Source organism: Sapajus apella, unplaced genomic scaffold (assembly GCF_009761245.1).
Source record: "Sapajus apella isolate SASKATOON/1434 unplaced genomic scaffold, GSC_monkey_1.0 scaffold9, whole genome shotgun sequence".
In the NCBI taxonomy this organism is placed as follows: domain Eukaryota; kingdom Metazoa; phylum Chordata; class Mammalia; order Primates; family Cebidae; genus Sapajus; species Sapajus apella.
Genome location: NW_022436949.1, coordinates 33,912,144 through 33,984,232, shown reverse-complemented (window position 1 = coordinate 33,984,232; position 72,089 = coordinate 33,912,144). Strand labels below are relative to the sequence as shown.

Below are 72,089 nucleotides of genomic sequence, written 5' to 3'. Positions count from 1 at the left end.
TTCAATTGCTAAGATTCTTGAAAATGACTGGTAATTTATCTCCATCATCATCTTCTCAATTTCTGTTGGATTGTCTCTCAGTGAATGAGGGTATTTATTTGCATCAATAGAATATTGGCTCCATTGCTTTCCCATGTTCTCGCTGTTCAACTATGAATTATTTGTATCTCCATTGCCAAATAGATGTATTAATAATCTTAAAGAAAATCTTGTAGCATTCCTTTTCACTGTTTTGGAACTCATTGTGAACGTGTGCTGCTAAAATTATTCACAAAGGTGTTAAATGACTGGCTTATTTTTCAACAAACAGAACATATTAATAAAAATCTTGAAATAAAAGTTTATCTATTCCAGTAATACGTTGCATGAGAAACTATGAGGACCTTTGAGTAGCAACTATCAAAAAAATATTGAGTAAACTAAATGAAACAAATGCTTGTAGCTGAGCACCCAATTAGGTACAGGATTAACCACAGGACACAAATGAAGAGGAAACTAAAAATGAGACTGTGGATGGTCCAAACAGTTTAGTGGTTGAGACTGAGAGAGAAGGGAGCTACTGTGCTTAGAATTCAGGATTTAAATGTCACTCTGGCACATAAGAAAAGGCTTTCAATTTAACCAAAGCAGAGTTGAAAAACAGTAAAATTAATGCCTCAAGAAAGTATTACAATCATCATGTAGAGCATACACACAAAAAAATCTAGACAGCAAGGAAAATAACCTAAAACAAATATTTTCTATCTTCTGGATTCTAGACAAAATAAAAAAATAATAATTACACTTGACAATCTATTATCAAAGAATTGACCTAAGATTTATATTTAGGATTTAAGCTTTCTTCCTGAAACCTCCAATATAATACAAAACTTTCACCAGGTAATGGCTTTCTGAAAAATGAGATTCAAACGATTTTATTGTAAAAGCATTTGCAAGATCACTATGAAAAGAAAATAATTAAGATATTAAGGTAATATTAAATAAATGTCAGAATTTAACATGCCTATGAATAAAAAGCATCTACTAATACAGTGTAAAGATGTAAATCCTCTTCAAATTAAGCTAAAAGCAATATGTAATAAGTTGCAATCAAAATAGTTTTCATGGTAGGTTTTGATGGTTTTCAAATAGAAATAAATGAACACAAGATTAAATACAGCCAAAAGTTCTTGAAGAAGGAAGAGGTGAGAGGGATTTTCTCTATGATATATTCATTCTTATAATCAGAGTCCTCCTAGTGGTGCCAGTGAAGATAAATCTATTAGTAAAACAGAGTTTATAGTAGAGAAACAGACTTGTATCTGTGTGGAAATTAGATATAATGAAGAGCTATCTTTGCAATTTTCTATTTTCTTTTTTAAGAGACAAGGTTTCATGCTGTCACCCAGGTTGGAGTGCAGTGACATCACCTCACCTCACTGCAACCTCTGCCTCCCAGACTCAAGTGATCCTACCACCTCAGCCTCCCAAGTAGCTGAGACCACAGGCCACCTAGCCTGGCCAATTTTTGTATTTTTTTGTAAACAGGGTCTCCCTATGTTGCCTAGGCTGGTTGTGGCCTCCCATAGTGTTGGAATTACAAGTGTGAGCCACTGTTCATGGACCTGTAAATTTTAGAAGAAAGCAATGATTCCTCAAACAATGTAATGAAAAGAAACCTGGTTATGAATAGGAGAAAGAGAAGTATAGATTTCTACAATATACTAAATTCAAAAATAGATTTCTTATGCATTAAAGACTAAAGGTAGAAGAAAATGTATGTGATTATATGGCATTGATATATGAAATAATATTTATATAAAGCAAAAAATAGAAAAATAAAAAATATTTCTAAAATTTGCATTAATGATATTCTTCTGTGTATCCAAATCTTTTATACATAAATTAAAATGTCAACAACAGATGGTAAAATGTTTACAATGCATATAATTAAGGAATATTCATAGCTAAAATATATAAATAAGTTTTATTTTAACATTTTCTTTTTAAAAATTATTTATTTTTGTCATTATTTTTTCTTTATTATTCTTTAAGTTCTGGGGTACATGTGCAGATTGTGCAGTTTTGTTACGTACTTAACACATGCCATGGTGGTGGTTTGCTGCATCCATTGACCTGTCATCTACATTAGGTATTTCTGCTAATACTATCCCTCCCCAATGCCCCACCCCCTGCTATTCGTCTCCCAGCCCCCCAACCCCCAGGCCCTGGTGTGTGATGTTCCCCTCCATGTGTCCATATATTCTCATTGTTCAACACCCACTTATGAGTGAGAACATGTGGTGTTTGGTTTTCTGTTCTTGAGTCAGTTTACTGAGAATGATGGCTTCCAGTTTCATCCATGTCCCTGCAAAGGACATGAACTCATCCTTTTTTATGGCTGCGTAGTATTCCATGGTGTATATGTGCCACATTTTCTTTATCCCAATACAGGAGCACCCAGATACATAAAGCAAGTTCTTAATGACCTTCAAAGAGACTTAGACTCCCACACAATAATAGTGGGAGATTTTAACACCCCACTGTCAATACTAGACAGATCAACAAGACAGAAAATTAACAGAGATATCCAGGACTTGAACTCAGATCTGGACCAAGCAGACCTAATAGATATCTACAGAACTCTCCACCCCAAAACCACAGAATATACATTCTTCTCAGCACCACATTACACTTGTTCTAAAATTGACCACATAATTGGAAGTAAAACACTCCTCAGCAAATGCGAAAGAATGGAAATCATAAAAACCATGTATTTATATTGTAGATCAAGGGGCACTTGTGCAGATTTGTTGCAGGGACATATTGCATAATGGAAGAGTTTGGGTTTCTAGTGAACCCTTCACACAATAATGAACATAGTACTCAGTAATAAGCAGTCCTCACCCCCACTCCACTTTCCCCACTTTTGGAGTCCCTGGTGTCTATTGTTTCCATCATTATGTCCATGTATACTCATTAATAGATTTTTCTTATAAGCAAGAACAATCAGTATTTGATTTTCTGTTTCTGAGTTATTTCACTTAGGATATTGGCTTTCAGATGCATCCATGTTGCTACAAAGGACATGATTTTATTCAAGATATATAAAGAAGTTTTAAAAATAAAAAGCATAAGCATAATCCGCTTTTTAAAAACTGGTGAAAGATATGGACATGCAATTTATAGAGGAGGAGATCTGAATGGTCAGTGAAGATAAGAAAATTGCTAAGCTGAATAGAAACTGGAGAAATTAAGGCCACAATGAGGTACATTTTCAAACATATTATACTGGCAAATTTTAAATAGTCTGACAATATCTAATATCAGTGATGATGTAGACCAAAAACAACTCTCGTAATTCTGTTGTTAGGAATAGAAGCTGATACAACCACTTAAAGAGTAAATCTGCAATATCTAATATAATACATTTTCAAATTCATGGGAAGCAAATCTGGAGGGTGCTGGAGGCTGGATTAGTTCCTCCTTTTGATATGTCAGTGGAGGGCCCATTCAACTGGAAAAGGCTAACCTGCACAGAAACAGCAAAGCTTTGGATAATGCCAGCATTCCTGGCAGGTGAGGCTTTTCTTCTTGGTTCTCTGAATTTTTATACTCTATAGTGTAGTTCCTGTACCTGGATACCCCTTGACATTCCCTTGTTACTCAGAGAAAATAGTTTCTTACCACCTTTAGGCAAATCTAATGACCTAACTGATGTGGCAGAAACCTGAATTATCAGAGTTTTCACAGAGCTTTTCTAATGACTTGCCCACACATTTCTCCACAGGACATCTAGAGAACCTGCTATTTCCTGCTTACCAGGTCTAATTAACTTGATGCTATCAATATATTAGACCAGCATAAAGTTTCCTGGAATGTCTGAACAATCAATGCCTTTATGCAATATGTAAATTGTAGTGGAGAACAGGAGAATTAAGGCATTTGTACTGATGCCCTGATGTGTAATAGAAAGACTGCAGTCATCATATTGATAACCAGAAATCAAGTGCCAGAGTTGGTGTTAATCTCTTTCAGAAAATATTTAAAGTTTTCCACAACAGATATTATTGATGTTACCACTAGGCTAAGGTTATGTTAGGTTAGGTTATGCCAGGTTAGTTTATGTCATTATCCATCCAGAGTTTGTGGGGCACGTAAAGCAGCAATCCTGCAACTATTACGTCTTTGGATATGTTATGACTCTTTACTATTCTACTTAGGGTATGGCTGTGTCTTCTGATTAACTTGGCCAGGGGAAGTGGCCAATGGTTTGAAAGTACTTCCACTTGGTCTTTGTTATGATAGTTTTAATTCCATAGAGTGAGGAGCCAATAGAAGGTTTCTGCAAGCTGATATGTACAGCCATGCATCAGTTAACAAAGGGAATACATTCTGAGAAACACATCATTAAGTGACTTTGTTATGTGGACATCATAGAGTATACTTACACAAATCTAAGTGGTATAGCTGACTACACACCTGGGCTATGTAGTATAGCATGTTGCTTCTCGGCTGAAAAATGTGAACTTTAATACCATGGAAAATACACGTGTATTTAACCAGCAAAAAGGTACAGCAAAGATATAATTGTGTAGTATTATAGGGCCACCATCCATTGTTGGCTGAAATGTCATTATGACTGTATATTCATCCTGAGTATTCAGTTTAAGCAAGGAGAAACGACAACACAGTGATACTCCAAACTGTCTATCATGAGAGGGGCTTGGACCAGGACTTCATTCATTAACTTGCCTCCATATGACCCCTCTTTAAAAGGGTATTATAATGACATTTGAGATCCCCAGTATCAGTGCCAGATGAGATCCTCTCACCAACATTTTTTCAAATATCTATTAGTTACATTTCTCCTGGTACATAATTACTTTGGTAAATTGCTGTAGGTTCCATTGGAGAAGGTTCATGAATATCTACTATAAAAACAATGTTGGCGGCCGGGCGCGGTGGCTCAAGCCTGTAATCCCAGCACTTTGGGAGGCCGAGGCCAGTGGATCACGAGGTCAAGAGATCAAGACCATCCTGGTCAACATGGTGAAACCCCATCTCTACTAAAAATACAAAAAATCAGCTGGGCATGGTGGCGCGTGCCTGTAATCCCAGCTACTCAGGAGGCTGAGGCAGGAGAATTGCCTGAACCCAGGAGGCGGAGGTTGCGGTGAGCCGAGATCGCGCCATTGCACTCCAGCCTGGGTAACAACAGCGAAACTCCGTCTCAAAAAAAAAACAATGTTGGCATTGCAGGATCTTTCCTCAAGATCAAGTCTCCCTTTTAATGGATGATCTTATTGTCTAGGAATTATGCTAGGTATAGAAACTGGGAAAGGAATCATGATTTTTTTTTATAGCTGCCATCATGATTCTTCTCCTGAACAACTCTTTGTCTATTTGACATCTATAATACCAGCCAATATCTTTATTGGCTGCTTATCTGGCCCCTAGGAACGCCATAGTTTATTAGCCACTGCTACAGATCCCTATAGGTAAGGTCCGTGATTGCTATTTCAGACTTCCTACACATGCTGGAATTAAACCCAAATTGTTTCTGACAAGGTGAGATGCTACCACCTGTCCTGTGCTTTACCAGAATATTATCATTCACATTTATACCAGTAAGCATGGGTTCAGAGCTTTATCTGTCATAAAACATTCTGGACTATGGTGGACTGCCACCACCAATCTTTTCCAGTACCCACTAGCACATTCCTCATTTTCTTTGTAAAGGGAGTCTACTGGGCCTTTTCTCTGGCCTTACACACTATATCTCTGTGCCTCTGACCTCTGTCTTAATACTCTGCCAAGGCTGTTCTAGCAGGTCCCCTCATTTACTGTAAGCCTTTCGATCTTCAGGATTCAAATTTCCATTTCTGGCATCCTTACCAGGAAATTAAATCCTGAGTCATAAAAGAGTCTCTTTCCATATAAATTCAGTCTCCCTAATGCAGTCTTTTATTTGCATACCCCTCCTCTAATGTGTTTAAGAAGCACTCGCTTACATATCATCCTGGTTACTTCTGGTAAATATTAGCAAAGTTCTGCAGGCCCTTTGGTGAATTATCTATTTCTTTTAATTTCTTCATTTTGGCTATTTCTAGTCAATCTTAGTTACTGATCCAGAAGCAATGAGAACAGGTGATGGGTACAACTTGAAGACAGAAAACATCAACATCTATGGATGGTATTCACCTCAGGAGTGGTCTTTGCATCATCTCCAGACTTTGAAAACTACTCAACAAAGTTAAGGGATTGCTTTTATCAGCCTAAGCATTTACATAAATATGTGGATTCAAGGTTTATAAGTACATCTAATCAAAAGTCCATATACCTTATCTCAGACTCCCACTATTTTCTCATGTTTCTTATCAGAGTACTGATTTTGCCAATCTTATGGTAACACTGAGCCTGTTTTCAGCATACGCGGGGGAAGATGGCTGTTTTAAACAACATGATTCAAGGTCTGGTTCTCGTGGCAAAGTCTGAATTCATAATTGGCTGACCTAAAACTATCCTTTTGTTTTTCAAGGTTTCTATGAGAGTAACCAAAAGCTAAGCAATTTCAGTCTTTCTAATTACCATTGCCCTGTATATTCCAAGTGCTAGAGATGTCGTACAAGCTAGTACTTCCATTTTAACTATGTCTAATCTAATTAACTGCAGTTGAGATTCTTAGAAATCATGAAGTTATAGTGTACCAAGAGCTATCACATTTATTTTACCCAATAATGAATTTCATTCCCACCTAGGAGGCAAGAAATCATCTTAGAAATCCATCTTAAAGACTATTCTAGAACCACTTCTGGTAACATCTATATATTTGGGTCACCCAAAAAAGTAAAACCTGGGACAAGGATTTGGACATAAGTATTTTAATGGGGAAATAATCAGAGGGAGGGAAATTAATATGGTTTAGCTCTGTGTCCACACCCAAATCTCACCTTGAATTGTAACCCCCATATTCCCCATGTGTTGAGGAGGGGACCAGGTGATAGGTGATCGGATCATGTGGGGCAGTTTCCCCCTACAGTCCTCTTAATAGTGAGTGAGTTCTATGATTTTGTAAGTATTTGACAGATCCTCCTTCACAGGCTCTCTCTCTCCTGTCACCATGGGAAGAAGGTGCCTGCTTCCCCTTCTGTCATGATTGTAAGTTTTCTGAGGCCTCCTCAGTCATGCAGAAATGTGAATCAATTAAACCTCTTTCCTATATAAATCACCCAGTCCTGCATATGTATTTATAGCAGTGTGAGAACAAACATATAGAGATGCTATATAAAATGGACAGAGAAGGAACCAAAGCCAATATAACTGTGACTGGGTAACCACCGTGGGATACTGGTTTCATTTCCTCTAGAGACCCTTTAAAAAGTTGTATAGAATATAACCCAGCATTACTAATGCACCACTTGACTTTGGAAGTGCAGTAAAGGATGCCCCTGCTTCCGACAGATGCTCTTACCCAGAGAGAACTGTCAATAGATGGCCACCCAGGAAAGATAAAGAATATGGGCGGAATGCCAGTAGTATCTCCGGTTTCTGTTCAACAATGTAGTTTCCTGAGGAGACTACTGGAGGCCCCAATAGCTGCTTCAAATGGAAAATTATTTATTCTATGAATTTTTAAAAACACTTTGCATCGATTAAAACTTCAAAGTAGTTACTGAACTGAAAAAGCTGATACAGTAAACACAAATTAGATCACTAGGAACCTTAAAGATGCGGAGAAATTATGGTGTTTTTGTCAAGCAATGTATTATTTGACAGTATATTTCCTATTAGTTTTGCAAGATATCTAAAACTGGCTGAATCTGATAGTAATTTTAAAAGTTTACCCAAGTAAATATCAGATACCAGTGCTCCATGTACTTAAGCAAAATGACTATGGATTCGTTTGTTAAAACTTGATATACCCACAGATATTTTGTTCTTATTCTAATGATTTAAACATAGTAAAATAATATTTATTCTGATTGATTAAACTGTATATTTTATGTTCTGGTTACATAACTGTTATATAACATAACAGTATACAAAGCAATTATGTTTTGATAAAACAACTAAAGAGTAAATAATTTAGGAATGTCCATTATGCAAAAATGTTAGTATCAAATACAAAAAAAAAAAAAAAACCCATTCAGACAAGGAACATATATTTTATATTTTTGAATCATCTTGAGAAGCTAAGGCTCTAAAAAGTAACAGAATGTAAATCAAAATTTAAAAATCATATGAAAAATTTTGACCTTAAGTAATCATTTTACCACTTGTCAATATTAAAAAACATAAAGTGAATTATACCATTTTGAATAACAATTTAATTACTCAGATATATTTATGTTAGAAATTTTAAAAGATTTTCTCAAACATTATCTAATTTGAACATTCAAGAATTCCATTCAAAATATAAAATCATATAAACAAATTAGTAAGGTCTTTATTAAATGCTTTCTATATGGTTAGAAAGTGCTTTCTATATGGTTAACTATTGTAGCTTATCATTGACAACAACTTTAAATATCTTAATTTTTTTGTTCTTATTTTAAATGTTCTAAAACATGTTTGTACATTTTACATTTTACATATATATTACACTCAATTTATCTTACAAAATATATTATTGATTCAGTGACATATCTTCTAACAATCTGCATTAAAATTCAAAATTAGAACTAGAATTAGAACTTATATATATAACTAGATATATTTATATTATATAAAACATATCACTATAATTACACTATATATTTATTATATAGCTCTTAAAATAACTAGAATTAGAGATAGAACTTCTAAGTCTTTCCAATATTTGGTATATTTATTTTAAGTTTTAAATATACATAGTGCCTGAAATTAAATACAGTTATGTGCCATACAATGACATTTTGGTCAATATCGAACTATACGTATGATACTGGTTCCACAGATTTTAATGCTATATTTTTACTATATCTTTTCTATGTTTAGATATGCTTAGATACACACAATATATGTATTTGTACTGTATCCTTTCTATGTTTAGATATGCTTAGATACACACATACATTGTGTGTATCTAATTGTGTTACAATTGCCTGCAGCATTCAGTACAGTCATACATGGTACAGGTATTGCTTAAGAACAATAGGCCAAACCATATAGCCTAAGTGTGTAGTAGGCTGTACCATCTAGGTTTGTGTAAGTCCACTCTATGATGTTCCTACAATGTCAAAAATTGACTAAAGCTGAATTTCTCAGAAAGTATCCCCACAGTTAATCAAGGTGTAACTTATATATAAACTGGTGTGTGTGTGTGTGTTTGTGTGTATGTGTATACTTTGTGTTTCTAGGTTTAGGAAAGATTTTGGCTGAATGTGGTTTTTATTCTACAAATTAAAATATTCTACTTAACTTTTTGACATCTGATTTTATAAGATAGTGCAAATATAATTCACAATAGTGACTGAGTTATAGGAAGATGTATTTATCGGGTTCTCATGCTTTGCAAAGAGGAAATATGTCATTTATTCATGAAAGATTTCCACTCCTCATAAAAGCTGGTAAGAAAATTTTTTCACAAGCAGAGAAACTTAACAACCAGATGTATTTGTTTCTCATTAAATTCTGATTAGCTGAATAGCTTATGAGACAATGCTTAATTCAACCAGCAAATCTTACAGACATGATTTCTGACAAGTTTAGTTTGTGAACGACTTATATTTCAATGCCTCTGGAAAGCACAGTAATAGGTATTTTAAAATTAGCTGTAATATATGTATATAGTAAATAGATGTCTTAAGTTTTTATTATTAAAATCATTTTTTGAAAACAAATTGAAGTCTTCGTTTCTTCTTAACGAATTACCACAGCAAAGCATACACATTATAAGCTAGCTTCCCATATTTTCTCGATGGTAAACATTCTTCAAGTGTAAAGATTAGCATTATCAGTTCCCTCCTCACGCCATTACTCTTATCCCTGCCTTGTAAAGACCTCATTCTATAGGGATTTGACTAATGAAGTTTTGGTACTAAGACAATAATGGCTTCCTTAGAGCAGGGACTGCCAATTCAACCATATTGTGCTGAACTGTAGAGAACTGTGCCAAATTGTGTGTGTCTACTTCAGAAACAAGCTGTTCATTAAAAAGCAAAAGAAAAAAAAAGGTAAGTAGCAAAACAACATCTTAAATAGCAGCTACGAAGTCCTGGCATGCCTTAAAGATTTGATTTTTTTCCCACAGTATTAAAACAGTGAATGTAACAGTTTCTTTCTGAGTAGGAACAATATTAATAAGCAAACTATATTATCAACCTACATGTACAGAAATTAACATTTAAAAAAGCATCTTGCAATTTACAGTAGTGCCTTAATATTCAATTATCTTCATTTATTCCAAAATGAAATATTTATTCCAGTGCAACTTTATGCCAGGCACTGTGCTAGGCACTGTGCTAGGCTCTGTGTATACCCCTACTTTATTATTGTGCTTAAAAATATGTTTTGACATTTCAGATGAGATTTTTCCACATCAATTCAAACATAAATCAGAGTACTATATGTCTTATATTATGATAGTGTGTAATTTTGGAGACATTTTAGTCCTTGCTCTGGTGAATATTTTCTCCTTGACCACACTCTAGCCAGACCCTTAATCCTCTTCTGGACGAGGCATTCACCTGGGACTCTCAACAGGAATGATTTTGTCCATCCCATCCCCCAACATTAAAAGACTTAAGCAACCACTGACATTGCTTCTAACAGCTCAAGGCCATATTCCTAGGATGACCGTAGCCTCTCTTGAAGTTCCTAAGAAAGATCTAGACTTGAAAGGAATTTACTATTTGTTCTAGCCAACACCTGAAGTCAAGCTGGTGACAATCCTTCTTAAATCCTTTACTAAGAACAAACTTTCAATTTTTGAAATGGTTAGGCTTTGTGTCCCCACCCAAATCTCATATTGAATTGTAATCCTCATAATCCCCACATATCAAGGGAGAGACCAGGTGTAGGAAACTGAACCGTGGGGATAGATTCCCCCATGCTGTTCTGGTGATAGGCAAGGATTTCTCACGAGATGTGATGGTTTTATAAGGGGCTCTTCTCACTTCCCTCTACACTTCTCCTCTTGCAGCCCTGTGAAGAAGCTGTCTTGTTTCTTCTTTGCCATCTGCCATGATTGTAATTTTCCTGAGACCTCCCCAGCCATGCTGAACTGTGATTCGATTAAACTTCTTTGCTTTAATAATTACCCAGTCTTAGGCAGTTTATTATAGCAGTATGAAAATGGACTAATGCAATGGCGAAATCCTTGTTTTTTGAGATGCATATAGATCCTAAAACTAAGGAGTGTCTTTCTCAAGGACCTGGAAGCAATTCCTTCCTGTGGATACGGTCCTAACTTCTGTAATTGACAGCTAGCAAACACAGCTGATCTAATCAGCATTTACACTGAGCAACCCTTGGCAATTTTTTACTTCCCTGCCTTTCCAAGTATGCTCATCCCCCTCTTTACTCCCACATGCTCCTTTTAAATCTCCCAGTCATCTCTGTACAAATTGAATGCAAGTTCAGTTTACACTGAGTATACTCACAAGAGTATATTCCTGATTAAAATCTGCCCTTATCACTTTTTTGAGTGTCCAGGTTGGTTTATCTTTGTCAGCTCCACTCTCATGCTCTCTTTTTGGTTACTATTACGTGCTTCTATTGACAAATCAAGTAACAATGGGTTTAGGGACTGTTTCTTATTCTTCTGGACCTCCTTTGCTTCTAATACACTTGTGAATGAATAGCATAATTTAAATTTATAATTTTTGCATAAACATTAAACCAATCAATTGAAAAATATAAATTAAGGCAGAAAGGATTCAACAACCAAATATTCATACAACAGAGTATTGTTAAATTTTTATGAATAATACAAATTTATATTCATTTATATTGATTTGATAGAAAACCATGGATCTTAAAATATTTTTCTTCATCTTTTATATAACATCTTGCATTATTGTTATGTTTCATTAGTCATTTAATAAATTAATAAGTTAGAAATAAACCATTCTACTTCCTCTATCAGGAGAGATAAAAGATAAAATATGTCCTCAATTTTAAGGAGTTGGGCAAAGAAATTACACCTTTCTCCTCCAAAGATCTCAAGATTAATTCAAGGCAATTTAAAAACCAATGCTTTTAGTATTTATATGCATTGTGAAATTTTTATGACTATTGCCATGAAAATTAATTGTAATTTCTTGAAAACTATTGTGTTACAATTTTTTCTTTAATCTTCCATTATAAACATAAATGTACCAAAGTCTCAGATCACCATTAGTTTTTTAAACTGATATATAATTTTTAAGGTCATTTTTATTCTTTCTTACTCTTTTATCCTTAACATATGTAAATAAAATTTATTTATTTATTTATTTTTAATATATATTTTATTGCGTTTTAAGTTTTGAGGTACATGTGAAGAACATGCAAGATTGTTGCATAGGTACATACATGGCAATGTGGTTTGCTGCCTTCCTCCCCATCACCTATATCTGGCATTTCTCCCCATGTTATCCTTCCCAACTCCCCACCCCCTGCTGTCTCTCTCGTAGTTCCCCCAACAGACCTCAGTGTGTGATGCTCCCTGCCCCGTGTCCATGTGTTCTCATTGTTCAATACCTGCCTATGAATGAGAACATGCAGTGTCTGATTTTCTGTTCTTGTGTCAGTTTGCTGAGAATGATGGTTTCCAGGTTCATCCATGTCCCTACAAAGGACACAAACTCATCGTTTTTTATGGCTGCATAGTTCCATGGTGTATATGTGCCACATTTTCCCTGTCCAGTCTATCATCAATGGGCATTTGGGTTGGTTCCAAGTCTTTGCTATTGTAAACAGTGCTGCAATGAACATTCATGTGCATGTGTCCTTATAATAGAATGATTTATAATCCTTTGGATATATACCCAGTAATGGGATTGCTGGGTCAAATGGAATTTCTATTTCTAGGTCCTTGAGCAATCGCCACACTGTCTTCCACATGGTTGAACTAATTTACACTCCCACCTACAGTGTAAAAGTGTTCCTATTTCTCCACATCCTGTCTAGCATCTGTTGTCTCCAGATTTTTTAATGATCCCCATTCTAACTGGCGTGAGATGATATCTAAATGTAGTTTTGATTTGCATTTCTCTAATGACCAGTGATGGTGAGCATTTTTTCATATGTTTGTTGGCCTCATATATGTCTTCTTTTGTAAAGTGTCTGCTCATGTCCTTTGCCCACTTTTGAATGGGCTTGTTTGTTATTTTCTTGTAAATCTGTTTTAGTTCTTTGTAGATTCTGGATATTAGCCCTTTGTCAGATCAGTAGATTGCAAATTTTTTTTTTCCTATTTTCTTGGTTGCTGATTCATTCTAATGATTGTTTCTTTTGCTGTGCAGGAGCTGTGGAGTTTGATTAGGTCCCATTTGTCTATTTTGTCTTTTGTTGCCAATGCTGTTGATGTTTTAGTCATGAAGTCCTTGCCTATGCCTATGTCCTGAATGGTTTTGCCTAGATTTTCTTCTAGGATTTTTATGGTGTTAGGTCTTATGTTTAAGTCTTTGATCCATCTGGAGTTAATTTCAGTGTAAGGTGTCAGGATGGGGTCCAGTTTCTGCTTTCTGCACATGGCTAGCCAGTTTTCCCAACACCACTTACTAAACAGGGAATCCTTTCCCCATTGCTTGTTTCCGTCAGGTTTTTAAAAGATTAGATGGCTGTAGATGTGTGGCGTTGCCTCCGAGGCCTCTGTTCTGTTACATTGGTCTATATCTCTGTTTTGGTACCAGTACCATGCTGTTTTGATTACTGTAGCCTTGCAGCATATTTTGAAGTCAGGTAGTGTGATGCCTCCCATTTTATTCTTTTTTCTTAGAATCAACTTGGCTATGTGGGCTCTCTTTTGGTTCCATATGAAGTTTAAGGTGGTATTTTCCAGTTCTGTGAAAAAGGTCATTGGTAGCTTGATGGGAATAGCATAGAATCTATAAATTACTTTGGGCAGTATGGCCATTTTCACGATATTGATTCTTCCTAACCATGAGCATGGAATGTTTCTCCATCTGTTTGTGTCCTCTCTTATTTCATTGAGCAGTGGTCTGTAGTTCTCCTTGAAGTGGTCCTTTACATCCTTTGTTAGTTGTATTCCTAGGTATTCTATTCTCTGTGTAGCAATTGTGAATGGCAGTTCGTTCTTCATTATCTAAAATTTTTAACTTTCATTTTCAAGCTACTTGCTTATTTGCTCACAATTTAATATATTTTTCTAGACAAGTATTCTAAATAATTCAGAAATTTAAGAGGTAAACAAATAATTAGCTGACAATTTTCTTCACATTTATTTTATGAAAATACAATCATGCTTCCTCCTAATAGCTAGGCTTAATTAGTGTTATCTGTATTGATAGGGCGTAGCTTCAAATAGTCTTCTTTGATATTAAAAATAGAAATAATAAAGACTCTCTTGTTCTTTCAATTGCATTTTTAGTATTCTGCTGAATGATTATTTGATTCTTTTTGTTTGTTTGTTTTAAGATGGAGTCTCACTTTGTTCCTCAGGCAAGAGTGCAATGGTACCAGCTCGTTCACTGCATACTCTGCCTCCTGGGTTCAAGCGATTCTCATGCCTCAGCCACCCATATAGCTGGGACTAGTGATGCCCGCCCCCACACCTGGCTAATGTTTGCATTTTTAGTAGAAATGAGGTTTCGTCATGTTGGCCAGGCTGCTCTTGAACTTATGAACTCAAATGATCCACCATCCACAGCTCCTCAAAGTGCTGGGATTACAGGAGTAAGCCATCTCGCCCAGCTATTTGATTCTTGCATTTTTGTTGACATCACTTATTCATGTGCCTTTACCATTACCTTCTTTTTTGTAAAAATTATATAGAAGTTATTCATGAAAAGCACTTCCGTTTCACACAATTTTCCAGATCATTCTTCATGATATGTTAGATCACACAAATGTACAGATTTTTTTTCTATAACATACTCAAATCTACCAATCACAGACCTTAATTTTTTGTGTGGCCATTTTGTCTAGAATAGTCTTTCTGTGAAAACAGAAAATATTCTTTCTATTTTCTTTAAATTGTAGCATGTTTGTTTTACAATGCTTAACCCATTTGGAATTTATTAAATTGTGAGGTGGGAATCTATTCTGTTTTTTAAATTAATGTGTTTGTACTTTTCTTTAAGTAATACTTTCCTTCTATATTCCTATTATTTAGTTAGTTTTATTTTTGTGCTTCCTAAATTGAAAACTTAATTAATTCATTTTCAGATGTTGAGCTCTGGTACTATTATTCAACCTGCCATTAGACTCTAAATATGCTATAGTTCTGGCTAAAATTCTTCTTGAAAATAGAAACAATACTTAAGATTGTGTGTGTTCAACATAAGCTTAATTTCCAAGGAGTTTCATAACATTAGTTAATTTTTTATTATTAACTAATAGTAAAGTAATCATTTAGAATAAGTGAAATGATTGCTATCATTTATATGCATTTTAATGCATATGGCAAGAAAATATCTGCACGATTTCTACTTTAGTAATTTATTGATATTTGTTTTGTGGTCTCAATCATGAAAAGTTGTATAAACATGTATTGAATCAAAAATCAGTGTATTTTCTCTTCGAAATGTATTTAGCAAACGTGTTTCATTTTCCTTATTTGGCTCTTTTTCTATTCCCTTTTCTAAACAACTTCTTTCAGCTGTACTCCTTAAAAACATTCAACATTTAAATTATACTAATAAATTCTGTTTAACTAGAGTTTTATCATTATATACTATTTTGAAATCAATTTAAAAATAATTATTTTAATTTCAGTTTATAATAACTGGTTTCAATGCTCAATCAAAGTTATTCTATACTGTAGCCTCTTGATTCTTCCCAATGTAACATCTATTTTTCTACCCTCAGGAAGAGTATGTAGCTAGTGTTTTAAAAATTTCAAGATGCATTTTGTGTATGTCAAGATATATTTCTGCAGCTTTTAAATTCAGAGGCACAATTTTGCTAGCTAATTATAGGTCACATTTGCTTATTGCCTAAATTATTTTTTCTTCAGGCATACAGTATTACAGAGAACTTTGAGACCATCCTGATTTTTTTTTCCTTTTAGACTATCAATGTTCTTATTTTTTTTTCTATTTAAATAAAATGGATATATATGACATTGTTATATTTGAAAATTGATTTTCCTGGATTTTGCCATCCTATCATATTATTACTAGCTTTTGCATAGGTCAATTGCTCCTATTTCAGTTGTTATTGTATTTTTCTTAAATCTCAACTACCAAAAGCAACATTATATGTCTTTCACAAATATTTACTGCTTTTTGTCCTTTTTACAAACCTTTCCCAAAGTCCTCTGCATCAGAGAAAAATCATCAAATCTGTCCTAGGAATCACTTGCTTAACTTTCTGCAGAGACAACTTTGCTTTTTGATGGCTATAATAAATATCAATAATTTGATTTTGTGTGTATTGGCTTTATAGCAGTTTTCCATATCTTTTCCAATTCTTCTTACCTGGTTCCTTATAAAATGTTCTATTATCTTTGTTATCTTGTGGTTTTATGTTGCTTTATAGTGTTTTTTAAAATTCATTTTAAAGTGGCTGGGCGTGGTGGCTCACGCCTGTAATCCCAGCACTTTGTGAGTCCCAGTCGGGTGGATCACAAGGTCAGGAATTGAAGAACAGGCTAGTCAATTTGGTGAAGCACCGTCTCTACTAAAAATGTAAAAATTAGGCAGGTGTTGTGTCATGCGCCTGTAGTCTCAGCTTCTTGGGAGACTGAGGTAGAAGAATTGCTTGAACCCTGGAGGCAGAGGTTGCAGTGAGCTGAGGTTAGGCTACTGCACTCCAGCGTGGGCAACAGAGCAAGATTTCTTCTAAAAAAAATTATTTCAAAGCAAAAAGCAAATGTTTTCAAATTTTTTTCTCTCTATCACCCATCTTCAATGTTTCCTCTCCTTTGCTAAGGTTACAGGAATTTTAATTGACTCCATATAAAAATTGTATGTATCTGTATTCTGTGTCCTTGGTTTGGGGGTTATTTGTATTGTTTTGGTTTGTACTGGTTTTTCTTGTTACTCAATTTAGACATGGAATGAACTCCAGATCTAGGGCATGAGCTATGTAATAATCTTCCCTTTTTCCTGTTATCTGACTGTGTGCTGTAGCAAATTTTTTTCTGTATCTTATGCAGAGAAGATTTGTAATTTATATAATAATTTTAATAATCCAAAGAGTGAGTATAGGTGTTAAAATTCATGAGTCTAATCAGGGGAATATTATGTGCCACATTGCAACTTTTGAATTTCTTCTTTTAGTTAAACCAACAAGCAAAGTGCATAGCATAGTGGAGAGTTCACTCTGCCTGGATGTGAAGCCAAACTCTAGCATCTAGTAGTGTAGGACCTTGAGAAAGTTTCCTCTTTTCCCTCTGCTTACATTTCTTTCTTTTCTTTTCTTTTTTTCTTTTTTTTTTTTTTTTTTTTAGACAGAGTTTGACTCTTGTCACCCTAGCTGGAGTGTAGTGGTGCAATCTTGGCTCACTACAACCTCTTCCTCCTGGGTTCAAGCAATTCTCCTGCCTCAGCCTCCTGAGTAGCTCGGATTACAAGTGCCCACCACCACACCCAGCTAATTTTTGTATATTTAGTAGAGACAGGGTTTCACAATGTTGGCCAGGCTGGTCTCAAACTCATGACCTCAGGTGATCTACCTGCCTCAGCCTCCCAAAGTGATGGTATTACAGGTGTGAGCCACCACACCCCACTGCTTACATTTCTTAATATACTAAATGGGGATAAACATAGTGAGTTACTATATCATTGCCCTATCGCTTATATTTGAGTTAATATGCATATGTAAACTGCTCAGAATAGAATCCACTTAGAAAAAGTGCATTTATTTGTCATTATTATAATTATTTCCATTATTAGCAATACTATTAGGAAGAACTAAGCATTTTTCTGTTTCTGATCTTTGGTTTCATTTCTGTTAGTTGGCAAGTTCAAGATCACCCCTATATCTGGGGTTCCTTTTCAGGGTTAAGCTCTTATCACATCACAAGGACTTTGCTGGGCCTAGCTACATGTCACCTCAGGGACTATTCAGTGCTTTTGCCAAACACTTCTTATTTTAAAAACAACTATGAGTTAATTCAAATAATGGTCTTCTCCTCTTCTCCACTACCTGTGTTCACTTCCTGATCTTATCACTTTAATTTATTTCAGTGATGTTCTTCAGGGTTGTGTAACACTTACTTGTTAGCAATGTTATATTCTTTTTTCCTGAGAAGCCACACATTAGGGCTTTCAGTTCATTAATGCAGGAGATAGGAAGAATTTCTCAGTTTTTGACATATAGACAAATGGCACTTTTATATAACTTAGCACAATCCTAGAGTGTTCAGTGTTTTTGTTTTCTGTTTATATTACATATAATGCCATGGATATATGGATATGGGAAAGGGAGCAATCAGTGAAGAGTTCAGTTGGATACTGTGTCCTCCACGTGACCTTTTTGTCCAAAAGTCAGAACAAATGTAATCATGTATTACTTTATATTTCTAAATAGAGTATCAGGAATGTCCCATTACATTGTTTTCCAACGGAATATTATATTCTCACTATTATATTTTTTAGTTATCCTACTTACCAATCCGTTTAGAAAATGTTTGCTATTTATCTAATTTACGCAGTGACTGAAAAGGCACTAGATTAACTGATCTCTCTCCAGTAGAGAAACATTCATATATTGAGGGTAGGCAACCAATATAAGCAAATATTCACGTGCAAGGCAAGCATAGATTGAAACAGCCCTTAGAGGAAATAAAACTAAATGTTCTAATAGAGAGTAAGGAGGGATTTAACTACTGTGTTCAAGAAGCTTTCTTCTCTGTGTTCGAGAAGCTCTATTTCAGCCTGTACTTCAGGAGTTATAAGAAGTTGGTGCTGTTTATAACTGGGAATCTGAGAGTTGGAGGGAGTAAGCTCATTTGAGGAGGTGTAGACTATAGCATAGAGTTTGAATTGCTCAGCAGTTTAGCTGTGATGTGGAAGAATTTTAAGCAAAACTACTTATAGTTCTGGTTTGAATTTTGAACAGATCACTCCGCTTGCAGCTTGTGTTTCTATAAAGTATATTACGTACTGAGGAAGGAGATAGAAGCAGTTAGACCTCTTAGGAGACTTACTGATGAAAAAAAACACTAGACAGGTTTAAAATCAGTTTTTATTATATAACTAAATGTATCTGACAACATGTAGATACTTAGCTTCCTACCGGTACGTCAAGCAAGCATGCCTCACATAAACAGCAATTTAAATAATTATCTTTGTCAGAAATCGACTAATATTGCTTATATTACTTTCTTTGCCTTTTTTTCCCTAATTTGTTTTCTCTTTATTTCCTTTTAATATGCAGGCATAATCTTGGAAAGACAAATAAGCAGAACCTCATTTTTCTTTTAAACAAAATGTGACAACTTATGCTTACAATAATAGAAAACAATAGATTCAAAGAATAGTCATTGGTACACATCAAGTGTCCTTTTAACCATTGATAAGCTTTTCCTATTTTAAGTAAAAATATTATTAAATGGTACTTTATAAAGGTACACAAATTAATTACCCAAAGAAAATCAATACAACTTGATGTACCACCTGCGTTTACAGACTCTGCTGATTTCTAGTGTTTTGGAAAACACTATTGTTAAAAATAAGAAAACTCTTCTTGCTGTATTTTTCATGTTTTTACCACAAAAGTGCTCTCCTTTTTGTTTTTTATTTTTGAAAGAGAAGCCTGAAATTTTGGTATATATAACAAATAGTAATCATTAAATCAGTCCTTATATCTTTATTTCCTAAAGTAAATTTTGCTGCATCATAGAGCATTTTTTATGCCTTTGCTTGAATTTTTTCTAGAAGAATTACATCTATGTTTTCAAATTTTGCTCTTGCATTCTCATAATACATTCTCCAGGGTAATGTTTTTAAAGGATGAATCTGATAATATTCCTCCCTTGCTTAAATCCTGCCATAATTTGCCATTGTAATTAAAATAAATCGTAAATCCCATAATAGAGTAATTTCTACCTCCCCAACCTCATTAATCATTATGCTTCTCAATTAACTATGATCCAGGGATATTAGCTTGCTTCTTGCCTGTTTCTTGAACACTTTCAACCCTAATCCAAGTTCTTTGTTAACTGAACTCTTTCACTCAGACTGAAAGTGTAAAAATTCTGCAGTGACAGCTATCAGGAGGTTGGCCACTCAAGGAAGAAAACTTAGCTTTAAGGTGTACCTAAGTGCTAGCTTTTGGTGTTACATTACTCACCTAATGCCCACAGTCCTCTGTATTGGCATTTTCTTTATTCTACAAATATGTTCATTTATATCTTTATTTGAATGACATCTTCCCAGAGGGACTTTCTCTTACCACCCAAGTAAAGTAGGCACCACACTCCATGTTCAACCTATCCTAGTACCTTTTTTTGTTTCCTTCATGAACTTATTAATAGCTACATTTGTATTATTCTATTTACTTTTCCGATATCCTTATTTCTTGTCCTACAACAGGGAAAACTCAATAAGCATAGAACATTGGTCAGCCCGATGCATTAATATATCCACAGCATTGAGGAAGGGGCTCAGCAGGTCTTATGTGCTTAATAAATATTTGTAGAGAGTTGAATGGAAGACGGGAAAAAATTCAATTGAAAATCACATTGTTTAATTGGACTTGGCAATTTCTTTACAAATATACATCCAGATCAGAAGTGGGCAGACTTTTTACCTGTGGGCTAGTCATGTCTGCAGCCCAATTTTGTATATTCTTTTTTTTTTTTTTTTTTTTTTTTTTGAGATGGAGTCTTGCTGTGTTGCCCAGGCTGGAGAGCCGTGGCATGATCTCAGCTCACTGCAACCTCTGCCTCCCAGGTTCAAGCGATTCTCCTGCCTCAGCCTCCTGATAGCTGGGATTACAAGTGAACACTACCACACCCAGCTAATTGTTGTATTTTTAGTAGAGATGGGGTTTCACCATGTTGGCTAGGCTGGTCTAGAACTCCTGACCTCAAGTGATCCACCCACCTTGGCCTCCTGAGCCACTGCACCTGGCAAATTTTGTATATTCTTGAGAGCAAAGAATAATTTTTACAATTCCAAGTTTAAAAACAAACAATGAAGAATATAGGGCAGATAATATGTGGCCCAAAATGCTTAGAATACTTACTGCCTGGCCTGTACAGAATGAGTATTCTTGATTAAGTCCTCACTGAACCAAAGTGTTCTCTGAATAGATTTGGATTATGTTCTGCTTCAATTTCCTCCTAAGAAAAAAATAGAAAATTGGATTGAAAAACCCTCTTAATTTCCTTTCATTTTGACTACTGATAGTTCTTCAGAATGGAAAAAAATAAATAAATGTAGTAAACCACACCTACTTTCCTCATTTTTCTAGAGGATGGGGTCAGGAATGAGAAAGTATAAGTGTAAATAGGTATGAGAATTTATAAAGGGCAATACAAAAAGCAAGGCCTTTCTCCAAAACAGCTGAAGACATGCAACCACTGCCTTGAACTTCAGTGAAAGAAATACATCATCAAAAGACTACTCAAGGAAAATGAAAATCTCTCTTCATGAATCTTTAACACATACGCCCAAGTTGTCAACATATAAATAAGATAAATATGAAAAAGTCAGTGTTCAATTATAATAACATTTTCATGTAGGTAAATCATGGATCTAATGTAAGTCTGCCTGCCTTCTCAACCTGGCGCCACCAGTTGCTAGATGTTTGTCTCTGAGCATGCTTATTGTCTCTGTATCTCCACTTTATTCACCTTTGAATTACTAATAATAGAGTTTCTACCATTGAGAAATGTCAGAGGATGAAATGAGTTAAAATTTTTAAAGGGCTTAGACAATGATTGGCACAGCATACATACTATGAAATATTGGTTAAGTCAAAGAATTTCAGTGCAGATTTATTTCATTTTTTGCATATTTATTAGGTAATAAAATTTCATGGTAAATAAAACAGTGCAGCAATCAGATTTTCTCATATTTCTGTGACATACATGCCTAATGGAGGTTTCATAAAAATTAACCTTATATTGAATTCTACAGCTCATTCACTGTGTGAGATGATATATTTGAAATAATTTTATTATTGTTAGAAAGAAAAGCTCTGCCTTTTCATTCCCATAAATTTCAAAGTGAAAACTTAATTTTACTTTCAAAATGATTTATTTTAATACAACAAAATAAAAGAGAATAAGCAGGCACTTACTGGTCACAATTGCTCTTAACCATTTAAGCTATAGGAAGCATGACAAAGAACAGATTCGTAAAATATATTCAAGGGAGAAAATTTCCAATATTATAAATAATAATATGTTATAAATACTGTTTCTGCTTCTTCTTTGTTGTTATTGCTGTTGTTTTTAAATCCTTATCTGGCTTTAAAAATAAAATAGTAAAATAAAGAGTATACTCAGCAACAGAATAGTCTATCTGGACTCTTTTCCTTTTCCTTCCTATTCCTAAACATATTAGCTTAACTCTGCAGTCTGATGATGCCAAATTTAATTTCTACACCCGGAACCCCCATTTTTACCTGTATGTCTAACTTCCTTCATGACATTTCAAATTTAACATCTCCAGAACCAAATTCTTAAATTTTTCCCTAAAGTCTTTTTTAGTTTTGCACATAATACTCCCTAGTTGGAATATTCTTTCAGTTTATCAAAACAAACACTCTAAATGCCATCATAGAGAAGCAGCAGAATCCTGTTATTGAGAACTATCCAGTGGAATCAGACTGCCTGGATTGGAATGCACGATCTGTCAAGTATAAGCATGTGACTGGGGCAAGATACAGTCCCTCTACATATCTTAATTTTGTCATCTGTAAAATGAGAAAAATAATGAGTTCTACCATTATTTTTCTAATGCTATATTTTCTTTATGAAATTAAATTAGATAATACAAGTAAAACACTTAAAACAGTGATAGGTTCATCACTGTTTTTGTTTTTTTTTTTTTTTGAGACGAAGTCTCGCTCTTATTACCCAGGCTGGAGGGCAATGGCGCGATCTCGGCTCACCGCAACCTCCGCCTCCTGGGTTCAGGCAATTCTCCTGCCTCAGCCTCCTGAGTAGCTGGGATTACAGGCACGTGCCACCATGCCCAGCTAATTTTTTGTATTTTTAGTAGAGACGGGGTTTCACCATGTTGACCAGGATGGTCTCGATCTCTTGACCTCGTGATCCACCCACCTCGGCCTCCCAAAGTGCTGGGATTACAGGCTTGAGCCACCGCGCCCGGCTCATCACTGTTTACTAATATTTATATCCCTTGATTCATTTCCTTCCCTCATAGCCCACATCATATCCATCAGCAATTCCTGTTGGAAGTACCTTCTTGAAGGTACCACAGAAACTCACAACTTTTATAACATCCTGTGCCATTTTATTGTCAAGCAATAGCCTTTTACCCAGGCTTTTTCTTCCACCCTTAATCTGATTAGTCTCCTCTGGTCAAAACTTTCCAATGGTTTCCATATTGATTTTGAATAAAATCTGCAGTCATTATAATGCTAACAGAAAACTACAGAGCTAGGTTCCAATTGCCCCTCTGGTTATACCTTCTACTATACCTTCCTTTAGCTCATTCCGCCTCAGATGCATAGACCCCCTCCTGGTTCGTAAGTCCTCCTGGCACACTGATGCCTCAAGGCCCTTGCACTTGCCCTTTCCTTCAACTTTATTTACAAGACCCATTTTATTTCCATCTCCTTAAGTGATTATTCAAAAAAAACCTCTTCTCAATGAGGTCTCCATGACTCCTTTTAAATATTACACCACACACAGACACACACATACACGTGTGCACACACACACACACACATACACACACAAACACACATACTCACCCCTACCCTAGCCACCTTACTTACCTTGTTCTTCTTGGTGACATTCATTACTATTGGATACATTATATATTACAATTTTATATTTGATAGTGTTCATATTGTCCAATTAGAATATAAGCACCATGAAGGCAGTGAGGTTTGGTTGGTGTTTTTGTTATTGTTGAATTCTTTTCCTGATCTATTTGCAATGCCTTGCAAACCTTTGGTACAGTATTTAAAATATATATAACAAATAAATGAATGAATTAGTAGTCAAAAGGCAATCTATAAGTTTATTCAATAATAATATATGTATTTACTATATATAATTTACTCTTTCTATATATATACATTTAATATAATTACTACCCAGTAGGGCCTAGGACTTGTTTTCACATATCTCACAATGTGCTCTTGAGAGAAAATAGTAAAACATGCTAACATAGTTACACAAATGTCAGACAGCAGATTCTAGTAGTTGATCCATATTAGCTGTGCTAAAGCACACAGAAAATGCAAAAACATATTTCATATTTTGCACATACACATTTATATATATTTGTATATGTGGACCCCTTTCAGAGATGCATATATATTTTTATATGATAACAAATGACCTTTGGCTTTCAAAATTCTTTCTCCTCTCTTTATTATTTTGTTGTTTTCTTCTTGTTTTATCCATTGACACCACTGACACTTCTCCCACCCCCTGCCCACCACCAAATATCCCTCTGCAACAAGTTATGTGAATATTTATTTCTGTTGTAAGTAGCTTCAGGACAATAGAAAGCCAAAAATTTGCTCACTTAGAAGTTACAGGTGGTGAAAGGCAGGTCTGTTTCACTTTTATGTGTTATTCTATGAGAATAGATAGAAATTATGAGTGATCAGAGATTGCTATAAGAAGATTGAAGTACATTGTTAGAAACTAATTGTTGCCCAGGGGTTCCAGGTACCAAAATCTAAAATGCTCAAAGATTACAGACTTCAGATTCATTGGGGCAACATATGCAGCATCTGTCTCCCTGTTACAGAAAGAAATTTCAACTTTGTTAACTAACTGGAGCTCATATCATTCTCAGGAGATGTCTGAGCTATTCATCAAGGAAGGTGAAATGATCAGAATAAAAAGAACAATCATGATAAGATGAAACAGAAATTCCGGCAGGAAATAAAATCAAATGGAAATGGTTGAACATAAAATATAATATCAGGAAATTCACATCCCTAAACCAGGAAGATTTTATGTAGATGTAGCCAAGCTCTTCAGGGGCACAACAGTGGGCCATGAAATCTGACAGGAGACAGGTACCAAGTTCAGAGGCATGTTTCTAAAGCACATTCCTTGTATTTCCCTTATGTGTTGAAGTCTTAAGGTGGTTATTGAATGATCTATGTAGTGATATTTAATGTATAAAAATGTACATTGCTACTGTCACTAGATATAAGATTTTAAAATGCAGGAACTATTAAATATCTGTTAAATTATATGTGACTTTTTAACACCATTTGTCTAAGCAAACACACTATAGAAATCAAGACAAAAAATATTTTCACCATTATTAAAAGTAATGCTCCCCTATTTTCTTTGCTTTCACCCATATACATACACACATGTAGTTAACATACACATATCTGTGTTCACTCATTGATACATACATATATAGTGGTGTGTATAATATGACAGAGACTATTATCTATAGAGAATGCACACATTTGCTATGATATCAAAATTACTTCTGGAGTAAAAGTCCACAAAGCTTTATTTCAGAACAATGTTCCTCTTAGTAGGGAAGTTAGGGAGAAAAGGGCACAGTAAAATTCCAACTTCTATTTTCACCTCCTGCCAGGGAACAAGAACTAATATTTACTGAGTACTTACTATCTATCAAGCCTGTAACTACTACACCTGGTTTTGTCAATCAAGCTCCAATCAGGAAAGCAAAAGAAACAACAGGTAGTTTAAGGCAACTATTAATGTAAAAAGGTTCAACTAGTGTCGGAAAACTGGAAAAGAAAAATGAACACAGTTAACGCAGTCATAGTAACTTTAAGAAGCAAATACCACCTCTAAGGCTGGGAGAAGAAAGGTAAGAACTTGAGAACATTAGAAACTAGAAGCGGGGAGGCGTCCCATGGATCTGTGGCTCTTACCCCTGGGGGGATGGGGATGGCATTGTCTAGCTGGTGCCTAGAATATCAAAAAAGGTAGAATTAGAATTAGTAAAAAGTTGAAGGGATATTGTAGGGGCAATGCTTCCATCAATCCTCCCAGCTTTACCACTCGGTAGCTGTTAGTGGCATCTCAATTTAGCTCTATACATTACAAGTAGTTAAGATTATTGAAACAGATACTTTTAGATCTTACAGAATTATCATTTTGTTTCATATTTCAAAGTCTCATTTTCTTCAAAGCTTTCCTTTCTCAGCATCAATTCCCCACCACCCACCAGTGCAAACTAAATAGAGGGAGAGCAGACTGGAACATGATGGGAGTCAAAATCTGCTCCTTTCAGTGTCTCCTTTTCTTCCTATGCTTCCCATTCGGGTTGTGGAAGACAAGCTCTTGAGAGAAAACAAACATCATCTCTTTCTGTGACTCTCTGTAATAAATTTGAGGTCTGCTCCTTGCTGACTCATAAGTACCTTTCTATAGCTTCATTATGTATGGCTTCGGTGGACTGATGGTGGACTGATGTTCCTAAGACAGCCCTGCTGATAAAATCTGAATCCTAAGTCTTCTATCCAGGTATCAGTGGGTCGTTGACAATTCGAACAAATGTCTGACTGCACCAACTAGAAGTGCCATGTCAAATCAAGTGTCAAATTAAGAGACACTTGTTTCTTTGCTCTATGCTTGTTTTGACCCCCATAAACCTATAGTTACTCCCCTTTATGACCTAAAACCTTGAACTCTGTTGGGGAGAGGTGTATCAATTATCTGTGTCTTTGCTATTGTGAACAGTGCTGGGATTGGGTTTTGGTGGTAGGTGTTCTTGTTCTCCTTTCTCCTGGCTATCCTGCCTGCCAAGTCTGCTCCATATTTTTGTTCATATATGGAAGCCCTGAGAAGAATCAGCAAATTGGGTAGATAAGCAAATATTCAATGAGGGAGTAAAGATCAGACTCTCGGTGCAGTCTGTTAGAGATTTCATTATAGCTCCTCTTGATATTTTGTCCCCTTATAGAAGAAAATGTGGGGGAACTTCTTCTTTTTATCAGCTGTGCCCTACCCAAAGGCTGTCTCTAGCTCTTTATGTTTTTTTTTGTATTTCTCCTAATGCTATCCTACCCCTAAACCCCCACCCTCTTAAGGGCCCAGGGTGTAATGTTCCCCTCCCTGTGTCCATGTGTTCTCACTGTTCAGCTCCCACTTATGAGTGATAACATACAGTGTTTGGTTTTCTGTTTCTGTGTCAGTTTGCTGAGAATGATGGTTTCCAGCTTCATCCATGTCCCTGCAAAGGACATGAACTCATTCTTTCTTATGGCTGCATAGTATTCCATGGTGTATATGTACCACATTTTCTTTATCCAGTCTATCTTTAATGGGCACTTGGGTTGGTTCCAAGTCTTTGCTATTGTGAACAGTGCTGCAATAAACATTCGTGTGCATGTGTCTTTAAAATGGAATGATTTATAATCTTTTGGGTACATACCCAGTAATGTAATGGGATTGCTGGGTCAAATGGAATTTCTATTTCTAGATCCTTAAGAAATTGCCACACTGTCTTCCACAATGGTTGAATTAATTTACACTCCCGCCAACAGTGTAAAAGTGTTTCTATTTCTCCACATCCTCTCCAGCACCTGTTGTCTCCTGTTAAAGGACTGCCATTCTTTTTACACTTATTTTCATTCAGGTGGTGACAGAGGGGCAGGTTTGCTTCTGTGGAAATGATACTCCAGTATTATCTTTGGGATTTTAGCTAGCTCTAATAGCTGATCGTTTTCTAAACTCACAACATTGGGTCCTTCACACATTATGTTCTCAGTTGTGGATCTCACCCAATACAACTTGGTATACATTAACTTAGTTATCACAACAATGCACGAAGTATTCTTATTGCTCCATTCTACAACTGAGAAAGTTGATGATCAGTCTTAGTAAATGATAGATGTATATTTACAACAAAGTCATGTCTAATCAAGCTGAAGCTCTTTCTACTTAATCTGGGGGTATCTGGAAGAACTACCTCGGTCTTTAGAACATGTAAGGGGCCTATATTTGAACAGGTTGAAAGGGGTTCTAAATGAAATTATGACTACTGTATAGAATTCTTCCGAAGGGATTAACAGAAATGGTAAGTAATAATGCATCAATCTATAGTATCTGAAAGGCCAGACACAGTAGCTCATGCCTGTAATCGCAGCACTTTGGGAGGCCGAGGCGGGCAGATCACAAGGTCAGGAGTTTGAGACTAGCCTGACCGACATGGTGAAACCCCATCTCTACTAAAAATACAAAAATTAGCCAGGTATGGTGGTGCATACTGTAATTCCAGTTACTCAGGAGGCTGAGGCAGGAGAATTGCTTGAACCCAGGAGGCAGAGGTTGCAGTGAGCTGAGATTGTACCACTGAACTCCAGCCTGTTGACAGAGCAAGAATCAGTCTTAAAAAGTATCTGAAAAAAGTGAGTACGTTATTGAACACAGATTTTAATTTTGGCTTTTCTTAAAGATTTTCTTGAGCCAAGTAGTTTATCTCCTTGTGCTTAAGTTTCTCACTTGTAAATTGGAAAAAATAATAGTTTTTATTTAATAGGACTATTTTGAAAAATAAATTCATTATATGTTATTGTTTAGAATGTTGTGGGGCTCAGAATAAGCACTCAAATAATGCTATTATTATTATTATCAGTCCATTTATGTACAGAAAGCTTATGCTACTTGGGCATGCAGATGGAGTCCAGAGAATTCTTGACTCAGACTTCTTTGGTTCTATCTTTAAAAACATCCAACATTCTGTGAGCTGAGAAAAGAGTATCATCCTTCTATTTAGATTAAATGGCAGAATGATAGAAGCTTATGCCATGTATGCCACTGTCAATCATATTCAGGTCTGTATATATTTTCTTTTGCTCTGTTTAAGACTTTGGGTCAGTTTTAGGGACACTGCTTCAGCCTGTTTCTGTTACCTTGCTTGGTATAAATGTGGGTTGCCATGCTCTTATTTCACAGCTACTATCTCCACAATTTCAGCCCTTGCTTTCAAAGAAATTTTTGCAAGACTGCCAGTTGGAATAAGTAATTAACACTTCAGCTCAGCTCTGAAAGGGGAAAACAACTGTAGCATACAAACTCCTGCCAAAGTCAGTTCTCTCACCCAGAAACTGCCTGAAATACTCATCAGAGTACTTTCAATTTTGCTAAAAGAGAAAAGAAAGAAGGCAAAATGATCAAAATGGAAGTTCACCATCTTATCCCTATCAACCGTTAGACAAAATTAAGATGGAGAAAATGAGTGAACTGAAGCAGCATGTGTCAACATGGAAGGATCTCGCTGACGTTGTATTGAGTGAAAAAATAGCAAGCTACAAAAGGATATGAGCAATATAATAAAACTCCTTTCAAGGATTAAGAACAACCAAAACCATGCTATGTGTTGTTTTGTGATAAACATGTGATAACATTTGGAAACACCTATGAGACTGATGCCTACCAAATTTCAGATAAGTGGGAGGAGAGGGATAATGTGGATAGGGAGAGAAACACTTGGGACTTTGATTTAAACTTTATCTTTTTAATCTCGGTACCATGATTATAATTGTTATATGATAATTTGGACATACTTGTCTATTTCAAAATAACTAAATGAAAGTCAAGGTCACTCTCATTAAATAACTTTCATAAACACTAACTCTGAAGGAAAGGCTGCTGCAATGAGTCAACATATGTCTGAACAAACTTTCAAATTATTCTAAGGAACACTAGTGATGTTTCTGTTAACATATATCCCTTCTGTGTGAATAACTATTTAAGTTTCTCCCTCACTTCTGTTTTTTACCTCCATCATCATCCTTCTTGAGACTTGTATAGAGAAGAGAAATAGATCCCATTCTTACATATGAATCTGTTTTAAGGTGGGAAGTACCAGAAACACGTGTTTGGATTTTCTGTTGAGAGGTAGACAGGTTTCCTCTTTCATCTCCAGTACAGGATTTTGTTGTTTCAAAACATTACTGATCTATTAATTGGGGTTATCCAGAGAAACAGAACCAATGGGATGCGTATACATATGTAGGAATAGATTTATTATTAAAAATTTGATCACACAATTTTGGAGGCTGAGAAGTCCCAGGATGTACAGTCAGCAAGTTGGAGACCAAGGAGGAAGGCCTGTGGACCAAGAGAACTGACAATGTATTTTTAGTCTAAAGTCAGCAGCCTCAAAACACAAGAGCCAGTACTTCAGTTCAAGTCTCAAGGTCAGAAAATATGGGTGTCAAAGCTCAAAGCAGTCAGAGTGAAGGATTTCCTTCCTATTCATGGGAAGACCAACATTTTTGTTCTTGTTAAGGGTTCAGCTGATTGGACAAGGGCTACTCATGCTGGAAAGTCAATGCTTTCCTCAGTCTACAGGTTCAAATGTTAATATCAGCCAAAAACTTTCTCACAGACACACTTAGAATAATGTTTGATCATATCTGGGTACCCTGTAGTCCAGTCAACTTGACATGAAAAATTTACCATCACAACTACAGATAAATGTTTTTGTCTTTCTGTTATCTCTCAATTAGAAACAACATGTGCAGAGCAAATATAAGTCAAACCCAATTCTGGTTCTTTTTTTTTACTGGCACTTCGAATACATCATCAAAATTTGTCTTAAATATCTTCTTTATCTTATGTATTGAAGTCTGCCCACTACTGCTACTATTGCCCTCTCAAGGTCCTTGGCTTCTGGATATAATGATATTTGAGAAGTAGATAATTACTGTTGGCATGCATCATTACAGTATTGTATAGTTATAAAAAGAAAAACAGGCTAGAAGAATATATATCATTTACAAAGATCAAGCCAATCAATGATTAACACATCTCACCTCAAAGCAATAATGACAATTTCATAATAAAGCTATTTATTATGAAGAAAAAAATATGAATGTTAATTATATTTTTACTCCCTTGACATCTACCACAAAATATTCATCAGAATATTTGCTTCTTTTAGTAAACTATTTTAAAAATGTTAAGTTCCTTCAGCTTCTATGTTGTTTTGAATTTGAAATCCAGATTCCTTTTCAAAAATAAAGTAAGATTATAATGACAGCAAACAATATTCTAATAACACCTTGAAAGCACATTAATATATAGCATATTCTACCAAATTTGTTTTTTTTTTTTCTTGAGGCAAGGTTTTGTTCTGTCACCCAGGCAAGCATGCAGTGGCATAATCTTGGCTCACTGCAACCCCGACCTCCAGAACTCAAGCAATCCTTCCAGCTCAGCCTCCCAAGTAGCTGAGACTATAGGTGCATATAAACACACATGGCTAATTTTTGCATTTCTTTTTGTAAAGACAGGATTTTGCCATGTTGCCCAGGCTGGTCTCAAACTCCTGGGCTCAGGTGGTCCGTCTCCTTCAGCCTCCCAAAAAGCTGGGATTACAAGTGTATGTCACCACACCCAGCCTGTTGTTTTTAGTATTTAATACAAATGTGATGAAATACTTTAGAGCCAACCAGGCTCATTTTCTGTCTTCCTTTGATTAATTACATTTGACTTGATATATCAAATCATAATATCAAGCACATACATAAGTAATGACTGTTAGGTACTGAATATATTATAATTTTTCATAGCAAAAATCTTTGTTTTGCAATAAGAATATTATTTATTTCTACAGAGTGGTAAACCAGCCACAAGATAGAAGCAGCTTTTTTTTTTTTTTTTTTTGCTTTATATTGCTTAGTGTGATATATGCTAAATAAACTATGAAATGTTCATTTAATTTTATATTTGAAGTGTAGTTTTCATACAATATGATGGATATTTTGTGTATAGTTAGATAAACTTGGCAAATGTATACATTTTTGTAACTCATACCTGTATCAGAATACAGATAATTTTAATCACCTTGGAAAGTTCTTTGTGTCTCCTCCTAGCCAATTAACTCTACCCACTCTGGGCAACCTCTAATAGGATTCCAGTCAAATGTCATATAAAAAGAATCTTGAAAAATATTCCATTTTGAGTCTGACTTCTTTCACTCAAGTGACTCTTTTTGAGCTATGTCTATGTTGTTGCTGAGTGTTGGCAGTTTGGTATTTGAATTATAGAATATTATCCCATGAATGGGTCTACACTAAATAGGTGTTTACTCATTCTCCTGACAATAGCTATCGGAGTTCTTTCCAGTTTAGGGCAATTATGAATAAAACTACCATAAATATTATTGTACAATACTTTTTATAAGCACATGTTTTCATTTACTTTAGATAAGTACATAGGAATGAAATTGTGTGTCATGGAATAGATCTTTGTTTAACTTTGTACAAAATGGCCACTTTTTTCTTTTTCAAAATAGTTGTATCATTTTACATTCTACCGCAATGTGTCTGAAATTTCTGGTGGCTCCGCATCATTGACAATATCGAATGGTTCTTTTTTTCTTTAGTATTCTAAGGAATGGTATTTCATTGCACTTTTAGCTAGTGCTTCCTTAAAGACTAATGATATAAAAATCTTTTCATGTGTTTACTAGCCATTTACATTTTATTTCCTTTTGTAAAATATCAACTCAAGTTTAGATGATGATGTAGAAATAACTATTTCTTTATGGAAAAAGACAAATTTCCTGCCTAAGTCACAAATATATTTTATGATTTCTTCTAGAAGGTTGACTTTTTTGGGGGGGTGGCATTTAGCTTTAATGTCTACATGTTGAATGTTAAGTCTTGAATTCAAAATCATTCATCTAGAATCAATGTGTGTACTGTGTAAGTTAGGGTTCAAAGTTTTGATTTGTTTTGTTTTGCATACAGAATTTCATTTATTCCAACACCATTTATTGAAGGAATTTTCTTTCCCCATTGGATTATTTTAGTATTCTTAAAACAAGTTATTTGATCACATATGTGCAAACCTATATTTTAACTTTCTATTCTTTTCCATTGATCTATTTGCCTATCTTTTTTTTTTTTTTTTTTTTTTTTGAGATGGAGTTTTGCTCTAGTTACCCAGGCTGGAGTGCAATGGCGCGATCTCGGCTTACCACAACCTCCACCTCCTGGGTTCAAGTGATTCTCCTGCCTCAGCCTCCCGAGCAGCTGGGACTACAGGTGCACACCACCATGCCCAGCTAATTTTTGTATTTTTAGTAGATAGTAGAGACAGGGTTTCACCATGTTGACCAGGATGGTCTCGATCTCTTGACCTCGTGATCCAACCGCCTCGGCCTCCCAAACTGCTGGGATTATAGGCATGAACCACTGGGCCCAGTCCATTTGTCTATCTTTATGCTAACAATATACTGTCCTGTTGACTGTAACTTAATAGTAAAACTTGAAGTCAGAAAGAGGAAGTTTCTTTTGTCTTACTTTTTCAAGATTGTTTTGGTTATTCTAGAGTTTTTGTATTTCTAAATGAATTTTAGAAGCATTTAACTATAAAACAAAATCTGAGATTTTGTTTAGGATTATATTGAATTTATACAGCATTTGGAGCGGGGCACATGAACACTTTGGAGTCTTTTAATTCAGGAATATTGTATATCTCTCAGTTATTTGGGAACTTTTAAAAATTTTATCTTAGTCACATTTAATACAACTTTAAAAAAATCTTGAAAAAACCTTAATTATATATAATCTCAAATACTTTATATATTTGAATGCTATTTTAAGTGGTATCCTTTACATTTTATTTTCCAAATTTTTATTGCTAGGATATAGATATATAATTGATTTTGATTATATAACATTTCTAAATTTACTTATTGGATCTGGTAGAGTTTTATTTTTCCTCTAGCAATTTTAGGATTCTCTGCTTTAGGCATTCTTAAGCAGAGTGTTTTCAATTATGAACAATAAAATTTTATATTTCTGTCTTTTAAATCATTAGATCTTTTATCTCTTTTTCTTACATCTAGTACATTTAGAAATGTGAATGATACAAGTATGACCCCTTTTCTTTGCGATAGATCTTCCTGAGCAATCTTACCCATTTTTATGGTTTCAACTTAAATTTATATACAAGTTCAAATCCCGATTTTAAGCTTCAGAAACATATTTCTGTTTACTTATCACTAATCACCATCTATACATCTCAAATTCAACATCCCAAATAAATTTACTTTCAATTCCCCAAGATCCCCTTATTTCCTTATATTGAAGTCAATGTCATGACAATAACTCCAAGATGAATTCTTGAAATCAGTTTTAATATCATATTTTACTAACACTGTAATCCTTCACACAGACACTTTCATTCAGATATGGACACAAACTTTTGTTTGTTTGTTTTTGTTTTTAATTTTTTGAGGCAGGCCCTTACTATGTCACCCAGGCTGGAGTGCAATGGCGTGATCTCAGCTGACTGGAACCTCTGCCTTACGAGTTCAAGCATGCCTTGGTTACCAGACAGCTGCGACTACAGGCACCCACCACCACATCAGGCTAATTTTTGTAATTTTTGTATTTTTAGTAGAGATGGGGTTTCACCATGTTGGCCAGGCTGGTCTCACACTGCTGACCTCAAGTGATCTACCCACCTCAGCCTTCCAAATTGTTGGGATTACAGGCATAAGCCACCTCACATGGCCAGACAAAACTGTTTAATATACTCTCTTTCACCTAGTTCTAGGTAATCTTCAATACCCTTTTTATTACCTATTTTCAATGCTCTTGATATGATTGATTTCATTTCCTTGGACTATTGACTGGAATTAGATTTGCCTCTCAAACCTTTCTCCACATTACAGAGATTATAAATGCTGATTTTAAAATACAAATCAGACCATGTGGTTTTCTTTGTAGAACACCTTCCATAAACCCCATTTTGTATAGAATAAAATTCAAATACCTATGCACATGCATGTTTGCAAAGATAATAAATTTCTGAGACAAATTTAAAAATTCTTGTGGATTTGGATGTTGTATAGTATGAGGCACTGCATATCCTCTGCTTGCCCCTCTGGATAAGTCTTCACCTTCTTCCAGCACTGGAAATGGACTATTATGGTCATTAGACTCCTTGTCCATTGGTTTCCTGCTGAGTTTGTGTCTCAGTTAACTGAGGCTGCTGTAACAAACTACCATAAACTGGGCAGCTTATAAACAACAATAATTTATTTCTCACAGTTCAGGAGGCTGGGAATATCAAGACCAAAGCACTGGCAGATTCAATATCTGATGAAGCCTCAATTTCTAGACATCAGTCTACACTGTCACCTCATAAGGCAGAGGGGGCCAGCTAGTTCTCTGCCATCTCTTTGATAGAGGCACTAATCTCATTCACAGAGGCTTTATTCTCATGACCTATTCTTCTCCCAGTGGTCCAATGTCCTAAGACCATCACCTTGGGTTTTTGCTTTCGACGTGTAACTTTTGGGAGAACACAGACATTCAGACCATAACAATTTAGCTAATGAGTAGAAAGGTAACACTGTTAATAGGTATGTGATAGGATGTAGGGTGAGTTGGTTCATGCATGCCCCACCTTCATCCTTCAGCCTGACTCTTCCCCTCACCTTAAGGCCCTTGCCATGCTTTCCCCTACATATCACTTGTCTTGGGGTGCAACAATGTTTATATGGGTTGCCTCTATCCATTAGTTGCATGTTTACATACATTATTTCTTTATTGGGTGCTTTTCAAATTATTCAATTTGGGGTGGGGAGCATTTGTTTGTTTCCATCTATGACTATGACACATGTGAAAGTAAAGGAAGGACATGGAGAGGAGTTGAAGATGATTTCAAGGGTTTGCTCTTTTGTTTGTTCTTAACATGAAACGGAATATTGGTTGCTCCCTGTATAAAGACACGAAAAAATACAATATCAGGTCTGGTCCAGAGTTGGCGTTTCACTTCTTCACGTCTATCTCCATACCTAGATTTATCTCATCTCATTTTCTCACTTCTTCCTCAGGTTCCAACCATAGCAGGCTAAATATAGCCATATTTTTTCCATGCACCATATTTTTCCATAAAGTTTTCTTTGTCTTATATCTTCTCTGAATAGTCTACTTAAAGTCTGTTTAAATCACACCCTGGCCTCTGACACTGGTCATATTTACCCTTCTCTCCATTTCATAGCAAATTAAACATATACTTCTATGACTATTTTTCTATAATTCAGCCTTTACAACAATTATCCAAACTAGATGGGAGTTTATATTCAAGAGAAAGACAAACATAATATTGTATATGTATAAAGCCAGTACTTAACCAAATTGTATAACCAGTACAAAACAAAATTTTTAACATGTAAGAGTCATTAAGTAAAGATTGACTGAATATTTCTATGGGTAAGTAAATATATAGATGGGTTCATGCAATACAGTTTAGAAATATTTTGTGGGCCTTGAATTATTAAGTTGGTCATTGATTTGGAACGACTTGACCAGCAATGTCAAACATTTTTACCTGTTCAGTTTAGTACAGATGCCTTAGTTGAAATAGATACACACAAATGGAAAAGTACTAAATTTTTGAATTTAAAAATAAAATAGGAAATTGATTGGTCTGTGAGGGGGGAACTAGGGGAGGGACAGCTGAGGGGTGAGGAGTTAGGGAGGGATAACATGGGGAGAAATGCCAGATATAGGTGACGGGGAGGAAGACAGCAAACCACATTGCCATGTATGTACCTATGCAACAATCTTGCATGTTCTTCACATGTACCCCAAAATCTAAAATGCAAAAAATATATATAAATCAAACAAACAAAAAAACACTTAAGGGAAGTACATCATAGTACTGATGAATCAGAAGATCGTGCATTTTCATAAAAGTCTGAAATGCACCAATACCCAAGGATGATACAAGGACTAAAATGGCATAAGTGGCAAGGGTGAAAAGTGAAATCAGATTCCCAACTGATTGTGTTCAATGAAGCTCTCATGTCACTACAGTTCCTGGGACGGATGTCAACTTAGTTCATTTTATTCATATCCTTAAACTACTTCTAAAGTTTAGAGTCAGACACTATTGTGCTTGAACTGTTAGCTAACATTTTAGGCAGTAGGTTACATGTCTCATGAGATCTATCAGTGCCAATTTTCTCAAAGATGATAACAGAAAAATGTAAAGTAAAAAAATAATTGTATATGAGGTTATACCAAGAGTATAATATTCAGAAAGAGAAACTTTGTCATTATACTATAACATCCTATTATAACAATCCTAAATGAGCCTTTTGTTTTGATTTTATTGTTGTTACTATTGAAAGCCTATATATTTCAAGTAACTCGAGTTACAAAACTACATTTGGATAAATGCTCTTTTCACTGACCTGCATAACCTAAAGTGATCAGAAGAAATAACATAAATGGAAACCAAAATTGCAAATTATATACAAACTCAAAGATAAAGCTAAAATCTTTCACAAACCACAATTGACACAATATAATTATCAATCACGTTGTGGTAACAGATGTATAGATTCACGACTTTTATAGTTGAAAATTATTATAATGTTATATATTTTAAAATACAAATTATGTTTCAATAATATCTAAGAGGAGCAGACCCTTTGAGTTAATTTAAACATTCCTAATGATACAGAAATTATTAGTTCATTTTAACCCAGCCAGTTATTAGAAGTTCTTCCTTACTATTATGGCAACATTTGTCTACCCACTGCTCCCTTCATGGAATTCTACAGCAAATCTTATTTTTCAGATATGTAATAAACCTTTAAATATTTGAAGATAGATACCTCTTCCTAAGTTTTCCAGAGAAACATCCTGAATTGTCCAATTATATTTTGGTTTGGAGATGATCACCATTCTGACCACCATCACCAGGGCTTATTAAGTTAACAATCTTGTTTAAAAATATATAGATAGATAGATAGATAGATAGATATAGATATATACACTGAAGTGATTGTAACTTGCTCAGATTCAGTGTTTTATGACTTGTCTAGTATAAGGGTTATGAAATAACATTAGTAAACAGAAGTTAACCACATCATCATTTTTAGTCTAGTTATTACATTCTATCTAATTATTCAAAAATATGTCTATTAGATGTGGGAAACTATATAGTTATTTGAACAAGGAAAGCTTAATATAAATCAGAATCAACTGTAACAGGAGGTTGGAATAAGGTATTGGTTAGTAAGGCATAGAGAGCAGTAAAGAGAAGTGCAAAGAACATGAGAGCACAGATAGAAGGTACAGCCACTACTTTCTGGATTGGGTTGGAACACACCAGGCAAACTTGCTACTTCCTGAGGACTTAGACCCAGTCTTTTGTAGAAGAGAGCGTATCATGGCTCTCTGAGTATCACAGAGGTTTCTGTAGTTATCTGATGGCAAAACTGGCAGAAAATCTGCTCTCTGGGGTGCCAGAAAAAGCTACTTATGGGAGCATGTCTCAGTGGTGGTGCTTTACTCCAAAACCACCCAAGAAAGAGTGTTAGAGGAATCTGTTAGCCTCTGAGTTCTGTTAGCTGCCTACTAAATAATTTGGATGATGGTACAGATGCTTGCATTATGGGAGCCTAGACCTAGAGAAAGAATACAGGTTCTGGAGAAACTGCCTGTTTTGCAAGAACCAAGCACTGAAGAAAGCCATACATGCTGCCGGTGTGCAGTGCTGGACAAGGCATTCATTCCACTGAAGCCACCAGAAAAGCCCCTTGGTGCTGAGGGAATGTGTTCTCTTTCTGGGTCCACGAGGGAGTGTAGTTTTAAGGGCAAGAATTTCCCAGCACCATGCCCCCCTCCCTTCCATCTCCATCCAGGAGATTTAACAGTTTCTGTTTTAATATTTGCGGGCGCGTGAAACGGTCAAAGTTAGTCACTCCAACAGAAGTACTAAGGAATTCCTTTCATTGGCCTGGGGTCTTAGAAAAGGTGGGGGTCCCTCCCAGGTTAAAAGTCCCCTTCTTCCACACCCCTTCAGAATCCACGTTTGGATCCCATTCCATGAACACTCCATTCCTGGAAGCCGTTTTTCCCTCTCCTGGATTTTCCCTCTGGAGTCCCCTTCTGCACTCACTCGTGGAAGCCTGTCTTCCCCTCCTAAACTCCATCTCTCTCCAGCCTTCCACTCAGTGTGGAAGCTGGTTTCCTCCCCTGGTTTCCGTCTTTCTGGATTCTCTCACTCAGTGTGAGAATTAGCTGTTTCTCTCGCTCTCTCGCTCTCTCGCTCTCTCTCTTTCTCTCTAAATAAATCACATTCTACAAACACTTTCGAGTCCGGCATTTACTGAGCACTCCGCTGTGGTCCCCTCTTTCATTCTTAACAGGACAGGAGACCAAGAACCTAAAGAAACATGCTCTCAGGGAGCTGAGGTCACCCTGAGCCCCTATGTTACATTTTGTTGATCCAGCCAGGAGAGGGGTCCACCAGAAAAAGGGGTACAGCCAGAAGAGGGGTACAGCCAAGAGAGGAAGACTTCAAAATTGTGAGTAAAGCCAGCCCCATTCTGTCCTGTCTCTTTAAGAACACCTGAAGCAGGGCTTTGCGGAACCAGAACAGCCTCACCAAGCCTTAGAGGCGCAACCCAGCCCGTCTTAAGCAGTGTGGACCAGCCAGAATTAAAAGCACAGTTTTTTTTTTTTTTTTTTTTTTTTACCTTCAAGCTCTCTCTCTGCTTTCCCGCTCCTTCTCTATCCTTTGGATATTATCTCTGGGACCAAAACCTGCAGGAGTCTGTGGGGCAGAGCAGGCGAGCACTGCCCCCAGGAGCTAAAGGAATAGCTCAGCCCTGGGGGCGGAAGCCAGCACAGAGGTCCGCCAGAGAAAAACAGCCGGGAGGAGAGAGTTACAGCCTGAGCCCGCAGGGGACCGGGAATCCTGGGGGCCTGGCGCATGGTTCTGGCAGGCCTCTCCAGTGTTCCCCAGTCCCAGGCAGCAGTGTAAAAAGGCTCCCCAGGGCATTTGCCTGCCTGCAGGGGTCCCTGTGTGGACAGTAGCTCGGGGAGTGGCCCATGCCTGGTTCTGGTGGGGTCAACATGGCGGCCAAAAGCTGTGGGGGTGGGGAACTCAGCAGCGGCTGCAAATGCGGCTTTTAAACTGAGGTGGTAAGGGGCTTGTTTGCGGCTGAGGGAAAGGAAGTGGCTGTTGGCCCTCAGCCCCGTGCAGCTTTTTTTTTTTTTTTTTTTTTTAAGACTAGTCAAGTGCAGTAGTGAGAAGGCGGGAAAGAGTAGAAGAAGGAGCTTTTAGGCAGGACACACCATCTCAGGGTGCACCATTCTCATTCAAAATATGGCTTAAGAAAGCTTTCTGCCTTTGCTTTACACAAGTGGTCTGCTTGCATAGTTGGTTAAGGCATAGGGCCTACAGCTGCAAGGTTGCTGGTTCAAATCCCCAGTGGAGCCAGTCTTGGTTTGGGGATATGGGGTCTTTGTACTTGGTGTGTGATTTTCCTTGCATAGGATTGGCTCTCTCTCTGCGGCAGAACTTTTCCATCTAGAAGATCATAGTTAAACCAATTCCAGGGCCCAAATAGTTAATGGCAGCCCTCACTTCCCTAAAGGCATTTTCCTACAATGGAAGATGGGTTATGGGAGAGGAGGCTTAGGTCCTAAGGGTATTGTTCTGGCCTCAGCTATGCCCAGCCTGCCTTTTTTGAACTGTGTGCTCTAATGGTTCCTTTCTAGAAGTTTACTGTTCTGGGGCTGTTTTGTAAATTGGCCTGGGTAAATTGGACTTTTGCTAGGAAATATTTGTGCCCATCTCCTGAGCCTCGCTGGCCTTGTCAGCACTCGTTGGTGCCCCCTCTCATTCCATGTGTCTATGGTAGTCCCTGGAGGTCATGCAGGCAGTGTGAGTGCTCCTATGACGCTGGTAGGCTGTGATTGAAATCCAGTATATGGAAGGCCCTCTGATAAGATGGATCATGCATCTTGGGCACACGAAATTTCAGGGTACTGACTGAAAGACATTTCATTTCAGTACCTGTTTTAAATAAGGGATGCCTTAGGTCGAAGCTGCTGTAATTTCTTTAACCAGGGGTGCAGGCATCCCATGTGTTTGATTTCAGATGGGTGCTTCTGTTCCCAAGCTCAAGTCTCCATTAAAGTGTACACTGGAAAATTGGGACCAATTTAGCACAGTCTTTAAAGAAGAAGTGGCTTATTTTTGTCTGTCAAATAGCATGGCCAAATTACACTCTGCCCAGTGGAAACCTAACCCCTAAAGGGAAGGGGAAAAAACCCAGCAGCTTTCCATAAGCAATTGTGGAATGCCTTAATAAAGTACACCCCCTGTCACCAGACTCCACTGAGAATCAGTTAATACTAAAGGACAAGTCTGCTACTCAGTCAGCAGCAGATATCAGGTGGAAGCTCTCCAGAAGCTGGCTTTGGGACCAGAACAGAGTCTGGAATCATTACTGAACCAGACAACCTTCGTGTTTATAATAGAGACCAGGAGGAACAGGCTGAAAGGAACAGGAGAGATCAGCCTTAGTCATGGCTTTCAGGCAAGCAGACCCAGGGGCTCAAATGAGGGAAAGGTTCAGGTTAGCCACCAGGCTGGCAGGACTTGCTACCAGTGCAGTCTGAAGAGACATTTTATAAGAATTGTGCCCAGGGGAATGGGCCACCATCTCGTCCATGCCTGCTGTGCCAAGGGAATCACTGGAAAACACACTGCCCCAAGGGGTGAAGGTCCTCAGGGCCTGAGGGGTCTGACCAGACTACCCAATGGAAGGACTAAGGGTCCCTGGAGCAAGTGCCAGCAGGAGCCATCACCCTCGCAAAGCCCTGAGTAAAGCTGACCATAGAGGCCCAGGAAGTCAATCTTCTCCTGAACACTGGCACAGCCTTCTTAGTACTTCTCTCCTGCCCTGGAGGCCTGATGTTTATTAAATCTCTCCCCTCAGACTCTCCCTTTCTAGGCCCGTCTTGGGAAGGGCCATTTTCAGTTATTCTGTCTACCCCAATGGCAGTTAAATTGGTGGGAATTGACTCATGGATTCATCACACTCGGCTGAAGCCTTGGACACCTCCTGAAGAAAGTCATAGACCCTCCACTCCACAGCCTGAAGTTCCAGGAGATGACCCTTCATCCACCTGTGAGCCATTAGATAATCTATATCTGTTTTTCCAAGAAGATCTTCAGGGAAGTAACCACTCATAAGTCTAACTTATATCCTGGCATTATTAGGACTACAAACCTCAACTTCGATATCTCTCAAACTCCGATTAGCCTTTTCATAGTGGGAAGGGAACCTGTCTCTTTCTAGGAAAAATGCTGCTATTTTGTAAACCAGTTAAGTATTGTGAGGCTTGTTTAACAACTGACTGTCCTGGCTCTGTTTTCTCCTAGTCTCATTTATAACCATTCTATGTTTGTTGGCCTCTGGGCCTCATCTTTAACCACCTTGTCACACTCGTTTCTTATAGAACCATAAGGTCACAAATAATCCTGCCGCTGGAACCCCGGATGTCCTTGGCTCATGGGCTCTCTCGTGGACCTCAGGATCAACCTGCACCCCTGAAAGTCTCCCCTCTGGAGGAGACCTCAACCGCAGGTCCCCTTCTATGCCCTTTTCAGCAGGAAGTAGTTAAAGAGGATCGATGTCTGTAATTTCAACAGAAGTTGGGCTTTCCTGTTCAGGGGGGGAATGAGGGAAGGGGTTCTCTTTCTGAGTCCACAAGGGGGCATAGTTTTAAGGGCAAGAATTCCCCAGCCTCATGCCCCCCTCCCAAGTGTCTCCATCCAGGAGATTTAACAGTTTCTGCTCTAATTTTTGTGGGTGCTGGAAAGGGTCAAAAGTCAATCACTCCAGTGGAAGTTCTAAGGAACTCCTTTTATTGGCCTGGGGTCTTAGAAAAGGTGGGAGTTCCTCCCAGGTTAAAAGTTCCCTTCTTTCACACCCCTTTGGACTCCATGTTTGGGTCCCCTTCCATGAACACTCCCTTTGTGGAAGCTATCTTTCTCTCTCCTGGATTTTCCCTCTGGAGTCTCCTTCCACACTCTCGTGGAAGCCTGTCTTCTCCTCCTAAACTCCATCTCTCTCTATTCCCTTCCACTCAGTGTGGAAACTGCTTTCCTCCCCTGGATTCCATCTTTCTGGTTTCTCTCACTCAGTATGAGAGTTAGCTGTTTCTTTCTCTCCTTCTTCCATTTTTTTTTTTCTGTCTCTCTCTAAGTAAATCACTTTCTACAAACACTTTTAAGTCTGGAATTTACTGCACACTGCGCCATGGTCCCCTCTCTAATTCTTGAGAGGGCAGGAGAGCAAGAACCTGGAGAAACATCCTCTCAGGAGAGCTGAGGGCACCCTGAACCCCTGAACCCCAATATTACATTGCCAAGGGAACTTGTAACACTAGAACCTGGAGAGAAGGTCCAGCAGTGTCACTACATCATCCTTTTTTGACAAAGGTTAATAACTAGACAGATGGTGAATACATATGTGTGTGTATATATGTATACATATTTAGAGGCCTACCCCTACTTTTGCAGAACAGGCAGTCACACTTGTATTTGGAGGCAAGAAGTGATGAATTGATAACTAACACTGCTAGGAGTATAATGGTGTAATCTATTTAACTGTTTACAGAGAGAATTTCTGCCTTAGGTTCACTTTCTAATAGTTCTAATATTAACTTTAACAAACTAAAGTGAGAATTAATCTCTATACTTAGCCACCAATATATACTGAAGCCCTATTGCAGATAAATTTAAGAAAAATATGATAATGTCAGTTTACAAAATATAAAAGAATTTATGGCAAATTTTAGAACTATTTGCACATACAAGTATATATGATATATCAGTAAATAATACTTAAAATATGACCTATTTTGTTTATTTAAATAATTTAAGCACCAAACAGTTTTTTACATTTAATTTACACATTGATTTTCAGAATTATAACTTGTGTATTGATAATAGAAATAAAATTTTATTCATCATTATATTCCAAAAGTCTAAATTATCACATACCATAACCTTAATAATAAACTAACAATGAATGAATAAGTAAATGCATGAATAAAATATGTAAATAAGAGGATTCTTTCATCATAGGGAAAACCTATCTACACAGAGGAACATCCTTTTCTGGGTTTTTTGTATCTTTTTCTCTAATTCTCTGTGTGTCTGTAGGTACATATGAATATATGTGGATATGATAGTGGCAGGAAGCAGATAAAATCTAGGCAGACAGGGGCTGTTCCTTGGTGAAACCTGACCTTCAAGCCAAAGACAGTGTTAAGTTTGAAAACCAAGTTGCAAATCTTGGAAAAATCCATCAACCAGATTAAAAACTTCTCTTCCGTTTGGAGCACTTTTATCTGATTGATTCCCACCCTTCATCTGTTGTACAGGTAACTACCTTCCCTAATTGGTTTTTTGAACTGTTGTGACCATCTTTGAGTAGTGGATTTTTTTAGCCTTTTTTGTATACGCACAAGCCAATCATCATGCAGTCCCCCATTCTGAGCCCATAAAAACCCCTAGACTCAGCCACACATTGAGCTGTTTGTTTTCAGGTCCCCTCTCATTGTCAAAAGCGCTTCTGGAGCTCAATAAACATCTTCTCCATCTTTCTTACTGTTTGGTTTTCTGCATACCTTCATTCTTCTTGGATGTGGGACAAGAACCTGGGACCCCCCCCAAAATACAGGTATTTAAAAGGCTGTAACACTGTAGCCCTTTTTCATCTACCAGCACCGGACAGCTGCCCTGCATGATGGGAAGCAGCAGCAGGGCATGCCAGCCCAGGGAGACAGAAACAAATGAAAGGAGGCTCCACCAGCCACAGAAGTTTCCAGCTGGTGAAGCAGCACCAAAACAATCCTGTGTCAGATAAATTATATATAAAGAAATACAATGCATATATGTTACATATACATGTATGTGCCATATATGTAATCAGAATGAAAATACATAAAACTAAGCCCCTACCTTTACATTTATATTAAATTTAAGTTTATTACTTTCAATATAATTTTATTGTTTTATATTTGAGTATGCATTTCATAGTATAATATTTATTAAGATTTTGAATATCAGTCTAAGAAAAAAATGTCCTATTTTAGGAATTCATATTTCCTATTTAAAACATTTTCCAGGAGCAAGAGAATATATGTATATATCATAGATGAAAATGATCTTACCTGATTTTTGCATTTTCAAATTGAACTATCCCACTAGAGGTTTTGATTCAACTTCCTCTGCAGTCTCCAACATTGGCAATATTACTAAATAACTGGCTGTAGGGCATTATATCCCTCAATTGTCTTACACACACACAAACATATATACCCCTTTAGAAAAAATCACTTGTATTTAGTAAGTAAATCTATGTTAATGAATTTTCATCCTCCACTATCTATCTTTTACCTAGTTAAAAATAATTATGAGGACAAATGTTCGTTTTATACTACTACATATAAGGAAAGCATGGTAATTACCAGCTATAGCCAATATGTTTTTCTGAGAATACAAATTTAAATGCATATAGATGTTATCCAGAATAATAGAATAATTATTATCCATGTTATACAGAATTGTTCACTATTCAGAATAATCCAATATTATGATCCAGAATAAAGTAATGTTATCAATAATAATTCACCCTAGAATAATACATGATATTCAGAATAATACTGTTGTTTGGAATAACACAATACACTTTAGAATGTATGTGTTTGTACACACACAAATATATATGTGTGTATTTTATCACATGCTTTCTGCTTCTCAGTCTCTACCTTGAAATGATTATAACAGAAATTTTATACTGCTCTGTGAGACATTGCAAAATGTCATTCCAGAAATTAATCCAAACTAATAAAGCTGGTTTCCTATGTGATCAAATTTCTAATGTCTCAGAAATGTGTCACTTTCCTCCTCACTTTGGCTCCAATTTTGGCTTTAATGTTCCTAACTCAAACTAACTTTAATACCCACCATACCCAATCCCGATAAAAATATGATCAAATCATAATTCTTCTGATATCATGCTGGGCCACTCTTACAATCTGTGTTGCATAAACTGCATGTTTAGGTATGAAATGGAATCAGAATCCATCAAGTATTTATTTTGGGGATCTTGATAGGAGGACTAAGGCCCATCCATACGTAATAGTATTTGTATCCTGAACTGAACTGCTTGCCTCACTGAAAAAAAAAAAAATGCATGAAAAGTCTGTAATTAAACAATGAATACTGTTTAAGATTTGTGGTTAGCAGAAAATAAAAGGAATTTTAACAGGTTAAAATTTTTATGACCATGTTAAAAACGTTTAAAAAACAAGACATAACCAAACTATCCTGTTTTTAGTTTTAAAAGATAAACACTTAATAATATTAGTCAGAGTTTATCTTTTCAATATTTACCCTGAAGTTGATGGTCTTTGATACTTCCAGTTATTTGCTACCTGAAGTCAATCTTACAAGTATTATACCTAGTTCATGATATTTTGCAGTAAAAGTGTTCTAAAGGTCACTGTATGTTCACTAGTCCTAACAGTATTAGAGGCCATTATGGAAATTTGGAAAATATGGAAAATGTAAAAAAAATCCAACTAACTCTTAACCTACTATGCGGAAATATACACTAATGGTTACTTATATGTATAAGTATGTACATATTGAAAATATTGATTTTTAAAATGTCACCATAAAATATTTTTTCAATTGTTATCATTTCTTCTGTTATTAAATATTCTTTAAAGATGATATATTTGCCTGATAGTCATCTTATGTAATTGTGATGTTATTTATCCAAACATTTCTCTACTTTTAAACATTTACATTAGCTATACTTTTCTAAATCTGGGAAGAGCATTATCATCATCCATTAAAATCTGAATATAATTCTAGTTATTTCCTGATGGTAAATTCTTAGAATTTAAATTATCTGGTAAAAAATAATGAATGTTCTATCAATTATTTTTATAAAATGCCAGCTTGCTTTCCAGAAAGATTGTATCAATATACGTTTTCATGTATAGTATTTGAGAAAGCGTCCTGAACACTAACAGCATTCTGTAAATTCAGTCATTACTTGGCTTTGTATACAAAAGAAATGCAAGCTAAAAATAGAGCATTAGTTTACACACAAAGATTTTTATAATGCTTTGGCTCGATGACATAATTAGTATTTGTGGCTCACTCTGAATATTCTGGCGATGTACTTGATGAACTAAGAGCTGTTAATGCTAAGTTACTTACTGATGATGACAGTGGGAGCTATACTGCAGTATACAAAATGTCTCATAATCTGTTTACAGATATCCACCATTAACCCACTATTTGTTTTGTCGTTTTTTATTATGGGCCACTTTTGAAGTAAATCCATTTACTGAACTGGCACCACTCTCTTTTATATTGATGAGACAAAGTCCTAATGTCTTCCAGCTAATACAGGAAACTTGTTGGCCTTGATTCATATTAAGGAAGTTTCTAACCTCTTCCTTATAGCAGGTTGAACTCCTGCTCTGTTGCATCTCACAGCATCTCTCCTGCTGAGCCTAGCATCTGTATCCCTGTAGGACAATGTATACATACTGTAGCAAAATTAAATTTTTATGTGATGCTGCATATTATGTAGCATGAGTATGATGAATCTGCTCTGCTCCCTGTGCAAAGAGACACTGCAATACACAATGTATGAGAAGAGGCAACTGGCTCAGATAAAAGGTCTTTGCAAGAAAACATCCCAGGGAAAGAAAAATCTCCCCTACGGGCCTGATCAAACTACATTTAAGCCTTCATGCCTCTCAACAGTCTTTGAAAGTGACAATTGAAAGGAAGTTGTTATATAGGAAGAGTACATCGGAGTGTATTTTTTTACATAAATTGGGTAGCTACTGGAGAGACAAAACAGCCTAACTTAAATCTCACTTATCCTCCCTCATTTCCTTTCACTCTGCATAGAGAGAGGCAGAACAAAGATACAGAAAGTCCAAAACTGCAGAAATAAGAGACTGTTGAAGGTTTTCTAAAGCAGAGATTTAGGGATTTGAGGCACATGTCATGGCTGGTGATTAATCACTGAGGTTTTGAAGAAAACTTTTAGGAGTACTAGTCTCAGCTTTTGAAACAATTTCAGACTCTCTAATATAGACATCAAGGCTATGGAAATGAAACACTGTCTCTGCATTCAAACAATTCATACTTGAGTGAAAAAAGAAAAAAAAAAAAACAGTAAATCCCACAAGTGCAATCTATTTGAGTTATTAGTACCAAGAGGAAATGTATCTACTTGGAAACATAGAGAACTCAGATTTCACCCTGAGTTGTCAGAATAATTCTGAGAAGAGGTAGTATTTTCACAGAATCTTGAGGATGAAGATTTCAGCTAAAAGGAAGTTGAGCAGGCAGAGAATTTCTGAGTAAATAGCACGCCCAAGTCTGAGGAATGAAGATATGTTTACAGAATTGCAGCTGATGTGACAAGGGTATAATATACTTTGTATATTACGTTGTACATTACATTGAATACAGACATAAGAGTGACATTAGGCTAAAGGTATAATTTTGGAATTTGATAGCAAAGACCATTTCATACTAACCAACATCTATAGCATCTATAAAATGAGGTAATTCAGAAAAAAATATTTATACAAAAATGAGAAGCCCCAATACTTTGATTCAACATCAGGCAAAATTTTAGTTGAATTAAGAGGCCACAAATCACAATGGCATCTAATAGATAAATGTGAAAAAGAAAAGACTACAGATTTCAATTATTTTGAGACTATAGAGCACTGGTTTGTATACTCTGTTATAGAACATTCCTAGTTTTAATTTTACTTACATTTGTATTTATTTTATTCATTAATTTATAAATTGAATATTCTCTTCCTAGTGTTTGAAGAATACTTACAAACCAGATAATATAAGGGAAATAATTAAAGAGTGAGAGAGAGAGAAAGCCTAACCAGATATTCCCAAGGTTTGTATTTAAGTTGTGTTTGTCCACAGTGAATTCACTATTATTCTACGATTTCTTCTTGTTCTTCTTTCCTGGAACCAGTCGCATCAGCATATTTTTATTGATGGCTGAGGTTAACTTATAACTAAAGGTGCTCTATCTACACAGACCATTTCTCCTAAGACTCAAACATGTCTTTCAGCACTGAGTTCATGATATGACCAGTAGTACAGCTCTTACACCTCACATCAAGCCTACCAACTTTTCTTCTTTCTATTGAATGACTGTGGTCAAAAATTTTCTGATTGTGCAAAAGTATTGGTTACTTACACAGCACAGTTTTGAATTGAGTTCTTATAAAGGCCACTTAAAATGTTTTATCTCATATTGTATCTAGATGTTTCCTAATAGTGATATTCTCAAAAGAATATTTGAGACTTTCATTATTCATTACGTTATGGACATTTTTCTTTGTCTCCTAAGGGAACGATTACTTGCCCATAATTGTTGAATTGTTCATTAGGGTTTTGATGTCTGGATGATGTAGAAGGAGTGTAGTTTTTTACGTACAGTGGAGTAAAATATCTACAATGGTCTTTATGTTGATGCTTTTTTACATGCCTTAACTCCCTTTTTGCTGTAGCTGTTATACCATGTTACTCATTAAAAATCATAACATGATTCCAAATGAGAAAATGAATTATTGCTAAAGAAATGCCTATTTTTATTTTCTAGAAGCAACTTTGCATTCCTAAGTATCCACCAACTAGTTCCCTTTGGCAAATCTTCCTGATATTATCCTACTCCAGGTTCAAGCCACCAAATCACATAAGAGCTTCTGGACACTATCATGGTGAGCTACTTTTCCAAACTAATTAAGACAACCTTAAATGCCTGGGTAGTCACACCAAGGGACCCACATTGTTCTTTTAACTCATAATTGAGGTTATGGAAAGAATTAGATGTAAATGACATATTTCACTTTTTTTCCAGTGTGCTTCAGCACTACAATTATTTTATTTGTCAAGTTCAAAATATAGTTATATTTCATAAGAAAATAACAACAAAAAATTTTGGCACCTTCTTAATCATTTAAAAATATTAAGTCTGAAATTATTTGGAAATATGTTTTACTATCAGTGTGTGTATATAGCTTAATAACATCTAGTCACAAAACCTGATATGTTTACTATATGGAAAATATGCTTAAACACTTCATCTTCAGAGTAGGATTATATTTTCCGTTACAATAACAGGAGATTTACAGGCCAAATACTAATAAATTCAGTAATGATTTTCTTCTGTGAAATTCAGCTGTAGCTGTAGAATATAAGAACAAGGGTTTCAAAATAAATTGACTGTAAATGCACAGAAATTGAAATAATGTGGATAGGTACTTGGTTCATAGTTCTCAGCAACATGAGATCTACAAATCAAAGAGCTAGTTTCACTGTTCCTGGATAAATTGTAATTGGTAAACTCATGAACCTTCTACTATGCTAGTGGTTGCCTCTTGCAAAATGTTCACAGTATATTAGATGTTATTGTCCCTTATTATTTCAAAGCATTAATGGAACGTTTCCAGATTTTATGGAAAGATAGGAAAAAAAAAAACCTAATCAGTTAACTCAGAGGAGCCATGACATCATTTCTAATGTGGACATAAAGTTTATCATAAAGAACCTTTAAAAAACAAAAAATACAAAATCAAGGCTGGAATCCTGCTGGAAGAGGCCACACCAAACCCTGAACAAACTGTAGTAAAGCATCAAGTTCCACAGACCAATATGAAATTTTATTCTTCTAACCACTTAAACAGTAATATTAATTACTATTTTCTCCCTTGTTTCAGGCTGTTCCTGTCTGTCTACAGTGGAAGGTATGAAATGCCTTCTGTAGTAATTTGTTTAATGTATATAGCTGCTGCCCTAGCATTCATTTTTAGGCTTGACATACTTTGTTTGAGATCCAGTGGCGCCCCTTTGGCCTAATTAAAACTTCCTCTCCCTATGTAGTTATGATATAGGCTACTCTTTACTTATCTCACTGACACAAAACCCAACTGAGAGACAAAGTGGCAAATGTAAGAAGCCACATTTGCTCATTTCAGCTTGTATTCCTGACTCTGTGATTAAATGCAGCTCTCTGGAGGAATGCCTTGAAGACAAGATAGGATAGAGCACATGACACCCCACATCTCTTCCTTGAATCTCTATATTCCTTTAAAAAGTAACCCTAGTCCTGGCCTTTTCCTTCACATAAGATGATGTCTGATGGGATTAATGATTATGTTTCTCTAATCTATAACCAAAGTGTTTTATAGTATGTTGTAAGAATCTATAATGTACTCTTACATCCAAACCTTGATGTGATTCTGCTTCAACATAACTTCTGAGCAAGTTTGATGTGATTTTGAACTTCCACTACCTATATATAAGCAGCAATCTGAAATACCTATGCCCTGTGCCAGAGCAGTCTGACAGAACTGCTTCCAGGCTATAGGCCTTGGTCCATAGTCATCAGAAGACTTCTCAATAATAATAATTTAAAAAAAAACACTATAATTCTTTGACTGCTTGGTTTCCTTTACTTGACAGAACACACCCCATAGCTGCTGCCATGATAAAATTTAATGGTCAACACCACAGTTATGTAAATAACTTGATCTCTTCCCATGTGTGTTTTCTTTAAGTAGTGAATCCACAATCCCCGATGGAAAACCTAAGGGGTATTTCCCATGAACCTGTATTAAAGCATTTTCCCAAAGATTTTTCCTCTTATTCTCTCTCTCACTTTCTCTCCCTCTACACCCATTAATTGAGCTCCCCACCACCCTCTGTTTCATGCATTTTTTATTTCACCTGTTCATTGATTGTGTCTGACCTGACTGACACACCCACCAAACCTAACTTTCCCTTCTTGTCAGGGCTCTCATGGAGGGTGGTAATCTTGGCTTGGGGCACTTTCAACAGAGAGATCACAAGACCAACTCAGAAAGAAATTATAACAGAAATAATAACATCTTACACACATGAATCTGCTGGGATGAAACAATGAAGCCTTGAATTTTATGAACACTGACTTGAACCCACAACCTAAATGGTGAGTGTTACTGCCTAAATCCCACTTCAAGTGATTTCTAGCCACGCAAATAATACCCAGCCTGTCTCTGTTTAGTTAGAAGATGTAGCTTCAAACTATACTTGTTTCTTTCACACTCATATCCTCCCTTCCAAATATTTTTTGATAACATTTTATGAATGAGGTTTAACCTTAAATCTTTCCATGCCTTTCCATGCTTTTCCCCTATGTCCAAAATTTTAAGCAAACTTAGGAGAAAAGACAAAAAAAAAAAAAAAACACTTTTAAGGTACAGTAATTATGAAGGTAACTACATTTTTCATGTGGAAGACCTAATGACATTTTCTTAGATGTTAAATACAAACTTATTTAAACATATTATATAGGTGGGCATTCCTAATCTGAAAATTCAAAATCAGAGATGCTCCAAAATCTGAAACTATTTGAGCACCAACATGATGACACAAGTGGAGAAATCCACCCATATACACTTAACACAAATTTTGTTTCTTATATAAAATTATTTTAAAATATTGCATAAAATTACATGAATAAGGTAAATCTAAAACATAAATAGTTTTCATCTAGACTTGTGTCCTATCTCCAAGATATTGCAGTATAGATCTATCTATTGATCTATCTATCTCTTCCAAAATCTGAAGAAAAAAAAAATAAACAGAAAATGTAAAACACATCTGGTCTCAAGCATTTCAGATTAAGGGCACTCAATCTGTATAGCATGAAGTGTGAGTAATTTTACTAATCATCTCTGCTACGCAAAGAAGAAGACCTGTCTAATAATAGTAGCCGAAATCGCATATACATAGCAACAAGCAATTGTCTAAAATATGATACTTACCATACTGTTCTTCCTTGATTGTTCTTTTTAGGATAACTAGTTTATGACTGTAAAGAGGAACTAACTCTCCAAAGTAAAGAGAATTTTCCAATCTAAAGATTTTGTTTATAATACAATAAGTTGGATCCTTGATAGAAAAAAATAAATGTTAAGCATTTTGATGCCTTTCCTCTATGTCCAAAGCTCTGAATTTTTTCTTAAATTCCAAAGTCATAAAAACCATTTTATTCCCACAATTATTAAAACAGTATAGAAAATAACCGTTTCTTTTATAAATGTTGAGTGTCCCCTGCCATAGCTTACAGCATAAGAAGGGAGAAGGGCTTCCTGTTAGATCCATACATTTCAGCCTTCCTGCAGCAATATGTATACCAATGGCATAGCTGGGGAAGTGTTTTCTTGAATGTTCTGAGAATTATCTAATCATACAATAACAGAACCTCTGTTCATCACCACTGAGTGATCTATGAATATCTAGACTCCTATTACATGGTACAGGGGATGTGATGCCATCATTATAGACATACTCAAGGCTGGGGAAATCCACAAAGTTGTAAGAAGACATTGTAACTCATCAGTATATATCAGAGACTGGTCTCCCTCTTCCATTATGGATATAACCTTCTCACCCTGCATCCAACTCTATTAAATAGCTGAAAAATTAAAATATTTGGACAAAACCATTTCAACATAGTGTGACGATTAATTTTATGTGTCAACTTGACTAGATCGAAGTTTACTCAGATATTTGGTCAAATATTTTTTCTGAGCACGACTGAGGGATGTTTTGTGGGTATATTAACATCTGAGTCAGTAGACTGATAAAGCAGACTGCCCTTTTGGGTGTGGGTGGGCTTCACCCAATCAGTTGAAAGGCTGAGAAGAACAAAAAAGCTGACAGCTCTGTGAATAAGAAGGGATTCCTCTAGCCTCACTGCTTTCAATTGTGACATCAGTTTTTTCTTACCTTTGGATTTAAGCTAAAAGTCACCTCTTCTTGAGTCTCATATGTGCCAGCCTTCAGACTGGAACTCAACACCATTTGGTCTCCTCATTCTCAGGCCTTTTCCCTCAATCTCTAGGTTGCTGACTTCAGATCCTCAGACTTCTCAGTCCTTATAATTGTGTGAGCCAACTCCTTTTGATAAATATGTACTATTAAAAGAAAATGAGTCATTATACAAAAAAAAAGATACTTGCACACTCATATTTAAAGCAGCACAATCTGCAATTGCAAAAATGTGGAATCAGCCCAAATACCCAACAATCAACAAGTGGCTAAAGAAACTGTGATACATATATATATATGCATCACATATATATGTATACGTGTGTGTGTGTGTCTGTGTTGGTATTATAGCTTAGTAGTGTTCCATCATATATACATGTGTGTTCATGTATGTGTGTGTGTGTGTGTATATATATATATATATATAAAGTACAAATAGGTAACATTGCTCTCCTTTAACAGAAGGAAAATGGGGACAGAGAAGTTAGATACTTACAGTGTCAGCAAGAGGATTGCTTGAATCCACTCTGTTGTCCAGATCACAGGCTTAATTAAAATCTGCACGCTTAACAGTTGCTAAACTTTTATCTATTTCCTCTCAGTGGCCTCAGATCATTCCTTCATTTCCCATATTCAGACATTTCACAAATTCCAATCTCCATTGCCTTACTCTGGGATTACTAGCAGACTTTCCCAGTTGACCTCTACACTAGCAATTTTTCAGCAGTTACTCTTTTCCTCTGTGCAGAAGCGATCATCAACAACAGAACAGAAATAATGAGCCTCCACAACCAGAGAGGCAAAGGGCAGTAGATAGCTGCTGGGGAGACCAACTTATATATTAAGGAGAGCAGTTTTCTCACTTGGAATCACATTCTCCTGTGCTGTTCTCTCCCTCTGCTCTTCATTCCAGCTCTGTAGTGGACAGGGACCTTTTCTTAAAACACCTGTGTCTCCTTTCTTCGCTTTGCTTCCTTCATTGATTTTAATGACTTTACTCTGTGGATTTTGATTGGTTTTAAAAGAAATTTTTCTTTTTTTTTTCTTTTTAATAAAGCCATACAGCATTTGTGCAATCATAATAAAATATCAGAGGACAAGCAGCAAATTGATTGAGAACATAAGCCTTGGAGGCAGTAAAATTTAGAGACACAATACACATTTGATCAATATCTCAGGCAAGTTAACAAATTCCTTAGGCTTCAGATCTCTCATATATATATTAAAAAAAAGGGAAATAGCCATATTTTATATGTTAAGATACTATGAGAAAATTTGGAAATTTTCTCAGCATGCAGAAGGAACTTAACATATATAAGCCATATATATAAGCATTTCCCCTGCCTTCCGCCTTCTATCAACTGATGAGTTCAATAATATGAATCTATCTGCCTATTTTTGATATATACATAGAAAAATAGATTATATATATATATATATATATATATATAAAATAGATAATTTTAATTAGACAGGTTTAAGTTTCTAAGCCACAGGGTAATGGGTTTAGGTAAAAAATCCCAAGCTCAGTAATTGATTTTGAATAGTGTTTTTAAATTAATTGTAAAGAAGGTAAGAGTAATCAGAAAAAAAAACCAAGTAGATGTAAGAGAGAGAAAAGTATTAACACAATAATAGGAGCCCACCTTTAAGTGTTCAATTTCTGGTGTTCCTGAGGAAAGAAATTTGCCTTATGTTATGTTGTATCAACATATATCCAATAGAGCATGAAATTGCTTCTCTGCATTTTCACTTTTTTACCTTTCCCCAAAGCCATTATCATGTCCAGATATATTGTTTGTTTGTTTGTTTTTGTCCAGATATGTTTTATAGTGAAAACCCTCTATCAAGAAGAGGGACAATTACAGAAAACCCTAGACCTGTCTCTCTCTTGCCACCTTTCCAGTGGCTAGAAAATAGTGAATTCTTATTCCTGTGCATTAGGCAAAGGAAAACTGTTATTTGATACTTATAATGTTAAATACTAGTAAAACTTTAGTTTTATTATGAGGTACTTTGGAGTGGGATAAATACATTGTTTCTTTAACACAATTTTTTTAACTTAACTGTTATAAAAATTTAATATTTTTAATTAGACATTCCTAATGAGAAGTTATCACTTTTAAAACTATGAAATACTTCCCACCTATGTGGTAAAGAACAAAGAATATTACTTTAATAACATTCAAATTGGCTGTAAGACACCTATCATATATATTGATAAAAGTATATTGATATATCATGGGAAAGAAATCAGAGTGAGTTTGGAAAATGTCTTTCCCACTATGAACTTACTCAAGATTAAAATATCCAAGTTTGAATTAGTGATAAAACATTTCCTTTTACAATTGCATAACAAATTGTATAATTGTTTAATAAAACCATGACCATAAAATATCTTATATTTCTTAGGATACTTGCAAGTATATTTAAACAGTAGCAGTTCATGCCAAGAAACATTAAGCAATTTGGCAAAATCTGTGTGATTCATTCATTTCTACCTTTCCCTTGGCTTTTGGCATGTGTAGTTGCAGGTGTTAGGCTGGACAGGTACATGTTTCTTAGCTTGAAGATGAGTGCTGGAAGTCTATGATGCCTTCAGTTCAATACATCTTTGAGTTTGTTGCTACTTTTACGATAAAGGCTGACTTTGCGAATCTGAATCACTGAAGCAGATTTTATATAACCATCTTCACTAGTGACTAATTCATGACTAAACTGTAAATGGTTTGGTAATGTTCTCTGTAGAAATGTAGCAACTGCCAGCTTGTTCTCTCATTAGTATGCTATTCCAGCAAGAGAAAGACACCTCCATTAAATCTTCAAGTGGAATATATACGCCTTGAAGGTTGAAATCACTAATTTTGTTTGGTCAAAACATCTACCATAAATCATTGGCCTTAGTAGGTGCTTAATAACTGTTTTTGGATTACAGCTCCTCAATATCACTTTTACAGTGGGTTGGCATCAATAGAGGTGATCTTCAGACCAATTTGCATTATTGCACATACACTCTGAGTAGGCCAATGTGCACAGCAAAACCACTTAGAACATTATTTTGACTTTAGGATATCCAAAACGCAAAGGCAACAGAAATTTTAAAATTCAAAGAAATAAATAGGATATGACATAGTTCAAAATATAGTTAGAATTTGAAAAAGACTGGGCAATGCATTTTTTAAAAATTGAGTAAGGTGACCAGTGGCAAACCTGGGAGACTTTTCATGCTCTTATGGAATGATTAATCCTCTAAATGTTCCATCTAGCATCTAAGCCCACCTGCTCATGAAAAGAAAAATTTTAAGCTTTAGTCATTTTTCTTATGCGAAAGATTATATAACTGTACCATGAGATCTTTCATGTATCACAAACGGGAGGCAGTGGACATGTGGGAAACGAATTTGGAAAGCCCTATAAAACTTAATTTAAATTTTTGCTAAGTATCTTAAGTTCCTGAATCTGAGTTGTCATCTGTACAGTGAAAATTATTATATGTCAGAGCCATGATTATGATAAGGATTATTCAGAATGTGTCTAGAAATTTTTATAAGCCATAAAGAATTTGTAACCTTATATGTTATAAATGTAAACAATACGTATATGCATGATACAATGCTGATAATACTAATGAAACAATGAGATGAGACTAGAGAAGACATTTATATGAATACATATGTCAATACATACTCAAAAATTATGTCCAAAAGATTTACCTTAGATACGGCTTAGCTTTACCTTCTTCCATCAATCTTCATCTGCTAAAGATTTGAATTTAGTAAAGTATATGTTGCAGTTTGAATGGCACATAAATGATTTATCAATTACTATTCTCTGGTAGCAACTTTATTTAAAAGAATCTTAAAATAAATGTTTTGAAAGGAAAAGTATTAAAAGGAGTAATTTTGGAACATGAACATTGGGAAAAAAGTCAGGCTTTGGATCCAGCTCAGCTGTGTGGAAGCTTCACCCTGCCATGGCATGGTTGATTTTCCTAGGGCTGGGTACTTAAACTGCCTTTTCCTAAAACTCAGCTTCCTCACAGATTCCAAAGTAATTTTTTAACAGAGGGAATTTTAGTATCTCTTGGAGTTAGTGTTTGCATTTTATAGAAAAATACATTTCTTTCTCATTCAGCAATACTTATTGAGTCTCTGCCATGTCCTAGATGCTGGTTCACAACAATATTGATATTAACCTCAGGATAGGGATATCATGTCTTTCTGGTGCTGTCATTCAGATTGAGTCTCACTCTGTTGCCCAGACTACAGTGCGGTGGTGCAATCTTGACTCACTACCACCTCTACCTCCTAGGTTCAAGCGATTCTCCTGCCTCAGCCTCCCAAGAAGCTGGGACTATAGGCATGCGCCACCACACCTGGATCATTTTTGTATTTTTCATAGAGACAGCATTTCACTGTTTTGGCCAGGCTGGTCTTACTCCTGACCTCAGGTGATCCACCTGCCTCGACCTCCCAAAGTGCTGGGATCACAGGCGTGAGCCATTAATTCTCTTTCTTGGCCTATAATTCTCTATTTACCACAAGAAACATAATAACAATTTTAATTATGACATGAATGATGCTATATATTTCAGGATATGTTCTTAGGCAGGAGCTACATAGCTCCATCAGGTTCATGGTAATTTGGATGTTATCATTACCCTTGTTTGGCAAAGAGTAACGTGGAATCTGAACCTTAACCAAAAGGAGTACATTTTGAACTTGCATTAATTTGCACAAATAGCCCTCAGAAACCTCAAGGTACCCAGTAGGAGAAGAAGTTTTTATGTTTGCCTTCTAGAGAATTAGCTCTTCACCCACCCATACTCAAATTGTAGCGTAGAGTCAGGTGGCATTTCCACTTTTCAGGACCCTCAAAATTTAGGTGTACTTTCATTATTGTAATTGAAGGTAGGTATAGGAATGTCTAACTTAAAGTAAATACTTGGATAAAACAAGAACGGAAAAGCAATCTTTTAAAGCAAATATCTGGTCCTTGGTGCCTACTCTGGTAAATGCCAAACCTTATGTGGGTGAGGTGACGCAGGAGAGAGATTTCAAAGGCTTTCCTGAATTTGTCAGCAGAATTTTACTTTAATTCTATTTGCATATTAAGCTTCTGCAATATGTGTTCTTTCACTAACTGACATGCTTGTGGAAGCATTACCATCATTTTCCATCCTTTAATGCAGATCAGTATGAGAAGTCAACTGCATGGTGAAAATGAAATAACCAAGGAAATAAAACTTTTTCATATATTAATGTATGAGCCCTTAGGATAAAATGGGTTTAATACACAGGCTTGTTCTTAAAAGTGCTAACTAATGTGTCAGGATTTGACTCTTTTTCTGTGTACCTACTTGCTATACCATGAGAAATTTTGTGCAGTCTATTACATTTCTTCTTAAATTACTGGCCCCTTCCAATAATGCCTCCTGAGATGATTATATACTACTTTGATGGGAAATTTTGGAATTCCAAAACTTTTTTAGTAATACATTTAGAGACAATTTGAGTTACTCCCAACAGATGGCTAATTACATCTATTGTGGGGTGATTTAGCTCTCGGAGGCAATCTTATTACCCAGTTCTTGTTTGAAGACAGGACAGCTTACTGTTTTTATGATGTTACACTATATTTGAAAGGAGCATTAGGGATCATCTCCAACTCCCTCATTATGAAGATGAAAGAACTTACTTTGATAGAGTAACTGGGTAAATCACTTGTGAAAATAACAAACTCTAATTAGGGGAATAAATAGGCAAAACAATGTTGCATTGAAGTGGGTTGTTTTTTAAGTTGATTAGGATGAGCTTAAGAAACAAGGTACCCAATAATCTATTTGAAAAGGTAAAATGTCATACATATACTAACAGAAAAAGAGAAAGAACAATGGGAAAATATGGGACTGTTTGGTAAAGGCAGTGATATTTGATCCAGATCTTGAAGAGTAGGCAAGATTAGGAGGACATGATAATTTTTTATAAGAAAAGAGGAAACCATGTTAACCAAGGCAAACAAGGCTTTTATGATGGAAGCAAAAAGCATGTTGAGTTCTGGCACTAAAGGCAGGTTGAGTTATAGGACAAGCTCCTGACAAAATAAATTGGATTTTATTTTATAAGGAATTGGAAGTCATTGAAAATATTATCAAAGTAAAGGAATAACATGTTCCGAGCTTTATTTTAGAAAGATAATTCATCTGCCAAAATATTGCCATCACATACACATGAAATGCATGTGGATTATATGTGTAAGGGTCTGAAGCTGTTTATGACAAAATGAGAGATATCTTTGAAAATTTATGTTTGCTATAAAATGTCTCCCAGCATTTTACAATATGCATCAAATATGCCTTTCATTTCTTAATATTTAATTTTTCAAATGCCTTATTTATTGCTCAATATCTCCTTCCTTTCCTATGTCAAGTAGATACACATATTTATCTTGTGCCTTCATTGACACCTTGGTTAAAAGCTTTCAGACTTTTTAGCTTAGTTTTAGAATAAGAAATAAAAGTCATATTAAAAATTCTCTAAGGATATTAGTAGTAATAATCATACAAGCAGAAATAGTTATCATTTCAGGGGCTTGTAAGTCAGCATAGAAATATGCTTTATATGCAGCATGTAAATTATACCCCATATTGATTGTATTATGTAAATATTACAATTGTCTTCATTTTACCTGATGAGTATCCTAGAGCTTAGAGACTAGTAAAATAGTCTGAGCTCAAAAGCACAGTAAGAATGTATCTAGTAATTTAAGACAACATATTTTATTCTGATTAAAATGGAAACACCCACTCGAATTCTCAAAATAAGGAAAAAAAATACTATAACAACCTATCAAGATTCCATTACTAGGAGATGATTATATTTTGGGGGCAAATTTTATTTATGTACACATTCATAGGCATGAAGAGCTTTGCAATTACATTCTATATACAAATGTATCTTCTCTTTAATATAGAGTTTTCTTATTTCTTCCTGAAACAAAGTTATAAAGTTTCTATTTACTTTTTGAGGAAGAAACATGTGAAAAGTAATTTCATCTATGAAAAAAAGATTATTTTCTTTCCCCCAGATCCAGTAAGTGTCTTAAGAGCATAGGAGCCTTCTGAGCAAGTTTTACTCTTACTTTTAAGGTCACTAGCTCCAAAACATGATGACAGCCTATTAGAAAAGAGAAAAGTGATAGGCAAAGTCACCTGCCTCCTGAAAGAGTTAACTTTGAGGCACGTTCTAAGGAAAGAGCAAGCAATTTGGAAGGACATGAAGTGCAAGCAACTTCCTTCATTGTGTCCAAACCATTGGTCCTTGTTTTATAGACTCAATAAGATGCTGCCCATGCAAAAGAAACATCTTAGTTAGATAGGATGAATGATATCTAGTATTCGATAGTATAACATTATGTGCACCATAGCCAATATGATTTTGTTTAAGGTAAATATTATCATATAAATTATCTTATTAAAACTCTATCAGTGTTTTGTTTTGCTGTAATGCATAGCAATTATTTCTACCAACACTAGACTAATAGAAAGAGAAAAGGGAGATATTTTTCGCATAAAAGATTGCTGCTGCTCTTAGAATAAAAGAAATGGCTTGTAAACAGAATACCAAGCCTTTTGTGGTCTACCAGGTCTCTCTAGATTCAGGATATCTTGCTGCCCACACAAGCTAAATATAGTTTTCCCCAACATTGACAGGAAGATCTACAGTTCAGTTCTGGATAACTGAATGTTGTATATTTAGTATCCAAGTAAATATACCAGTAGAACCAGTATGAATATATAAGCCAGAGTTCAGAAGAGAGGTCACTATATGGAGCTAGAATTTGGCAGTAATTGACAGAAAGATAATATTTAAAGCCATGAAACAAAATGAGATCACCAAGGAAGAGTATATTAAAAAAGAGAAGAGGACCAAGGATCAAGCTCTGTGGTTTTATAATAAGAAGAGGTTGGAAAAAAAAAAAAGAGGAGTCAGCAAAGGAAACTGAAAGTGAGTCCATAATTGAACCAGGAGAGTGGTGCTCTGTGTATTGAGGGAATAAACTGTGCCTAGGAGGTGAGATCCAGAGTGGTAGCTCAGTTCTGCTCAAAAGTCATAGGCAAACTGAGGTCTGGGAATAGGTTACAGGATTTAGCGATGGAGAACGAGGATTCATGGGTGACACTGATGAAAAGTGGGATGCTGGAGCAAAAATTGGACTGGAATGTTTTTAAGAAATAAGACATTTAAGAAACAATGAGATAGTGAATAGAGGCTCATAATTTAAACTTTAAGCTATCAGATATAGGTGATGGGGAGGAAGGCAGCAAACCACATTGACATGTATGTACCTATGCAACAATCTTGCATGTTCTTCACATGTACCCCAAAAACTAAAATGCAATAAAATATATATTAAAAAAAAGAAAATTAGACATTGTTGTAATTTATTACTAAGAGCAATAAACAGAAAAAGGGCAATAAATAAATTTGTTTTTGCAATTGCCTAATTATTTTCTGAAAATGATTATTTCCAGAAGCGAAATTACTGTATGAACAAGTCAAAATATTTTTTAAAAAATTATTTTTGCACATTCTTATGGTGCTGAAAGATAATTTGTTGCCTCACCCTTTTTGACTATTAGATTATTCCTATTTTCTGTATTACTTGAATAGAACTGATACAGTATTTTTATTAATGATAGTAAAAAAGTCATATTTTATATATAAAAATGTGTCTTCTGTTTTACTATTAGATGTGGCAGTAGCTACTAGATTGCCCATATTTTTTATCATAAAATCAATAACGTGTTCATCATAGACAATGTGACCATTGTAAAATAATGGCAAAAAATGAAAGTCCCCATTTACTGAGATGCTTTTATACATTTTGATAAATTGTTGCAGTTTTCATCATAACAACTGTAGATTCCAGAGAGTTCTTTTGAAGAATATGTCCTCTAAATGGGTGGTGTTTTGTTGTGCTGTGTTTTGTTGGTACTGATTTTGTCCACAGCCTATCTAGTGGGAGAGTCATTATTTGATTTTCATTTTATAATTGGTGCATTTCCATATGCTGCCTCACAAAAAAGCGTGGGTCAGACATAGGACAACATTTCAAGCAGTTCTTCACAAATAGCTGTTGAAAACTAACTAAATAGAATGAAATACCTCTGTCTTTTGTCATTTGTCAGGATTTCTTCAACCTAATTTTATCAGTAAGTCTTTCTTATTGTTCTATGGAGCATAACTTTCTGGGGTTTTTTAAAGAATGGTTTTAATTATCCCTATATTTATTATGGAACCCTATTATCCAGAGCAAGAACTGGCAAACTATGGCCTGTTGGTCAATTCTGCAGTCACCTGTTTACAAAAAGTTTGCAGAATGGCTTTTATTGGAATCCAGCCATGCTCATTCAATTCCATATTGTCTGTGGCTGCTTTTGCATGACAGTAGAACTGCATAGTTGCAACAGTTTTCATGGCCTGAGAAGCCTAAATAGGCACTACCTGCCACTTTATAGGAAAAAAAAGATTACAACCTCATCTGGAGCAGTAGTTCTCAAAACTCATTCCTTTGCTGTCTTAAAAATAATTGAAGGTGCCAAAGAGCTCGTTTTTTGTGTGTGAGTTATGCCTACCTATATTACAGTATTACAAATCAAATTTGAGAAATTTAAAATAATTTATTTATTTAAAATAATACATTTTAACCCATGACATGTTAACATAAATTATACTTTCTGTGAATAACTATATTTTCCAAAATGAATTTATGTAGTGACATAAGTGTTTTACATTCGTTTCAAATCTCCTTAATGACTGGCATAGTAAAATACAGTATTCTCGTATGTGCTTCTGCATTCCATTTGTTGTTACTTGACGTTTTGTTTGAAGTAAACAGAATATAGCCTCAAATAGAAATGTAACTGGAAAATGAGTAGTATTACAATGGATTTTCAGCTAACTGAGGATACTAAACAAGTTACAGTTTCATAAATGCTAGTTGCACTGAAGACTCTGAAACCCTATCCATCAATTTTTCTCAAACTCTGTTACATTCTACTTGTACTTTGAATAGGTACTCTACTTGTGCAGAATTTTGCAACATTTTTTCCACATATAATGTCAAAAATACACAGCTTTTAAAACTACCAATCTCATCATAAAGACTTTATGCATTGAAACACTGGTTAACTCAAAATAGAGAATATAAGATTTTCAATACTCTAATACTTAAAATCTCACATTACATTATTACCAGAAATACTGTGAGATGTTTTTTGTTGTTATTGCTGTTTCTTTTTTTCAGTGATGACTCACTTCACTAATTATGGAAAAAAAATGTCTACTAATTACCCGTCATTATAACCATGGCTTAGCTATCAAGTTCTTTCAAGTAAAAATATTGCTCCATTTATAAGTGCAGTTAGTTCAACCAACAACAAAAACAATTGCACAAGTGTTTTTTTCTAGTGTCAACCATGTACTTTCATATGCAAGAGAAGTCTTTGCATTTTGTTATACAGAACATTAAACAGACTCTCAAGGAGTTTGTGAACCACGCTACGAGAATTGATAATCTAGTTTCTTATTTATTTTATTCCCTGTCACTTTCACCATTTGCCAGTCCTAAGAATGACTTTGATTCCTTTTAAATTCTGGTAGAAAAAACTCATCAGATACACTAAATATCACAGAGAAATTTCTCTCATTCTTGGTGCACAGCGACCTTGTCTGTCTTAGCCCTACAAGTTCTGACTCTTCCCAATCTTGAAACCTTGCTACAAAATCTATATTTCTTCCAGATCTTTTGGTAGATTTCTGTGACGGATTGTTTGTAAATAAGAAGAAAGTTTAGCTAGTGTATAATTTTGGAGCAACCCAGACAAACTGCTTGAAGCTTCATTGTCTCCTCAGTAAACTAGATATATGATTCTGCTGTGATTGTCTCACAAAATACTGAGACAACAGTTTAGATTATCTTTCCCCTCCTCTCCAGCTTTATTTATGTTTATTATTGTTGTTTTTATTGTATAGACAGGGTGTCTCTATGTTGCCTTGGCTGGCCTTAAACTCCTGGCCTCAAGTGGTCTTCCCACCTCAGTCTACTAAAGTCCTAGGATTTAAAGTGTGAGCCACCCCACTCAACCACTACTGTATTTTTAATCTACAGTTTGTTGAATCCACGGATATGAAACCTGAGGACATGAACGGCTGACTGTACTGACTAATTTTATATATAAGTTCCTGATGTCAGTGGGAAAACTTCATGTTTTTCACCATGAAGTATGATGTTTGTTGTACGTTTGGGTAAATATTGTTGATCACATTGTGGAGGTTCCCTCTATTTGTATTTTGAATGGATCTTAGATGTTGTCAAAGGCTTTTTCTACATTTAATACTATAATCATATGACTATTCTTCTCTAGCTTACTGATATAACTTAATTAATATTTATTTATAGTATTTTAATTGAAAAATTATAATTGCATACATTTATGGGAGACAGTGTTTTTTTTTACAATTTGGCTTTTCATTTATTAAAAATAAACTATCTATATACATATATATATATATCTTCTCACAGTCTTCTTGATAAGCTGACGACAGAGTCAAATGAAGCACATACGTATATTAACTTCAGAGAAATGCTTACAAATAGCCTAAAACTTTTTGTCCTGTCTCATTATTTTATAGTTAAATATATAATTTATTGCAGGTTGATTATTTTTATCCAAAATGCTTGAGACTCAAACCTTAATTAATACAAGCAACTTTTTTCTATTTGTATATCATGACATATTAATTGCATCTTGCAACTTCTATAACTGGTCCCCAAAACCAAGTCTATCCCAATTTGCTATTTCACAAATTTGTTCACAAGCCATACATTTTATTATGTAATGAATTTAAAGTAAATTAAGTAACACATTACTTATTAAATAGGAAAAAGTCAAAATGTAATTATTCAAATTTGTATTTAAATGAACTCAATTTTTCATGATTTACCTAAAATCAACTAATTTAGCTTTTCATTTTATATACTATAACATTTTTAAATAACTAAAATATCTCCCATGATGGTTTGCAAAAATTTTACTGTTCAAGTCAAAAAAGGTGAAACCTTAGAAGAAGCCAAGAAGAAAAAAATGCTTCAGTGATTATTTGTATCCAGTTTAAAGAGAATGTTGCCATTCTTGAATGGATGACTGGTAACTGGATAATATGAGACCTTGTTAGTTGCAGAGGGAGATTAGTAGGCCAATGGGATAATCAGTTGGTTAGAAGAAAAAGTTATGAAACCATTCTTGCTGTGCCTTACCCTGTCTATGTTATAGAAGTATCTTTTATAATTTCTTGTTCTCTCAGTGAAAATCAGTGATCTCCTCAAATAAATGCTATCCTTAAATTTTTTATACTAATCCCAATATTACTTATGTTCTCTTTACTCTTTGAAGATATACATAGATATTTATACTATTTTGAAATACTAATCATAAATCAGTAGCAATTGACCAATAATACATGGGAATTATTTGAATCATCTTCTTTGGTATGTTTATTCATTTTCAAATTTCAACTTTACTCTTAATTTATTTTGATTACAGTAAATACATTTCACATCTACTATTACATCCAAATGCAGCTAACAAAATTCAAAATAATTCAGATCAGCATCACTGTTTCCCAACAATATTGATGTTGCTTGGCTGTTCCAACTGTTACTTGATTAATTTAATTATTGTTGTAGATTTAGGGGGTACATTATATTTGCTACATAGATACATTATGTAGGCCGCGCGTGGTAGCTCACGCCTGTAGTCCCAGCACTTTGGGAGGCCGAGGCGGGTGGATCACGAGGTCAAGAGATCGAGACCGTCCTGGTCAACATGGTGAAACTCTGTCTCTACTAAAAATACAAAAAATTAGCTGGGCATGGTGGCGCGTGCCTGTAATCCCAGCTACTCAGGAGGCTGAGGCAGGAGAATTGCCTGAATCCAGGAGGCGGAGGTTGCGGTGAGCCAAGATCGCGCCATTGCACTCCAGCCTGGGTAACAAGAGCGAAACTCCGTCCCCCCCCCCCAAAAAAAAAAAAAAGATACATTGTATAATGAAGTTTGGGCTTCTAGTGTGCCCATCACCCAAATAGTGAATATTGTACTCAATAGATAAGTCTTCAACCCTCACCCCCTTTCCCAACAACCCCTCTTTTGTAGTCCTCAGTATCTATTATTTCCATCATTATGTCCATACGTAGCCATTGTTTAGCTCCCAACTCTAAGTGAGAATATGTACCATTTTATTTTCTGTTTCTGAGTTATTTCACTTAGGATAATAGCCTCTGGCTCCATCCATGTTGCTGCAAAGGAAATAATTTCATTATTTTTATGGCTGCATAGCATTCTATAGTGTACTTATATCACATTGATGGACGCTTAGGTTGATTCCATGACTTTGCTATTGTGAATAGTGCTGTGATAAGCATTGGAATGGAGGACTCTCTTTTATACGATTCCCTTTCCATTGAGTAAATATTCAGTAATGGGATTTCTGGGTTGAATGGTACTTTGATTTTTAGTTCTTTAAGAAATCTCCATACTGCCTTCCGTATATGTTGTATTAATTTACAACCCCCCAAACAGTGTATAAGTGTTTCCTTTCTCTGTGTCCAGAGTGATGTACAGTGTGGGATGATTAAAGCAAATTAAATATAAACTAGTTATTATTAATAGATTTTTCATCCAGTCAAATTTAGCAATTGGGGATTGTTCTTAATTGATTTTTTAATGTTGGTCCAGCTTTGCCTACTGCAGTTTATAATTCTTTTTATACATTGTTGGATTCAATTTCCTAAGATTTCATTGACAATTTTTGCACCTATATTCATGGATGATATTGGTCTTTAGTTTTATTTTCTTGTGTCTTTCGTTTTAGTTTTATGGTTATGTTGGTCCTACAAAATAGGTTAGCAAGTATTCCCTCTGCCTCAATTTTCTGCAAGAGGTTATAGAGAATTGGCATAATTTCTTCCCTGAATGTTTGGTAGACTCCTTCAGTGAATGCATCTGGGCCTGGTGCTTTCTATTTTGGAACACTATTAATTGTTGATTTAATTTCTTTAATAGATATACGGCTATTCAGATTATCTATTTATTTTTTGTGTAAGTTTTGAAAAATTCTGCTTTTCTGGGAGTTGGTCAATCCAGGTTATCAAACTTGTGGGCATAAAGTTGTTCGTGATAGTCTTTCATTATACTTTTAATGTCTCTGAGGTTTGAAGTGATATCCATCTTTTATCACTGGCATGAGGAATCTATGTCTTCTCTCTTTTTTCCATAGTTAGCCTGGCCAGAGGCTAACTTTATTGATCTAAAAAATCCAGCTTTGGGGTTTCTCTATTGATTTTCTAGTTTCAGTTTCAGTGATTTCTTGTAAGGCAGATCTACTGGCAATGCATTTTCTCAATATTTGCTTGTCTGAGAAAGTCTTTATTTTTCCTTCTTTTCAAGGATAATTTTGCAGGGTACATAATTCTAGGTTGGTGAGGTTTTTCCCTTGATATCTTAAATATATAATTCCACTCTTTTCTTAATGAAAAGTTTTTGGGAGAAGTGGAATATGATTTTTACTTTTGCTCCTCTTAAGGTAAGCTGTTTCTTTCCTCTGGCTTTTTTCAGAATTTTTTAAAAAAAATCTTTATTTTTTGTAGTTTGAAAATGATATGTGTAGGTGTAGTTTCATTGAAATTTTTCCTGTTTTGTGTTCTCTGAGCTTCCTGGGTCTGTAGTTTGGCATTTGACATTAATTTGTAAAAACTCTCAGTCATTATTGTTTTCAAGTATTTCTTCTGTTAATTACTTTCTTTCTTCTCCTTCGACTATTTCGTTTAGAGTTAAGTAATAACTTACGTAGTTATCCCACAGTTTTTAGACATTGTTGCCTGTTTTATTGTTTTATTTTTCCTGCCTATTTTTCTGTTTACTTTTAAACTTTTGGATGTCTCTACTGAAGTATCCTCAAGCTCAGAGATTCCTCATCCATGTGTCATCTACTTATAAGGCTGTCGAAGGCATCTCTATTTCTGTTACAACATTTTGACCTCCAGCCTTTTTGTTGTTGTTCTTTCTTAAAATGTTCACGTCTCTACTTTTCTCCTGTTTCTGCAAGCTGTTTACTTTATTCATTAGAGCTCTTTTCTTATAAATTTGTGTGATATATTTTCTGTCTCAGCATCCATTTTTAAGCCTCACATTAATTTCTTCTGAAACCCAGTCAGAGTTTGTCACCTTTGGATTAGTTAAAACTTCCCCTTACTTAGTGGTTGTGAGTAATATAGTCCACTTGCTTCTTATCTCACAGATCTAAAACTCAACACGTTTCATAGCTGCTGATCATGATCAAACATAATGGTTAACACCAGAGTCTTATAAATAAGTCCATTCTTTCCCATGTGCTTCTTTAAACTAAACCATCTACAACTCCCATGGCAAAGCCTGAGGGATGTCCATAAACCTATATGCCTATAAATAAAGGCATAGTCTCACAGGTTCTATTTCTTTCACACTTCCCACCTTCTGGTTAAACTCCTTGTCACCTACAAGCTTCCTTTGGCCCTTTGGTTGGCATCTCTAACCTCTCAAGAATCTGTAAGTAACATATGTTTTTTTCTGTTGTAAGCAATTCTGTTTCCCTTTCACGTATATCTCACCTCACCAACACATCCTATCCTTACTTTCCTCTGGACAGGGCTCTAGTGGAAAGTGGATATTTTGCCTTATGAACACTCTTAAGAGTGAGACTTTAAAATCAAATTAGAACTAAACCATAACAATAATCTCAGCATATTAATCATAATTGTTTTAAATTGCCAGCCTGATAATTCCAACATCCCTGCCATATATGAGTCTGATTCTGATGCTTGTCTATCTCTTCAAATTGAATTTTTTTTTTTTTTTGCCTTTTAGTATGTCTTGTAATTTTTTTCCCTGATTGCCAGAAGAAGTTTATTAGGTCTGGGCGCGGTGGCTCACACCTGTAATCCCAGCACTTTGGGAGGACAAAGCAGGTGGATCACCTGAGGTTGGGAATTCAAGACAACCCTAACCAACATGGAGCAACCCAGTCTCTACTAAAAATACAAAATTAGCTGAGTGTGGTGGCACATGTCTGTAATCTCAGCTACTCAGGAAGCTGAGGCAGGAGAATTGCTTAACCCAGGAGGTGGAGGTTACATTGCACTCCAGCCTGGGCAACAAAAGCAAAACTCCATCTCAAAAAAAAAAGAAAAGAAGAAGAAGAAGAAGAAGGAGGAGGAGGAGTTGTTGTTTATTAGTAGGTTTTTAGTAATGTGGGGATAAGGTGTAGGTGGAGGGAATGTGTTCTATAGTCTGATTTGGTCTCAGTTTTTTAGTGAGACTGTGCCTCTGAACTGTAAACTTCATATGTGCTTTTTCATTCCTCTATTCTCCCCTTGGGTGGGACAGGATAGATAGTTTGATTGGGCTAAAGTTGGGCATTTGCATTCCTCCACATGGAAGACTAGAGCTTGATGAAATCGGGTTTCCCCATTTCTCCAAGTAAGTTAGGCTCTGAGAAAATGCCAGCAGGTTAAGCCCTTATTAAATAGTTCCTCCTTGTGCAGCCTTTATTACAGAAAACCGAATGCTCTAGAGCATTTAAAAATAGTTCCTTTTTCCCTCTTCCTGCTGGGAAGTATGAAGTGATTTTTTACCCCAATATTCACTATGGAAAAAAGGACCTGGTAGAATTCTTGGAGGTAAAATTTGTCAGTGTGTGAACTCAACCCCCATGAGTGTGTTACTATGGAATATTTATCTTTCAAACTTGTTCTTACAGGACCTCTAGCAGTTCATCAATTACAGTTCAGGTTTCTCTACCTTAGTACTGGTTTCCACAGAGGTTTCAGCTAGTGGGTGTCTGCAGAGGTAAATTTTATTTTTCTGTGCTTATCTGTCAGTCTCTCCAATCTGGGGGCCAGTGGTTTGCCTCCAGCCCACTTGTATCCCTTGTCATCTGAAAATAAGAAAAGTTGTTGATTTTTCAGTTTCCTAAGCTTTTTACTTGAGATAGAGTGACAATTTGGAAGCTTCTTACACCACAGACCAGAAATCTGAACAAATTATTTTTACCGTATTTTTCTAAAATTTTAAGATGACCCTCCAAAATATCTCATGATTACTTTAATTTTCTCAAAGATATTTAAGACTTACATCCACAAACAAAAATCATGAATCTTGTGCCTATGGTCTTAGGTAAATTGAAATCCTATTTTATGATACAACCTATTTACCAAAGCCTGTATCAATTATAAGTTAATATAGATTTCCTGAGGTTCTATAAAGATAAGTTAGGCAGGTTATTTTTCCAAAGAAAAGTGACATTCTTTTCCCCATACACAATCTCCACATTGCAGTGCAGCAGATGATCACAATAATAATAAGAAACGGACAAAACTACTGATTAGCTCTCTCTAGTCCATCCTTTTGAGGACTTATGGGAAATAATAGCTCAATAATCACAGACCATTTCCTTTTGCTAAAAACAATCATGATGTTACTGTGTAAAGAGCCTGCCTAATACCACAGGGTATTAGTTATTCCTTGGGAGAAAGTAAGACATTCTAGAATCTGTGTTAAGCACCTGAGATCAACAGGGAATAATTTAAAGCAACTTTTCTTTCCTCAAATAACCTACTTTAAGTTCCTATAAAAAGTTTGGGCTTAGGAAAGACAATGGGAGTGATGGAAATAATCTAGGAGATTTCCAAATATGTAAAGTAAACCTTTGAGCTCAGAGGTATTCCATACTCTATCATTTTTCCTAAAATAAAATAAATGAGAATTTCCTTATTTTTATCTCCACACTATAAAGCAAAATTGAAAAAGGTCATCATTGCACATATTAAAATGTGTCAGGAAAATATCTATATCATTATTTTAAAAGAGTTGGAGCAAATAATATTTTAGAGGATATTACTAGTATACATGTAATATTGAGGAAAAATTTATTTAACAGTGATAGAAATTCGGTAGTGATTACCCATGCAGAATCAAAGAAAAAAGAAAAACAAACAAACAAACAATTGGCTTATGTAGGTGAAAATCTGAGTTCAGTTTGACTTCTGGTACAACCCTATCTAGGGAGACAATTAGTGTTAC

General features: G+C 35.6%; 1 long non-coding RNA gene across 1 annotated transcript; it reads right to left on the bottom strand.

The window, feature by feature from the left end:
- Window positions 1-12,683: 12,683 nt before the first annotated feature.
- On the bottom strand, window positions 12,684-39,804 carry LOC116551349. The gene is made up of 3 exons (XR_004268871.1): window positions 39,696-39,804; window positions 21,265-21,361; window positions 12,684-12,733 (listed from the first exon to the last, which is right to left on the bottom strand). It is a non-coding gene; the product is annotated as an uncharacterized LOC116551349 (long non-coding RNA).
- Window positions 39,805-72,089: the final 32,285 nt, after the last annotated feature.